Genomic DNA, 72,089 nt, shown 5'->3' with positions numbered 1-72,089 from the left:
GTTCATTGAATAAATTCCAGCAGAGATTCATTACTGTTATTCCGGGTAAGGTATTTCTGTTATGTGGAGACGATGACAAAAGCTGCCATTGTCCTTTATGGGGAAGTAAAGGTTAAGGACAGATTTGCTAGGGTGTGTTCAAAATTGTGAAAGCTTTTCCCCAAGCTATTTTCAAAATTTCAAAGATCAGATTAAATTTATCATCAAAGTATGTATATGTCACCATATACTACCATCAGATTCATTTTCTTGCAGGCATTCACAGGAATATTTAGAAATATGAGAGAATTTATGAAAATTATAAATAATAGACTGACGAACAACCACAGCGCAAAAGAAGATAAATTGTGCAAATAATAAAAAAGTAAATAAAGAATACTGAGTTGTAGAGTCCGTGAAATTGAGTTGTTAAGATTGTGGAGTCGGTTTAGCAATGTGGTGAGTGAAGTTATTTTGATTGTAGTTAGGGAGATATCGTCAGGAGTATAAATACCTAGGAAGGAAAGTCAAGAAATTAACAAAAGAATAAATGAACTATTATTTTTTATGCAACAAGTTGTGATGTGGAATGTAATGCTGCAACACGTTGTGGAATCAGTCTGTTAAAAAAGGAAATGCTTTACTATTTGGGAAAAAAAATGTTTACCACTCAGGGGGAGCAACCAGTGAAGAGAGGGACTAAATGGTTCGCTCTTTCAAAAAGGTGGCAAAGATACAATTTAAATAATGCTTCCTAAGGTACAGAAGTAGGCAATGGTTTTATGCCAGGAATTGTAGTGCAACAGTGGATTTGTGCCATTGCAGGAACAGCTAGCTTTGATGTATCAAGTTCAGGGTTATGGTCTGAATTAGAAAGATAAAGTGAACACTGGCATGTATAAACATTTGATTGCACAAATTCTATCAAATTAGCAGAAGTTTCATAATTTTGAGCATAATGTTACATTTTGATGGTGATTGACCACAAATGAGTTTTGTAGCATAATAGAACAAATTTGGGATGGTGGCAGCTTTAGTGATGTTGAAAACAATTTATGGTGCTGAAAAAAATCAGTCAAAATGATACAAGATAGTTGGAAAACAAAGATACTAAATGAAGGATAAACAACGGGAATTCTGCAGACGCTGGAAATTCGAGCAACACACATCAAAGTTGCTGGTGAACGCAGCAGGCCAGGCAGCATCTCTAGGAAGAGGTACAGTCGACGTTTCAGGCCGAGACCCTTCGTCAGGACATCCACTTCGTCCTGACGAAGGGTCTCGGCCTGAAACGTCGACTGTACCTCTTCCTAGAGATGCTGCCTGGCCTGCTGCATTCACCAGCAACTTTGATGTGTGTTAAATGAAGGATAAATACTAGCTGTGAAATAGATCAAATAAATGAATAAGATTATGGACTCAAAATAACTTGAGGAAAGATAGCTCATGGGTAAACTAAACCCACAACAAAGGCTCATTAAACCATCTCTCTAATTTTGGCTCATTGAAATACCCTTCAGGGAACTCCCTTTTGTAGAGCAGAGTGGGGTAATTTTCCCGTTCAGATAACAGTTGTTTTAGAGACAGCTCACCATCATCTTCTCAAATGCCAATAGTTTTGTGCACACAATTCTGGCCTTACAATTGATGCTCAATATTCCGTGAAGGAATTCATAGGGAGAAATACTGAGTATTTCCTGCATGTACCAATGATCAGTCAGATTTATCCACAATCATGTATGCTTGTGAAGCATTCTACAAACCCAATGATATTGGCATCACCTTTGGATGTAACATATGGTAAATCTCATCTTCCAGTTTTAAAACGTTAATGACTTTCTATAACTTGAGAAAGCATACTGCAATAAATCAGAAGCGATTATCATGACTGAAGTTTTGTAGGTTCAACTGAGTAAGACCAACTCACAGCGACTATGTTTCTAACCCCTTAGATCGATCCTTCCAATTAGTCACATTGTGGCTGATCTGCAGCTTAGCTTCACTGACCTGCTGTTGGTACTTCAGCATAAACCATTGACCCAACTTTAAACATTTCATAGGAAAATAAGAAATGGATGGAGGAGTCAACTATTCAGATCTTCAGAGCTCTTCCACCATGTAAGAATGTGCTGAACTTCTAACTCAGCATCATTTCTCCGGACTAATCCTATATCTTAACGAGACTCTGTTATTCTGAACTTGAGGCCCATCCTGCTTCATCTCTCATATGACAAACTACTTCCCCATGCCAAGAAACAATCTGGTGAACCTTTGCTGCACCCCCTCTAAGACTGGACAGCAGACTTATGCACAACCTTTCAGGTCTCAGCAGTGCCCTATAATTCCAGTAATTTTAACTTAAGTCCAGCATTTACAGCATTTTGAGTGACAGATCTGCCACTAAGACTATAAGACCATAAGACATAGAAACAGAATTAAGCCATTCAAACCATCGAGTCTGGTCCACCATTCAATCATGGCTGATTTATTACCCTCTCAACACCATTCTCCTGACTTTTCCCCGTAAACATTGATGCCCTTACTAATCAGGAACCTATCAACTTCTGCTTTAAATACACCCCCTGACTTGGCCCCCACAGCTATCTGTGGCAGTGACTTTCACAGATTCATCATCCTGTGGTTAAAGAAATTCCTTGTTATCTCTGTTCTGAAGGGGTGCTCTTGCACTCTGAGGCTGTGCCCTCTGGTCCTCAACTACCCCACTATAGGAAACATCCACTCTATCTGTGCCCTCTGGTCCTTGCCTTCCCCACTATAGGAAACATCCACTCTATCTGTGCCCTCTGGTCCTCGACTTCCCCACTATAGGAAACATCCACTCTATCTGTGCCCCCTAGTCCTCAACTTCCCCACTATTGGAAACATCCACTCTATCTGTGCCCCCTAGTCCTCAACTTCCCCACTATTGGAAACATCCACTCTATCTGTGCCCTCTGGTCCTTGCCTTCCCCACTATAGGAAACATCCACTCTATCTGTGCCCTCTGGTCCTCGACTTCCCCACTATAGGAAACATCCACTCTATCTATGCCCTCTGGTCCTCGACTTCCCCACTATAGGAAACATCCACTCTATCTGTGCCCTCTGGTCCTCGACTTCCCCATATTGGAAACATCCACTCTAGAGTTTTTTTGGCTTTCTTTCCAACTTGCCTCCTTCTGATTTTATGAATATACACTCATTGAGCTCTTCTCCACGTATTTTGCGTATCCAACCCATAGTAGCTCCAAATCATTTCCTTGGCTTTCTAACTGCCAGAACAGTTCAAGCAGGTGCCCCATTATATATCTCTTTGCCCCCTGTGATGGTTCTGGTGCACCTAGTACCCCGCTCATCTGTATCCCGAGAGCTGAAGCCCATGTTACCAGCATGGCAAGGGAATTACTTCCTTACGTCTTCTGCACCACCGCTCTCCCCTGTAACTGCTCAAGCCTGCCTACACCCTCCTTCTCCCTCACCTGGCTTCGCCTATCACCCGCCAGCTTGACTCCTTACCCTCCCCTCTCCTTTCTTATTCTGGCTTCTCCCGCTTCCCTACCAGTCCTCTTGGACTGAAATGTTAACTGTTTATCCCCCTCCACAGACGCTGACTGACCTACTGAGGTCCTCCAACATTTTGTGTATTGCTCTGGATTTCCAGCATCTGTGGAATCTCTTGTGGTTATAAGCAACTTCCTCACTATTGAATTCCAATCCTCGGGTGACTAAGGCTAATTTTTTAAAATGCCTTTGGTATTTAGTGTTCTTATTGTATGTTCAACAGTTTGCACGTTTGGATTGTCCTTCATTGCTTTTGCTTCCTCCCAGTTGTCCTCAAACGGGAGTTCCTTCGTCTTTGAATGATTCCTAGCATGATCAAATCCCACTGGCCCCGGGGCTGAGTGCCCCTCCCCCCACACCGGAGTGAAGGTGGAGAGGAGGTGGGGGGTATTGGTAGGAAGAGTTACATTAAACTGCTAACCTTGAGCGGTTGCAGGGAGAGTGCGGTGGTGTAGGGCAGACGTGACCATTGGTCGAGTTGACTGGCGAATCGGGAGAGATCGCCTCACTTGTTGCAATGGGTCGTAATGCAGAGAGCCCGTCCTTATTGTCAGGTCTGGATGCTGGTGTAAGCTGGACGCCCCAAATACTAAAGGTTGTTGCTGGTGTATGCCAGCTGTACCAGGCGCCTGGGTACCGGGGAGGTGGGACAGACCGCTTGAGTTCACAATGATGATGCGATGGGTGTGACCCGCTCCCAAGTGCGGCAGCCGCTGCATTCTGTTCCAGGGCCGAATGGGAGAACGAGTGGCTTCTCTTGGATAGCAGGGGAGTCTCAGTTGAGGGAAAGTTAGCCCGGAGAAAAAGCGTCCCCATGGGAACTTGGAGTTCGGTCAGCGTTTGAGCGGCGTGTGATGGGCCGGACATTGTCCCATTATGACGCCGGGACTTTTGAGTTTAATGTCATCGCATGTAAGTGAACATTAAACGCAGGCTAAAACCAGCTGACAGAAATCAACCAGCAATCGTCAGAGACAACTGGAGAGCGCCCACAGGTTAGCTTCTCGCACTGCAGTTAAAAGCGCAAATCTTCCCCGGAATAAGAGGAGCCGGGGGCGTGGCGGTATCGAACAAGAGCGAAGCTTCATCCAATTCCAGCCGCAGCCGGACGAGGTGTCAGCCACTGACACCTCCTCTCCCCGCTATTGGGGAAACTATTCGACAAAAAAAAATCAACTCCATCAAAATGGAAAACTTAACCCCCACCCCGTCCCTTCACCCAAAGATGCAATCAGTCCTGTGGGTTAGAGTTCTCACGCGAAGCAGATGGGAAGTTGAGGAACTCCTGGCCTTGGCATTTCAGGAAACGGGACAGTGAATTGCACCTGCAGTTTTGGAATTTTGGTAACGTTTCTTCAAAACATGGATATAACACGTGGTGTAGTTAGCAAATGAGGCAGTAGAGAAATGACAGGAATGGATTGTAGAGTGCTGTGGCTTGGCAGATGCGTTCCACCTTAGCTGACTTGTCCCAGCAAGACTTTAGCTTTTTACAGCCCTCTAATAACTAACCTTATTAGTCACCTATATATGCAAGAAAAGTTTCATGTTTGAGCCCTACCCGTTTATCGTGAACCAGCTGAGATTAACCAATGTTTAACAGTTGGGGCTGTTAAATTCAGTTTTGTTATTTTGTTAGCCCTATCTGGAAAGAGTTTATTTAACAAAAAAAATATGGTAAAAAAATAGAGCAACAACCATTGCCATGATTTGCACATAAATGGCGGGCAGTTTGTCAAGATACAAGATACCTGTGTCCAGGGAACTATATTCAGCCACAGACAATGGCTTCTAATTGGCAGAGGGTGAATTAATACAAAATACCTCATTAAGTCTACACATGCTACAGGCTATTTCCAGGCACAGTGGTGCTGCTGGTAGAGCCACTACCTCACAGCACCGGAGACACGTATGCAATTCCAACCCAAGTGCTGTCTGTGCATTTTACTTATTCTCCATGTGACTGAAAACACACAAGAGAAAATCTGCAGATGCTAGAAATCTAAGCAACACACACAAAATGCTGGTGGAACACAGCAGGCCAGGCAGTATCTATGGAAAAGAGTATAGTTGACATTTCTGGCCCAGACCCTTCATCAGGACTGGAGAAAAAAAGATGAGGTCAGAGCTAGAAGGTGGGGCAGGGGAGGGAGAAACACAAGGTGATGGGTGAAACGGGCGGGCGGGGGGGGGGGTTGAAGTAAAGGGCTGGGAAGTTGATTTGCTGAAAGAGATACAGGGCTGGGGAAGGGAGAATCTGACAGGAGAGGACAGAAGGCTATGGAAGAATGAAAAGAGGGAGGAGCACCAGGGGAGGTGATGGGTAGATAAGGAGATAAGGCAAGAGAGCGAAAAGGGAATAGGGAATGGTGAAGGAGAGGGGGAAGGCAATACTGGAAGTTCGAGTAATCGATTTCTCAGCCCAAAATATCGACTGTAGTTTTTTCCCACAGATGCCGCCTGGCCTGCTGAGTTCCTCCAGCATTTTGTGTGTGTTGCTCCAGGTGACTGTGTGGGTTTCCCCTGGGTGCTCCAGTGTCTTCCCACATTCCAAGGATGTGTGTGTCGGTAGTGTAATTGCTCACCTGGTGTGCAGTAGAAAATGGGAGGAGGATGCGGAGAGAATAATTTTTAAAAATTAATGTCGGATTGGTATAAATGGGTGTTGATGTTCAACATGGATGCAGTGGACTGAGGTGCCTGTATCTATCGTACATCTCTATGATTCTATTTCTAATGCTCCTCTTCAAACCTATGGGTCATATGCTTTTATTGTCCTTTATTGGATGAGGCTTCACAGCAACTTATGAACAAACATTGATGGTGTGAATAATTCAGGAAAAGAACCCAGAGCTGCGGTAAGGTATGTGACTATAGGTCACACATCATCCATTGTCAGTGCACAATAACTGGAATACTGCTAGATTTCAGTAACTTCATTACAAGATGCACAATGATTTTTGACAAACAAGTCATTCAGTGATCTTTGTGCTAACATTCGCATTAAATAAGAATCTTCCCATTTCAGCAAGAAAAGTCATTCAGGCTAATGAACACTTCAAAGCTATCTAAAAGGTAGCAAGGAATCTCTCTTACTTTAATATTTGCAATTATATTGGAACCTCATAGCACCTAAAATATACTGTAGGGTGGTTTGTACTATCCATCTGCTTCGTTTGCTTATTTTTAAGAGAAAAGACATTGGCTTCCCTCTTGGAGACACAAGAGTCCACAGATGCTGGAATCTGGTGTGCAAAAACAAACTGCTGGAGAAACTCAATGAGTCAGGCAACGTGTGTGTGTGTGTGTGTGTGTGTGTGTGTTTGTGTGTGTGTTGGATAGAAATTGTTGATGTGTTGAGTGAAAACCCTACATCAGGGCTGGAATGAGTTCACCTCTGCTCCCCCTGCAGATGCTGCTTGAGTTGCTGAGTTGCAGCTTCACTTTTGATCTGACTTGCTGTCACGTCTCATTTGTAACATATTTATGTGCTTGCTGAACCTTTCGATAACTGTACTTAATACCTTCATGAAATTTATATTGCAGTGAGTTTCAGGGTAATTGTACAAGGTGTTACCATTTATTGGCATTATTAATTTAGCTCCCTCTGATTAAGGTATTGGATGATAATGTTCTTTAGTATCTGAAGGGAATGTTTTGTTGGGACATGTTTTCTATCCTATCCTGCACAGTCAAATATTCTTAAGGACCTCAGCAGGAGAGTAAACAACTGAGTCTTGTTACAGGGGTAATGTCAGAATGAGGGAAATAGGGGTGACCCCGAAGCTTGCTTATAGGATCGAAAACTTAATGGGAAATGGGCAAATTTATTGAAACATAGAAAACCTACAGCACAATACAGGCCCTTTGGCCCACAATGCTGTGCCAGACATGTACTTACTTTAGAAATTACCGTGGGTTACCCATAGCCCTCTATCTTTGATGATCCAAACTCTAAGGACTAGTATAATGAAAGGAGAAAGCTCTCAAATTGCACAACAAACAGAATACCTTGGTAGTCTAGACAAAGGAAAACAGGATTTAATTATATAGGATTGCAGAAAAGGAGTCGTCAGTAACATAAGCAAATCACACAGGTATTGTGTCAATTGTGCTGCAATGTTTCAGGACAAGTCCCTTCATCAGAACTAGAAAGAAAAAGTGGAGTTAAAAATATAAAATGGTGGTGGGGAGTAGGGTTGGAGCCAAGTGAGAAAGGGGCTTGATAGGTAGGTGAGGAATGGTGGAGAGTGGGAATGGTGCAAGAAGGTGGTAAGTGATAACTGGCAGAAGAAGGACCCTGATAAGAGAGGACAGTGGCCCATGGAATAAAGAGGAGGAGGTGAGGAGGGGAACTGGTGAAAGCAATGCCCATCTTCCTCAGGTGCTGCCTAACCCACTGAGTTCCTCCAGCTGCTTGGTGTGTTCATCCAGACTTCCAGCACTTGCAGAATCTTGTGTATCCATTTCACCTTGTGTTCAGGTTTCTGGCCTGCTGATTAAGAGTTAATGCAGATACAGAACAATGTATGGAGGTAACATGGGTTTTGGCTTCTGAGAGCACGAGTGTTCACTGAGCAGTTCCACCTGGAAATGGTCTTTTAAGGTGGTAAGTGTTTTCACCTCTCATTTCTGACATCTTCCATCCCTTACTCTGTCTCCATTTCTGAAGACAAACTGTCAACCGATATCTTTTATAAACCCACTGATTCCCATGGTTATCCTGACTATACCTCTTCCCACCGTCTCCTGTAAAAATGCTATTCCCTTTTCTCAGTTCCTTCATCTCCACTGTGTCTGTTTCCAGGATGCAGCTTTTCTTTCCAGGACATCAGAGATGTCCTCTTCCTTCAAAGAATGAGGTTTCCCTTCCTCCACTATTGAGGCCACATCTCTTCCATTTCCCAAACATCCACGCTCACCCCATTTTCCTGCTGCCTTAACAGTGATAGAGCTCCTCTTGTCCCTACCTACCACACCATGAGCTTCCACATCCAATACATCATACTCCATAACTTTCGCCATCCCCAAAGAGATCCTACCACCAAATATAGCTTTATCTCCCTCCGCTTTCTACAGGGACCATTCCCTCTGTGATTCACTTGTCCATTTGTCCCTCCCCATTAATTACTCTCCTGGCACTTATCTCTGCAAACAGACATAGTGCTATGCCTGCCAATTCACCTCATCCCTCACCTGCATTCAGGGCCCCAAATAGTCCTCCAAAGTGAGGCAACACTTCACCCACGAATCTGCTGGGGTCGCCTATTGTGTCCGGTGCTTCCAATGTAGCCTACTCCACTCTATCCGCCAAAAGCACAACTTCCTGGTGGCCAAACATTTTAATTCTCATTCCCATTCTGATATATCAGTCCATGGGCTCCTCTTTTTCCACAATGAGGCCACCCTCAGGCTGGCGGAACAATACCTTATATTCCATCTGGGTAGCCTCCAACCTGATGGCATGAATATCGATTTCACCTTCCTGTAAAAAAAATTCGCTCCCCTCCCCTCTACTTCTATTCCCCACTCTTACCTCTTCTCAACTGCCTATCACCTCTCCCTGGTGCCCCTCCTCCTTCTCTTTCTCCTATGGTCCTCTCCTACTAGATTCCTTCCTCTCCAGCCCTTTATCTTTCCTACTGACCTGGCTTCACCTATCACCTTCTAGCTATCCTCCTTCCCCAGTCCCCACCTTTTTATTCTAGTGTGACCCCCCCTTCCATTCCAATCCTGAAGCAGGGCCTCGGCCTGAAATGTCGACTTCTCATAGATTTTCATAGATGCTGCCTGACCTGCTGAGTTCCTCCAGCATTTTGTGTGTGTTTCAAGTGATAAGTATTATGGCAAAGGATTATTCAAAATAAGATTGTGAGAAATGGACATAGAAACATTGGTTTAAACAGGAATAGATGTGCATCATCCACACCGAGGTTACATTTGGAATGAGCTTTCTGACGAACACCCTGGAATCCCGATACAAACAGGTAGAGATAGTAAGGAGATTATGGCACAAGGAATACTGGAAATGTAGATCCACTGATGGTGGGAAATGACAATAGACCAGAAAGCTATCATTATACATCTTTATCTTTTGATCTGCTCTCCATAGAGACTTCGCTGACCACTTTCTCGCTCCACACACCTTCCACAGCCGTACTAGAGGCTGGCACAAGACAGAGACTGGAATGGCCTTTTCCCATCTCAAAGTGGAATGTTAGGTTCTAATCCTGAGGATAAAGATATGGTTCATTCATCACAAGATGCAAGGCGAAGAAGGAACTGCGGTCATGTCTAGTTCTTAACGTAAGTTCACGTTGAGGCCTGTTTTCTGCTTACCCTCAGCATTTTGTTTAGCACAGTGATGAAGGAGAAATTCTGGCCCATCAAGTTGGTGCAAGTTTTTTTTTGAAATATGTTTTTTGAGATATTTATCCTATTAAATCCGCTTCTCAGCACTTTCTCTGTATTTCTACATTTTTCTTTTTCAAATACATCTAGTTCACTTTTATGGATACCATTAAATCCCTTTTCACCCATTTTTCACACAGTGCAAAGGAGCTCACTGCAGGAAAAGACCTGCTTTACCTCCTCTCGGCTTCCTTATTTCCTTTACCAATGACCTTAAATGCAACCTTCAACCTGTGAATTTGTTGTATTAAAATCCTTCATTGACTCATTTAGAATCTCCCCTTTATCTTTATCCCAGTTTCTTCACTTACTCATTCTTTTTGTAAATATCTGCACTCTCTCTAAGGCCTTGACATCTCTCGTAAGTGGCTGTGAAACCCAGTGGCAGGATGGCGGTAGGGTGGCTGATTCTCAGCTCCAGAGAGCTACACTCAAGCCCAACTTTGGGCTCTGTGCAGATTTCTCTGTGACCACATGGATTTTCTTTGGATGCTCCAGTTTCCAAAGAGGTGTGAGGCAGTAGGTTAATAAACTGCTGTGAGTTGCCCATACTGTGTTGGTGAATGGTAGAACCTTGGTGGGTGGGGGGAGGGAGAGGGAATTTGATGAGCGTGTGGGGAAAATAAAATGGGATCAATGTCGGAGGGGGGGTGATGATGGGTATGCCATTCTTTTTTGTACATGGTGGGGGTGGGTGGGTGAGTTAGATGTTTCTCTCTAAATGACTTTCATTTTTTTTCTTTGTTTCGTGGCTATCTGGAGAAGACAAATTTCAAAGTTGTATATGGATACGTGCTTTGATAATAAATGAACCTTTGATGTAAATGGATGTTTAATACTTGGAGCTCCATGATTTGTAGGTTCTACTTTTATGCTGTATCTTTCTGTGCCCCTGTACAACACAATGTTCCTGTTGAGGTCTAAATAATAATTTATAAAGGTTTCTAATGACTTACCATCTATTTGATACAAAGACATTCACCCTAGCATTTAAAAAAGCTGAAACACTACCTGCTGAGAATTCCCAGCACTTTCTGTTTTAATGTCAGAAACACTCAGTGATCGAGGCAGCATTTATGGAAAAAGAAACAAGGTTAACGTTTCAGGTCAAAGACTCTTCATCTGACCTATTAATTATAGTAGATTCCAGTTAATTGGGCCATCAGTTAATTGGAGCAGCCACTTATTTGAGACCAACCTTAAAGAATTAAAACTAATTGAGAAAATAGTCGGAATTTCGTTTGTTTATTTGGGACACTATGCTGCTTAATTGGGACAGGAGATTGTTGCCGAACTGCGGCCGTTGGACACTACACCGGGCTTGGAGCAAACCATTTTTAAAATAGCGTCAGGTGCATGTGTTCAAAAAACAATCATTTTTGTCACTGGTAGTTGGTGAGAAAGACAAGACAATTCAGAACTATTTTGCTCACTGCAATTACAAGCATTCAGGCTTAGAGATGCGAGAAATTGTCAGGAGTGAAAATGAAATGATTTCACTACTTCAGCAAGTTGGGAACTACAAATAATTTGAAGGGATCGACAATCATCATAAATATTTCAGTGAAAACAAAGATTTGGAGGATGCAACAGCTTTGTTTTTTTTTGTGCTGCATCATATTCAGAGTAACAATTATTTCATTCTCCTTTACACTGGTGTACAGGAAATGTCATTAAACAATCATGAATCTTGAAGAATTCCCTGAAAGCTACATTGAGGTATTCTGATGGAGTCCAGATCAGTGTCACTGAAGGTGCTCCTGATGTGACAAAAAACTCTCAATGACATCAGTAGTAGGAAAATCCATATTTGGGCCCATTTTGCCTGCATCAAAAAAAAACAATATTGCTTTTTCAGGTTTTTCTTCTCCTCTTCCTTATTGGTTAGGGCTTTGAATGCACCACAGGTCTCTTGTTGGTTAGCCAATCAATTGTCTTCCATCTGACATCACAGGTATTTAGTCATTCAATCATTCTTCGACTCCTGGTTTATTGAGTTAAAGCTTAGTCTTGCTTAGACTTCTTTTCTCAACTGTCCTGTCCTTTCTTAAGCAGGCAAGTGCTGTGAATGGTACTACGTTCTGAAGCTTTTATTTTAGAGATGAGGGTGGGGAAGATTAGTTGATGCGGTATTACCCAAACATTCAAAACACCAGGCAGGCATGACTATCCTTTCTTGTTCAATCTAGAAAGGGCCACAGCTACACACATTAAACTGGAACAAAATAAATATCCCAAATGCTTTGTGTTTCTCCTTGTTACACTGGACAACAAATTTTTTCAAAAGAATTGCTTCCTCAGAATTTTTTTTTGTTTATGATAGCCTGCTTGAAGATGAACACAAATATAATTTCAGACTACTTGTATCACGTAGGAATTTCGAGAAACAACAAATTAACTTTTATTGAATATAATGTGTTTAATTGCATAATGGTGCAATAGTTCAACTAAGTTAAAAATATTTTGTTAATGAATTTCATTTGTACTCAGTGTCTGAGGCTTCTCGCTTAAGTGTCCAACAATAACTTGCCAGCATTGATGGATTCCAGTTGCCCTGGTATCTTTTCTCCATGACCGCAATGTCCTGGTGAAACTTTTCACCATGCTCGTCACTAACAGCACCAAGATTTGCAGGGAAGAAGTCTAAATGGGAATGCAGAAAATGAATCCTTAGTAACATGTTGCATTTCATGGTTTTATATGCTTGAAGCATGCTTTCAGCCAGCTGCATGTAGTTTGGTGCTCTGTAGATGCTGAGAAAAATTTCAACAACTTCCTTGAATGCCTTCCATGTGATTTTCTCCAGTCCCACGAGAAATTCTTCAAATTGCCTGTCATTGATGACCTGTTTGATTTGTGGATCAACAAAAATGCTTTCCTTAATCTTGGCATCAGTTATTCTGGGAAGCATCTGTCTCAAATGTCAAAATCCTTCATAGAAATTTTTGTGCCTGGTGATAGCAAATTCCATCCTTACAGTCCTGAACCCAATAATTATTACCAAAACCTGTCCTGTCATGCAGCAGCCGCGCCACCTAAGCATGCCTGGACAAGATAGGAAACTTTCCAGCTTGCATTGTAGGCAACATTTTAATTGACTTGAATTATAAATATAAGTGATTTCAAAAAATGGTGCGTGATAGGGAAATTTCCTGGTGATTTTCATGATCAGTAGCCCAAAATTCATAAGATACACCTAAAGGTATTCAGGAAGCAAAATCTTTGTTGTCCAGTGTTATTACTTAGAATGAATAATCTCTTTATTGTGTCTCAAACATGTCAGCTCCCAGTATACACATCAGCCAAGTACCGTCCTGGGGTATTAAATCACCTAATAATGAAAATTATGTTAAGACTGTGTGCCAAGTAACAAGGGTAGGAGTTCATGTGACCTCTTCAGATATTTAGAAGTGAAATTGATATTATTATCTCCATGCAAGTGATTACTTCTCAAGATTGTAACATAATAATCTAATGTTGTGTTACTCTAAATTGGAATTGCATTCCACAAGCTGACATTCTTTTGGCTTGAAAAGTTCAGAAATATATCAACTACCTACTATACATATCTTTCCAGCCTCCATCTCAATGTGGGTGTGCATACTCCAGTATCTTACTGAAGGTTCTTTGCATAAGTGTGGAGGAGTTCCGTGCAAAGTACAAGCCACATACCCTCAGGGGCCACTTTATTAAGTACACCTGCTTGTTAATGCAAATATCTAATCAGTCAATCATGTGGCAGCAACCCAATGCATAAAAGCATGCAGAGGTGGTCAAGCAGTTTCAGTTTTGGCACCCAGCTTAATGGTGCATTACCACATGAGAGAAAAAGCAGTTTCAGTTGTTGTTCATACCAAACAGCAGAATAGTCATAGTCATAGTCATAATCATACTTTATTGATCCTGGGGGAAATTGGTTTTCGTTACAGTTGCACCATAAATAATTAAATAGTAATAAAATCATAAATAGTTAAATAGTAATATGTAAATTATGCCAGGAAATAAGTCCAGGACCAGCCTATTGGCTCAGGGTGTCTGACCCTCCAATGGAGGAGTTGTAAAGTTTGATGGCCACAGGCAGGAATGACTTCCTATGACGCTCTGTGTTGCATCTCGGTGGAATGAGTCTCTGGCTGAATGTACTCCTGTGCCCAACCAGTACATTATGTAGTGGATGGGAGACATTGTCCAAGATGGCATGCAACTTGGACAGCATCCTCTTTTCAGACACCACCGTGAGAGAGTCCAGTTCCATCCCCACAACATCACTGGCCTTACGAATGAGTTTGTTGATTCTGTTGGAGTCTGCTACCCTCAGCCTGCTGCCCCAGCACACAACAGCAAACATGATCGCACTGGCCACCACAGACTCGTAGAACATCCTCAGCATAGTCCGGCAGATGTTAAAGGACCTCAGTCTCCTCAGGAAATAGAGATGGCTCTGATGCTTCTTGTAGACAGCCTCAGTGTTCTTTGACCAGTCTAGTTTATTGTCAATTCGTATCCCCAGGTATTTGTAATCCTCCACCATGTCCACACTGACCCCCTGGATGGAAACAGGGGTCACCTGTACCTTAGCTCTCCTCAGGTCTACCACCAGCTCCTTAGTCTTTTTCACATTAAGCTGCAGATAATTCTGCTCACACCATATGACAAAGTTTCCTACCGTAGCCCTGTACTCAGCCTCATCTCCTTTGCTGATGCATCCAACTATGGCAGAGTCATCAAAAAACTTCTGAAGATGACAAGACTCTGTGCAGTAGTTGAAGAATGGGGAAGGAAATGTGTTCTAAATGTCTTTGACTGTGGAATGGTGCAAAAACCCACATGTATCCAGTCAGCAGCAGTTTTGTGGGTGAAAATAGCTTGTTAATGGAAGAGGTCAGAGAAGAATGTCCAGACTGGTTCAAGTTGACAGGAAGGTGACAGTAACTCAAATAACCATGTGTTGTAACAGCGGTGTGCAGAAGAGTATCGCTGTATGCCCAACATGTCAAGTCTTGAGGTGGGTGAGCTACAGCAGCAGAGGACCACCAACATACACTCATTGGACATTTCATTAGGCACAGGTTGTACCTAATAAAGTGGCCACCGATCATGCAAAGAAAACACTGCTGTGATTGCCACAATAGGCTGAGTATCTGTGGTTAATCACCAGAGTTGCTTGTGTCTGTTTTGCAAGACAATTGAGCTGTTTCTCCACCAGTTTTAATTTAAGTACTTATTATTTTATGTAACCAATAGCAGAGTTTTACTGACCTGCTTTGAAAATTGATTTAACAACGTGATTGATGGAAGGGGGCTTGCAAGCAATGTCAGCCAGCTTTTAGGCACTTGGAGAGTGACCTTGAACGTCTAGTTGTGGTGTGCAGCTGTGCCAGTTTAAGGCATGCACATCATCTGTGTGTGTTCAACATGAATGGGTCTGTCTGCAGATGTGGCCCAGAGACCAGGAGCTGCTGTCTCAACCCCTTACAGAGACTTCATTTTTTAACTCACTGGCTGACAGTGCTTGATCCATGGGATCCTATCTGTTCTGTATACAAATCCATGTACTCTGTGTGCCTTTGTATATAGAGTTCAACAACATGGAGACGAACCATTCAGCCCACCATATCCATACTGACCAGTGGGCATCTTTCCATTTTCTACAACCATCAGGCGCCTGAACTGGCATGGACAGCTTCACTCACCACAATGCGAGCTAATTCCATAAATTACAGACTGACTTTCAAGGGCTCTGCAGCTCAAATCTTCAGTATTGTTTATTCTTTTATTTGCATAATGAAAAATATTGCCTTTGCACATTGATTGTCTGTCTTTAGGTATAGTGTAGATTTTTGAATAAATTTTATTTTATTTCTGTATTTTCCTGTACATGCTTGCAAAATTAAGAATCTCAAGGTTGAATGTGGTAACATATACATACTTTGATAATAAATGTACTTTGACATTAATGTTAATCCCATCTTCTAGCATTTGGGTTGCAGCTTTCTATGCCTAGGTGATTCAGGTGTGCATCCAGGCACTACTGAAATGTTGCCAGCAACTATGCTTCCACCACTCCCCTGGACAGTGTGCTTCATGTACTCCACTCCCTAGCTGAAGGCCCTCCTCAGTTCTTTCTAAAAGATGTGTGTGTATAACTCGGATAATTTGGAATACTGTGGTGCACCTTCAATATATTGAAAAGGCGGGCACTGTGATCCTTTGCTTTCTGGGTAATTTTGTTAATGTGGCATGTTCTTTACTTTATAAAGTCAGAACTAGAGTGAGGTACAGCAAGGAAACAGGCTCTTTGGCCCACAAACTCTGTGCTAACCATCAAATACGAATCCTATGGGAATGAGTTAAAATTGTGGTAGGGAAACTGCTAAATACTCTTATGATTCTTATCATCTTCTCCAGCCCTCCCCCTAGATTCTGCACACCAGGAGTAACTTACAGTAGCCAATAAACCGACCGACCTGCACGTCTCTGGGACATGGGAAGAAACTTGTCTGGTCACGGAGAATACGCAAGCTCCACAGGGGCAGTGCCTGAGGTCAGGATTGAACCTGGCACTGTGAAGCAGCAGCTTTACTAGCTGCACTTCTGTGCATTTCAGACAAGATCTGCCACAGAGTGTACAAAAACCAGTGGACACCATGTTGGGGGTGGCACTACTGCCTCAGAGACCCAGGCCTGATCCTGACCTGAGACGTTTGTAGGTTGTCACAGTAGCCAAATGGGTTAACCATTGGGTGATCCAGTTTCCTCCCATGTTTAAAAGACACAACCATAGCAAATTGCCCCTAGTTGTGGGTGGTATGATCTTTGCCGGGGTGGGGGAGAACTGGGGAGAATAGGTTATAAGGAAAATAAGTAGGGAATTTGGATTGCTCTGTGTCACGTGATCGGCAACAATGAATATATCGAGTCAGGACTTATAAACAAACAAACATTTATTAAACACTGATAAACAATGAAAAAAAAAACGAAAACCCTCACCGGAAGTAAATGGCTATGCGGCCATTCAGTAAACCGCTACTCAGTACTAGTTCTTAAAGCGATAATGCGAAACCAGTTCTTAAAGCGATCAATTCAAACACAGTTCTTCGAATGGTAAATTTTAAACTCCAAGAGATTTATGTAGTCAATTAGGAGAGACTTTCATGAAGTAACGAATTCCTCGAAGACACGACGTCACTGCCACTCCCAGTCGGATCCTGCCTCATCCACAGAATTCACGACGATGGAAATAAAACAGTTTTAAAGGCACTGACCTTCCTCCGTAGAATAGATACTGCACAGCCTTTCTGCCACTTTTAGCAGAGGCTATCTCATGCAGATCACTTTCTTGAACGAATTCAATAATGGTCGATCCTTTCCAAACCCGTCGAACATCTCCTTCAGGGTCCAGTCTTCACTCTTCAATGTTACTGAAAAGATACATTAACAGACCTGGCAGCGCTTGGTCAAACTGCTGGCTCAGATTTCTGTACCTTACATTAGAACATAAAACTCTGTTTAAAATCAAAACTGCGTCATAATGCAAATAAGCAGCGGAGCGGAGTATCTCATGGACGTTCTAACTGGAAAACTAACTGCGACATGAGGGGTCTTCCGTTTTATACCCATGGTGAACATGTCATCACGTGACCACACATCGGTGGGAAAACTACATCAGGTGACCTCCAAAAGACCATTACGTCATTCTCACAAGAAAGTCACAAGATCTCCTTGAGGTATGTAATGCCTCCCTCCAAAATAAAATTTTGGTCTCTTAAGGAACAAAATTTTAACAATTAACAATTTACACAAGAAAATACAAAGGTATAAAATTTACAACGTACACAATATACACAGTGTTATATTTCAGCACTTTACAAACTAATGTTACAAATGTGTTACAAATGTTAAAATACCAGTGCGTAAAAAATTTTCGTTGTACATTTAACATCTAGATAGACAATCAGCAATCACATTATCTTTACCTTTAATATGAGTGATCAAAATATTGTACTCCTGTAATATTAAACTGTGTTACTAAATTGGAGTTTGATTTCCTTAACCCTTTTCCTTGACAGTCACAGTGGCATGGCCAAATTCACTTTTAGCTAAGTTAATAGTTAAGTTAGCTTTTGAAAGTCTTTCAAATAATTTCTCCACCGCCGTAATATGTGCTTTCCAAGTATTATTTCCTGTAACTAAATCATCAATATAGGCATCTGTATCTTTCAACCCATGAAGCACCTTATTAATCATCCTCTGGAAAGTACCTGGTGCATTCTTCATCCCAAATGGAAGAACATTATATTCATATAACCTAGATGGGGTTACAAATGCAGAAATCTCTCTACCTCTATCCGTCAATGGAACACACCAATAACCTTTTAACAAGTCAATCTTTGTAAGGAACTTGGCTTCTCCAACTTTATCCACACAATCATCTACCCTAGGGATTTGTCACAGCATTCACCTTCCTGTAATCTGTACAAAACCTAATACTATTGTCTGGCTTAGGCACCATAACACATTGTGAACTCCAATTCGAATTTGAAGATCTAATAATATTATTCTCTAACATATACTTAATTTCTTGTTCAGCAAGTTCACATTTTTCCCTATTCATTCAATATGGATGTTGTTTTATAGGCTTTGTATCTCCCACATCTACATCATGTGTAGCTACGGTGCTTCTTCTAGGAACATCTGGAAATAAATCCCTATATTTAATAACTAATTGTTTCATCTGCTCTCTCTGCTCTGACTGTAAATGAGCTAATTTTTCATCAATATTTTCCAGAATTTTTGAGTTTGGTAATCTAGCTGAAATAATGTTTGGTTTAAAATGAGTTTCAGATGAATCATCCATTAAGTTTTCAGTGGGATCAAATTCATTATTATTGACCACAACAGTCATAGTAGCATTTTGTTTCTCATAATACTGTTTTATCATATTTATATGACACAGCTGTGTTGGCTTTCTTCGATCTGGAGTTTCTATCACATAATTCACATCATTTACTTTGAATTTAATTTCATAAGGACCATGAAATTTAGCTTGTATTGGGTTTGGTTGCACTGGGAAAAGAACCAACACTTTATCTCCAGGCTTAAATGACCTCATCCTAGCTTCCTTATCATACCAAGTCTTCATCTTTTCTTGAGCTGATTTTAAGATTTCTTTTCCAAGCTACAAGCTTTATGTAATCGTTCTTTAAATTTTAAAACATAATCCAACAAATTAGTGTGTACCTCTTTATTAATCCACTGTTCCTTCAACAAGGCCAAAGGTCCTCGAACTCTATGCCCAAACACAAGCTCAAAAGGACTAAAACCTAATGATTCCTGCATTGCCTCTCGTACTACAAAAAGTAGTAAATGTATGTCTTCATCCTAATCCTTTTCATTTTCCACACAATACGTCCTAATCATATTTTTAAGGATAGAATGAAATCTCTCCAAGGCTCCTTGTGATTCCGGATGATATGCAGATGAGATCATCTGTTTTGCTCCCAGTTTATAAACTATCTGCTGAAACAATCCAGACATATAATTACTACCTTGATCTGATTGTATTTCCTTAGGCAACCCAAAATAAGTAAAGAATTTTATAAGAGCCTTTGTCACAGTTTTGGCTGTTACATTCCTAAGAGGTACTGCCTCTGGAAACCTAGATGCTGTGCACATAATAGTTAACAAATATTGATGTCCAGTTTTAGTTTTTGGCAAAGGACCTACACAATCTACAATGATTTTTGAGAATGGCTCACCAAATGCTGGAATTGGTTGCAGTGGGGCCACTGGAGTAACCTGATTAGGTTTACCCACAATTTGACATGTACGACACGTTCTACAAAATGTCGCTACATCTTCTCTTAAACTAGGCCGGTAAAAATGTTTAGAAACCTTGTTCATAGTTTTCTTTACCCCTAAATGGCCACTCAAAGGAATACTATGAGCCATAGTTAAAATCTCATTTTGATAAACTTTAGGAACTACTACCTGGTGATTAACTTCCCATTCTTCACTAGCAGGAATTGTAGGTGATCTCCACTTCCTCATTAATACTCCCTTTTCTAAATAATATCCTACTGCCACCTTCTTAATTTCACTATCTGGAAGAGCTTGTTCCTTTAATTTAACTATCTCAGGATCTGTACCCTGCTCTGCTATCATCTCCTTCCGAGATAAAGACAAATCATCATGGTCAGACTTATCATAAGAACCTTGATCAAATAATGAAGGTAAGAAAGTTTCTGACACATCCTCAAAATTTGCATCCCGAGTTGAACTGTCACGGGTAACAACCTCATCCTGTACATCAATCTTTTTAGCCATAGCTCGAATTACAACACAGGAAGTATCCGTGTTAGAATCCCACTGTGGTTCCTCAGAAATAGGCTTTATTGTCAAATGTACATCAGGAAAAACTTGTCCATTAGTTAAGTCATTCCCTAACAACAGAGCAACATCATTCACAGGTGAACTGGGTTGTAGTCCTACTTTAACAGGTCCTGTAACTAACAAATGAACCGGCATAAGGGCACTCCCAACTCCTCTTATATAGTTTACCTCACCAATGTCAGACACATCACTAAACTTTAGAACATTATCGAATATTAGTGATTGAGAAGCTCCAGTATCCCTAAGTATTTTTATTGGTACAGGAGTGGATCCCTCTTTCAAGGATACAAATCCTTCAGTTATGAAATGTTCATATCCCCTCTTAACTCGGTCAGACTCTAACAAAACCTCATTTGTATTTTCTGAACCCTGTGGCTTTACAAGTTTTTCAATATGTTTTTCAACACAGAGCGTCATAGGAAGTCATTCCTGCCTGTGGCCATCAAACTTTACAACTCTTCCCTTGGAGGGTCAGACACCCTGAGCCAATAGGCTGGTCCTGGACTTATTTTCTGGCACAATTTACATAATTCTATTTAACTATTTATGGTTTTTATTACTATTTATTATTTATGGTGCAACTGTAACAAAAACCAATTTCACCCAGGATCAATAAAGTATGACTATGACTATGACTATGTTGCACGCAAGCATCTGGGACAGCTTCCTTCTTTTTCTTCTTCAATTGAAAACAGTTAGCTATTGCGTGACCAGATTTCTTACAATAATTACAAATAATACCAAAATGTCTTTCCTTCATGTCTCCCTTCATCCTTACCTTTCTCACTAATTTCAGATTTAATTCCTGGTTTACTTTGACTCTCTGTGCTTTTTTTCCTTTTAAAGGTTCTACCTGGAGAAAATTTACTCTTATGAATTAAAGTATACTCATCAGCCAAGTTAGCAATCTCCTGCAATGTAGCAGTGTCCCTTTCATTTACATATGTCCTCACTTCAACAGGAATGCTTCTTTTAAATTCCTCCTGCAAAATCAACTATTTTAATTTATTATACTCCCCATTCACATTTTTAGAGGAAACCCATCTCTCAAAATACACACATTTCTCGTAGGCAAATTCCACATAAGTTTTTTCCACTGGTTTCTTCAAATTTCTGAATCTTTCTCTATACTCTTCTGGATCTAGCTCACACACCTTTAATATATGCTGCTTCACAGTATCATAATCAAGTGCTTGTTCAGCATTTAAAGCAGTATAAACTTGTTGTGCCTTTCCCCTAATTACACTTTGTAACATCACTGGCCATTTCTCTTTCAGCCACTCTAAGCTCAGAGCAATAGTTTCAAAATGCTGGAAATATTTATCCACTTCTGTCTCATTAAATGGAGGAGCCAAAACAACCTCACGGCTTGCTACAAACTGTTTCCTAGAACCAGAAGATCGATTTTCCATCTTTAATTTCTCCATCTCTAGCTCAAATTTCCCCAGGTTTTCAGCTTCTCTTTCTTGAAATTCTCTTATTTTAATTGCCTCTCTTTCAGCCATTCCCGCTTTAAATTTCTCAAACTTTATCTGTTCAAGATGCAACTGCATTTCCAGTGTACTCATTGGAAACCTCCCTAACACCTCCTCATTAAACTCCCCCAAAATTACATAATACTCCACGATTTTTCTCTATATTATGGGCTTAGTTGTACCCTTCGTAATACCTTTAAGGTTCAACCTTTTAGCGATCTCCGACACCTCAGGTTTTCTCGCATTCATAAAACCTCCGGGTTTGGCATTTCAATAAAGTCATCAACATCCATTGCTGCCGAATACCACTCACACTCCAATCAAACAAAAGAATCAGGTATATTCCCTTTTCCAAATCAGGTTTGAAAATTAAACAAACACTTACATTCAAAATTGGAACAGATCCCGAAGAGCCCCCAATTAACGTCATATGATCGGCAACAATGAATATATCGAGTCAGAATTTAGAAACAAACAAACATTTATTAAACCCTGATAAACAATGAAAAGAAAAACGAAAACCCTAACCAGAAGTAAACGGCTATGCGGCCATTCAGTAAACCGCTACTCAGTACTAGTTCTTAAAGCGATAATGCGAAACCAGTTCTTAAAGCGATTAATTCAAACACAGTTCTTCGAATGGTAAATTTTAAACTCTTAAGAGATTTATATAGTCAATTAGGAGAGACTTTCATGAAGTAACGAATTCCTCAAAGACACGACGTCACTGTCACTCCCAGTCGGATCCTGCCTCATCCATAGAATTCACGACGATGGAAATAAAACAGTTTTAAAGGCACTGACCTTCTTCCATAGAATAGATACTGCACAGCCTTTCTGCCACTTTTAGCAGAGGCTATCTCATGCAGATCACTTTCTTGAACGAATTCAATAATGGTCGATCCTTTCCAAACCCGTTGAACGTCTCCTTCAGGGTCCCGTCTTCACTCTTCAATGTTACTGAAAAGATACATTAACAGACCTGGCAGCGATTGGTCAGACTGCTGGCTCAGATTTCTGTACCTTACATTAGAACATAAAACTCCGTTTAAAATCAAAACTGCGTCATAATGCAAATAAGCAGCGGAGCGGAGTATCTCATGGATGTACTAACTGGAAAACTAACTGCGACACGAGGGGTCTTCCGTTTTGTACCCGTGGTGAACATGTCATCACGTGACCTCACATCGGCGGGAAAATTACATCAGGTGACCTCCAAAAGACTATTACATCATTCTCACAAGAAAGTAACAAGATCTCTTTGAGGTATGTAACATCTGTGCTGGCATAAACCTAATGGGCTGAAATAGCAACCTGGTGGGTTACAGGATGGTATGTGAGCAGGTAGAATGGTAATGGAACTCCAGATTGCTCCATTCAAGATTCAAGACTGTTTATTGTCATTCTTCCGCACACGAGTGTAACGGCGAACACAATGATTGTTGAAAGCCAGCATGAATCCAATGGCCTCCTTCTTTGTTATTGCACCAGCCGTGGTAGCACTCCAGACTGTAGGGTTCTCAACCCAATTCAAACACATGATCTACAGCGTCATGTCAGTGCAACGCCGGAAGTGCGCCTCAAGGTTGGCGGTGCGGTTCAAATGAGTTGGTAAATCTGAGATCCCTCTTGTGCCTAAAAGGTTGGTCATTTTTCTTATTACTTGACGTGGCTACTGGCTCGAGCTTTGGGGACGAGAGGGTCTCAGGGAAAGGAAGAGGGAGTTACTGAAGGGGAAAATGATAGTGGGGTGTTGTGGTGAGAGGAATTGTCTTTGAGTCAAGTTGTAGATTGAGACTACATTTGGAGTACTCAATACAGTTCTGGTAGCCACACTATAGGAAGAATGTGGTTGCATTGGAGAGAGTGCTGAGGAGATTCATTATCTGGATTGGAGTACTTTAACAATTGGGAGAGATTGCTTAGGCTGACTTCTTTTCTCTGCTATGAAGGAGGCTGAGGAGTGACATGACAGAAATATTTCAGATTATGAGAGGCATAGATAGGATGGTCAGAAATTTTTTCTGACATGGTAGCATTAGCAAACCTTGAGGGTATGGGTTTAAGGTGGGAGGAAGGAGTTTTAAAGGGGATCTGAGGGGTGATTTTTTTTTCCTTAACACAGAACATGGTTGATATCTGGAAAACAATCTTAGATACATTTACAATATGTTGAAGAGGCATCTAGACAGACACTAACATTGCCTTGTAAAAGTATTCAGCCCCTCAACCCTTTGTTCACGTAAATGGGTATTACAACCAGGGGTTTTGATCAACTTAACTGAGAAATTTTGTTAGTGAATCACATGCTCCTTTTTTTAAATCACAGTAGAGGCCTAAAAGGAAGGGAAAATTGTAAAGTATGAAAAACTAAAAAATTCAAAAACTGAGATGTGAGCAGTTCAAAAGTATTCATCCCTCTTTGTGAAGTATTTAGTTGAATCACCTCTCACAGCTATTACAGCCAATAGTCTTTTTGGATAAGTCTCTGTTAGCTTTTCATAATGTGATGAAGCAAATTATGCCCGTTCTTCCTTGCAAAACTGCTCAAGCTGTGTCAGGTTTATTGGTGGACATCAATCTTGAGGTCTTTCCAAAGATGTTCAATTGGTTAAAGTCAGAACTCCAAATGGGCCACTCAAGGACATCAATTTTCTTCATTTGAAGCCACTCCATGGTTGCTCTGGTATTAGTGGTGTTTTCCTGCTGAAATACAAAATCCTCCACAGTTTAAGCTTTCTGGCAGAGGCTAGCAGGTTTTTATCCAGGATCTCTCTGAATTTAGCAGCATCCGACTTCCCAACAATCCTCACCTGATTTCCAGTCCCTGTTGCTGAGAAACGTTTCCATAGTATGATGTTACCTCCACCATACTTTATAGTAGAGATAGTGTTACTTGGCTGATGCGCGGTATTAGATTTATGTCACATGTATCGCTTAGTGTTGAGGCCAAAAAGTACCACTTTGATCTCATCCAACCACAAGACATTCTTCTACATCTTTATAGTATTTCCTAAGTTTTGTTTTGCAGAACTTTTACAAGCAAGGATGTGTTTTTAGCAGTACATGTGGCATAAATCTGATACTGTGCATCAGGTAGGTAACAATATGCTGACTGTAAAGTATGGTGGAGATAGCATCATGTTATGGGGATGCTTTTCAGCAGAAGGAGTGGAAATCTGGTCAGGATTGATGGGATGATGAATGCTGCTAAATACAGCAAGTTCCTGGCTAAAAAATCTTCTAGGCTCCACCAGAAAGCTTAAACTAGGGAGAAAGTTAATCTTTCAGCAGGACAACACCCTAAAGCACACTGCCAGAGCAACAAAAGAGTGGCTTCAAATGAAGAAAGTTAATGTCCTTGAGTGGCCCAGAGTCCTGACCTTAACTCAATCGAACATCTCTGGCAAGACCTCAAGACTGCTGTCCACTGCTGCTCTCCAACTAACCCGGCACAGCTTGAGCAATTTTGCAAGGAGGAAAGGGAAAGTCTTGCTTCATCACATTGTGCAAAGCTAACGGAGACTTATCCAAAAAGACTACTGGCTGTAATTATCCGTTGTTTATTTATATACACACATTCTCTCTCTCTCTCTCTCCTTTTTCTCCTTCTGTCCCTCTGACTATACCCCTTGCCCATCCTCTGGGTTTTTCCCCCCTCCACCTTTTCCTTCTCCCTGGGCCTCCTGTCCCATGATCCTCTCATATCCCTTTTGCCAATCACCTGTCCAGCTCTTGGCTCCATCCCTCCCCTCCTGTCTTCTCCTACCATTTTGGATCTCCCCCTCCCCCTCCCACTTTCAAACCTCTTACTAGCTTTTCCTTCAGTTAGCCCTGACGAAGGGTCTCGGCCCGAAACGTCGACCGTGCCTCTTTCTAGAGATGCTGCCTGGCCTGCTGCGTTCACCAGCAAATTTGATGTGTGTTACTGGCTGTAATAGCTGTGGGAGGTAGTTTAAGTTCTGAGAAAAGGGGATAAATACTTTTGAACAGCTGACATTTCCCATTTTGAATTTTTAGTTTTTCATGCTTTACAATTTTCCCTACTTTTTGGGCTCTACTGTTAAAGGTACATGTGATTAACAAATAAAAAATTTCCCAGATAAATTAATCACAATCACTGGTTGTATTACTTATTTATGTGAACAAAGGGTTGGGAGCTGAATACTTTTACAAGGCAATGTAAACCGATAAGTTATAAAAAGGACACAGTCCCAATGTGGGCAAAAAGGAACTGTGCACATGGGCAGTATGGAGATAGTAGGCCCAAGGGCCTGGTACTGTGCTGTATGACTATGTATGTGCTAACCATGTGGGTTAATTGTTTTGAACTTCCTCAATATCAAACCCTGATATTGTTCTGTCAAGTCTCCATCATAGCTGGTGTGCAGTGACCACCTGTTAAAAGATTCACACACTGGCGTCTTCTCAACATAGTGGTATGGGAGCAAGTTTGTCTCAAACCCAAAGTATTCTCCAAGAAAGTTGTGCAGCTGTATCTGCAAATTTGTGAAGGTCAAGGGCAGGATAATCTGAAACTTTGTAAATAGATGTGTACTTCTATTGCCACTGAGTCTGTTGTTTCTTTTCTGAAGATAGTATCATGGAACTTCCCTTCAGCGCTGTCCACATTGCCAGATAGACAGAATCCCAATGGGCACTCGCATCTCGCATCTATAACAAGCTGGTGGTCCCGAGCGCGCATGCGCTTGATCCCGCCGTCCGCGGCACAGCTCGCACATCGTCTCCGCGTCCTCGCTGGCTGCGGAGTGCGCGCACGTAGGCAGCTCGGAGCCGCACCCAGAGCGCAATGACATCCTATAGTGACGTCAGCAGTGAGGCTGTTGTTGAGATTCCGGGGAGGCCGTGAGTCGGAGTTGTGGCGAAGGGAGAGCGGTAAGAGGGAGAGGGGAAAAGCGGCAGAGGAGAGGACAGCGGATGGGTTCGGTTATTGTTATCGTTGGTGTGAGAGAGGATCGCGGTGGGAAGTGGATGCGGGGAGGAAAGGGTAGAATAATCAAAGAGGGTGTAAAACTACTTGGAGGTTACAAAATATTTAGTCATAGGGCACGAGTTTAGCAGTACGGTAGGAGACATCCTTTTGTCTTTGAGTAAAAATCAATGCTCACGCGAAAGACTGATAATCTTTAGTCCAAATTAAGAAAGCGCAATGTGCTAGCTTGAGCAACTGGGCCTTGCAAAAGAAAGTTACTTTAACGAACTAAAGTTGTGTCATAGTGGGCAAAGGTGGGTAGAAAGGCAAAAAAACACACTCCACTGTTAGTGTTTAGCATGTGATTCTCAAATTCCGGTGGAATGCAGAGTGTTAGGGTTCACTATTGAACTCTTGCGATTCTGTCAAGTAGAAGATGCCGCAGTATTTTTAATGTTCACTTTAGGTGAACTTTTCTTTCTGTGATTAAACCTGAGTTTGATTTCAAGGCTGAGGATGGAAAGAAGTTTTCAGATGGATTGTACACGAAAGTATAAGATAGGATTTTTGTTGTATATCGAATATACGTTGAGATCTACTATTGAGAAAATTTGTTGCAAATCAAATTCTAAACATGAGTTTCCAGTTTATATACTGTAGAAAGACACAACTGTACCTAGTGACAGAAGCAAGTTATTTTGTGTAGTTTTTTTCCCTGGTTATTTTAAGGTGATTTGCACAGCAATGTGTTATAGGTATAGACACCAGTCGAATAGTCAATATCCGTCTATTGTTAGTGGGCATTGCTCTTGCTTTTGGGCCAGAAGATTGTACAGTCAAACCCCACCTCAGCGATTGGACTGGAAAATCTGGGCTGTTGTTCCTAGGTGAAGTTTGTCTTTTGGAGGAAGTGTTAGCCTGTGTTGAATGAATCTGAAAGGTGTCGGGGTACCGTTCTGGAGAAGAGTTCTCCCCTCTGCTAGTCTGTGGTAGATTATTTTCTCATTATGTTGGTAATCTGGTTTTGCATTTTCTAAATTACAATATATTATCTATAACAACTTCCTTGTCAATAAACCAGTTGTGCTGTTTAAATGAAATGGAGTTTTGATTTTCCCGGCTAACTTGTAACAGCAATATCTCCAGGTTTTGGAGAAGAAAGCTCAGATCTCCTGGCCCAGGTAATTCAATGTCAGGATTGATGGTTTATCTCCCTTTCACCCTTGTGAGGGGAGGGATATTTACTTGTGGGTTAGTTTAAAATGCTTTGGTGCTGCTTCCTGCATGCATGCCAAGCTCGTTGACTTCATTAACTTTACCTCCAACATTCACCCTGCCCTCAAATTTACCTGGTCCATTTCCGACACCTCCCTCCCCTTGCTAGACCTTTCTGTCTCTATCTGTGGAGACAGCTTACCTACTGATGTCTACTATAAGCCTACGGACTCTCACAGCTACCTGGACTATTCCTCTTCCCACCCTGTCTCTTGCAAAAATGCCATCACCTTCTCGCAATTCCTCCGTCTCTGCCGCATCTGCTCTCAGGATGAGGCTTTTCATTCCAGGACGAAGGAGATGTCTTACTTTTTTAAAGAAAGGGGCTTCCTTCCTCCACCATCAACTCTGCTCTCAAACACACCTCTCCCATTTCACGTACATCTGCTCTCACTCCATCCTCCTGCCACCCCACTACGGATAGGGTTCCCCTTGTCCTCACCTACCACCCCACCAGCCTCCAGGTCCAACATATAATTCTCCGTAACTTCTGCCACCTCCAACGGGATCCCACCAGCAAGCACATCTTTCCCTCCCCCCCCTCTGCTTTCCGCGGGGATTGCTCCCTATGCAACTCCCTTGTCCATTCGTTCCCTCCCTCCCCACCGATCTCCCTCCCGGCACTTATCCTTGTAAGCAGAACAAGTGCTACACATGCCCTTATACTTCCTCCCTCACCACCATTCAGGGCCCCAGATAGTACTTCCAGGTGAGGCAACACCTGTGAGTCGGCTGGGGTGACTACTGCGTTCGGTGCTCCCGATGCGGCCTTCTATATATTGGCAAGACCCGACACAGGCTGGGAGACCATTTCGCTGAACACCTACGCTCTGTCCGCCAGAGAAAGCAGGATCTCCCAGTGGCCACACATTTTAATTCCACATCCCATTCCCATTCTGATATGTCTATCCACAGCCTCCTCTACTGTAAAGATGAAGCCACACTCAGGTTGGAGGAACAACACCTTATATTCCGTCTGGGTAGCCTCCAACCTGATGGCATGAACATTGACTTCTCTAACTTCTGTTAATGCTCCTCCACCCCTTCTAACCCCATCCCGTATTTATTTATTTATTTATTAATTAATTATTTCCTTTTTTTTCCCTTCTCTTTTTTCTCTCTCTGTCCCTCTCACAATAACTCCTTGCCTTCTATCCATCTTCCTCTGGTGCTCCCCCTTTCTTTCTCCCTTGGCCTCCCGTCCCATGATCCTCCCCCTTCTCCAGCTCTGTATCCCTTTTGCCAATCAACTTTCCAGCTCTTCGTTTCATCCCTTCCCCTTCTGTCTTCTATCATTTCGGATCTCCTCCTCCCCCTCCCACTTTCAAATCTCTTCCTGTCTCTTCCTATCTCTTCTTTCAGTTAGTCCTGACGAAGGGTCTCGGCCCAAAACGTCGACTGTACCTCTGCCTGGCCTGCTGCGTTCCACCAGCATTTTGTGTGTGTAGCTTTTCCTTTAGCTGTTTCTGCTAGAGTCAGCGGTGTATCGTTCGACTCAAAGTATTTTTAGGTAGTGTGAAACCGACAGTAAAGTTATATAGTCGAAAAATAAGAAGTGTCAGATTAGAAGATTGTACAGAATATTTTCAAAAATAAATGGTTGAATCCGATTGAATGGATTGATGTTTAAGAATGGAAGGATACACACTATGTGCAGGCAGATGGGATTAGTTTGGATTGGCATCGTAATTTTGGCTGTGGCATAGTGCTTGTTGCTGTTCTATTCAATGTTCTGTGCTGTTAATTTAGAGCATATCAGTGGCGATCAGTGACATTCAACTGGAATAATCTAGTGCCTGTAGTTTAGTTCCTTTCCGGGCAATTGTAGGTGAAATGCAAGGTGAATCATCTAATCTAATTTGAGCAGTGAAAGCAATATAAGCACATTTGTGTCTTCCTGCTACATATAAACTGGAAACTCATGTTTAGTGAGGATATAATTTCCTTTATTTAAAAAGCAATTAAAAGCGATTTTACTTTTATTAAATAGCCAAGATGTAGCAGAGCTGCTGCCTCACAGCACCAAAGAGCCAGGTTCAATGCTGACTGTGGGTGCTAACTGTTCGGAGCTTGCACCTTCTCCCTGTGACCATGTGCGTTTCTTTGCCATGCTCTGGTTTCCCCTCTCAATCCAAAACAGGGTGAGAAGGTTAATTAGTGGTAGAACGCCACAGCACAGAAACAAGCCCTTTCTTATTATGCCTGTCATGTGGTTTTGCATTTTCTAAATTACAATGCTGTCTATACAACTTCCTTGTCAATAGACCAGTTGTATACTGTATTTTGATTTAGCCGGCCAAGGTGGTGAAACCTCCCCAGGCCAGTTTGTAACTTATAGTTCCCTTACCCCCGCACTGCTTCCTTCTAACTCCTATCAAGATCCACAAACCGGACTGTCTGGGTAGCCTATTGTCTTTGCCTGTTCCTGCCCCACTGAACTCATGTACTGGTATCTCAATTCTATTTTCTCCCTAATTGGTTCAGTCCTTTCCTACCTACATCCTGTGACACTTCTCATGCTCTCGATCTCCTCGGTAACTTTCAATTCCCTGGCCCTGATCACCTCATCGTCACCATGGAAGTTCAGAATCTATACACTTCTTTCCCCATCAAGAAGGTCTCAAAGCTCTCCACTTCTTTATGACAAAAGAACCAACTAATCTGCTTCTGGCAGAACTGGTCCTCACCCTGAACAATTTTTCTTTTGGTTCCTCCCACTTTCTCCAGACTCAGGGTAGCCATGGGCACTCGCATGGGGCCCAGCTATGCCTGCCTCTTCACTGGCTATGTAGAACAGTTCATGTTTGATGCCTTCCCTGGTTATGTTTCCCAGTTCTTCCTCCGCTACAATGACAACTGCATTGACACTGCTTCATACACCCATGCTGAGCTTGTCAATTTTATCAACTTTGCCTCTAACTTCCACTCTGCCCTTAAATTAACTTGGTCTATCTCTGAAACCTCCCTCCCTTCTCTTGATCTCTCTGACTCCCACCTCTGGAGACAAACTGTCAACGGAAATCTTTTGTAATCTTTTGTAACCTACTGATTCATACGGTTATCTTGACTATACCTCTTACCGCCCTATCCTGAAAAAATGCTATTCCCTCCTCTTAGTTTCTTCACCTCCACCTCATCTGTTTCCAGGATGCAGCTTTCCATTCTAAGACATCAGAGATGTCCTCCTTTAAAGAATGGGATTTCCTTCCCTCCTCTATTGATGCTGCCCTCACCAGCATCTCCTCCATTTCCCATACATCCATGCTCACTCCATCTTCCTGCCACCTTAATAGTGATAGCTCCTTTTGTCCTTAGCTACCACCCCATCAGCCTCCACAGCCAGCATATTACCCTCTGCAACTTCCACCATCTCCAAAGGGATTCTACCACTAAATATATATTTACCTGCTCCTCCCCCACCACCTTTCACAGGGATTGCTCCCTTCATGGGTTGCTTGTCCGTTCGGTCCCTCTCCACTGATCTAACCCCCGGCACTTATCCCTGCAAGTTGGCCAAGGTGCTACACCTGCCCATACACCTCCTCCCTCAGTCCATTCAGGGTCCCAAACAGTCCTTCCAAGAGAGGCACCCCTTCACCTGCAAATCTGCTGGGCTCATCTATCGTGTCCGTTGCTTCCAACGTGGCCTCTTGTACATTAGTGAGATCTGTTGTAAATTGTAGGACTCTTTGTTGAGCACCACCGCACCTTCTAACCCACGGGACTTTCTGGTGTCCAAACGTTTTAGTTCCCATTCCTGGTCCAACATTTCAGTCAAAAGGCCACCCTCAGGGTGGAGGAGCAACACTTTATTTATTGTTGAGTAGCCTCCAACTTGATGGCATGAATATCGATTTCTCCTTCCGGTAAAAAAAAATTCTCACTCACCCCCCCCCCACCCCATTCCCTATTCTGACCTTTTACCTCTTCTCCATCTGCCTATTACTTCCCCTGGATTCCCTTTCTCCTGTGGTCCACTCTCCCTTCCTATCAGATTCCTTCTTCTCCAGCTCCTCACCTTTCCTATGCACCTGGCTTCATCTATCACCTTCCAGCTAACCTCCTTCCCCTCCCCCCCCCACCTTTTTATTCTGGCATCTTCTCCCTTTCTTTCCAGTTCTGAAGAAGGGTCTCGGGCCAAAGCGTCAACTACATATTCATTTCCTAGATGCTGTCTGGCCTGCTGAGTTCCTCCAGCATTTTGTGTTTGTTACTTGGGCCCGCAATGTCTGTGCTGACCTGTTTTTCTGCCTAGTCCCATTTAACCACGCCCAGACTATAGCCCTCTATATCCCTCTAGTCATGTACCAACAGTATCCAACCATCTCTTGAATGTTCGACTATAAAATTGTACTTTGTACATTGCTCGGTAGTGGAATCTGGAGGGAGCGGATGAGAATGTGAATCCAGTATTTTTTTTTAAATAGTCAATGTAGGATGTGTGAGTGGGTGGTTGTTGGACTCAGTGGGCCTAAGGCCTTTTCCTTCTCTATAATCATGTTTAACACATTGTTGTAGTACTTAGTGCCTCTATAAGACTTGGGATTCTAAATTATTTAATGATCATTTTCTCAACCGGCCCTGGTACTTTCAAAGATATATTCACCTGTATCTAGATCTTTTTATTCCTTAACCTAATTTTAGATTGTACTTTTTTGTTTATACTGCCCATAATTACCGTATCGATTTTCACTTCTCTGCTTTTAAATTTCCTGTCTGCTGATTCTGCCATCTGTGCATTATCATTTTCCAAGGGGGATCCAGGATCATCACCATTAGTCATGCTCAGTTGCTTCTGAATTAACCCATCCATTCAGTAAACTCCTAGAAATAGAAGCCAGGAAAGATGGTGCAGGGACAGAAGGGCTCAGTTGGGGGAGCATGTAAAGGTTGGAGGGTGGGGACGAGAAAGTGTGGGAGAATATCAGAGGACAGATTGGAAAGTTTATTGTTATGTATGTGGGGCTTCGCGGACCTTGAGCAGACCACTACACTTGTGCAGACGGTAAGGTCAAGACAGGGCCCATTCTTTATTGAAGGGGGTTAAGCAGAGTGACCCGCTTTCCCCCATTTTATTTAATATCAGTATGGACACTTTATGGGTTATGTCCAAAATTCCATCTCAGTGTTGAGGGTCTGTCTTGTATCCTATATTCCTAACATAGAAATTATATTTCTAACATTGGTTAGATAGGATCAAATTCTGAATTGTGATTCTCGATTTGAAGAAGAGTTCTACCAAACTGATTTGCAGCCAGAAATTTTAAATTGCTGCTTGTGGTTGTGATGTTTTAACTAGATCAGTAGTTCATTCCTGGTGATTCTGATGATGTCTTTCAATTTTCAGGACTTGAATTTTGCACCATTGAACTGTTGAAATTCGACGAGGAGCAGGATGACACCACAGATTTGGTTACTGGGAATTATAGGAATTATTTGTGGATTGAGCCTTGGCGTTGGGGGAGCTACTTCAGACCCTGTTCCAAGTAAGAGTTATTAATCTTATCCTCCAAGTCTGGAAACTCTTTCCTGGAAAATGCCTGTGGGAATAATCAGCTAAAGTGACTTCTCAGTGCTCAGTATCTTTGCTTTATCCCAGTTCTACATTATATCAGGTAGTAATCTCGCATCACTCCATATCACACCCGAAAGGTTTGTCAAAGTGAATCTCATTCAACTGCATTTTATTTTGCTAACTGATAAGATCCTAGATTTTTAGTGGTTCCATTTGATATCAGAGAATGTAGGTAGTACACACCCTGAAATTCTTACTCTTCACAGGCATCCGCAAAATAGCAGTAAAACCCCAAAGAATGAACGACAGAAAAATGTTAGAAACCCAAAAGCCCATTCCACACACAAGGAGCATCAAATCTTCCTCAATGCATCTGAGATAATTATCATTGGGTGTTTACTAGGCTTGGTTACAAGTCAACTTGGCGCACCTGGTTAAATAAAGAGAATCAATTCAATAACGTACCCTTCAAGGACTAAGATAGATACAATCTAAGATGTCACTTTGACTTCTGATTGGATGCTGGAGTTGGTAAAGCTTGGCTGCAAAATTAACGCTCATTAACAGTGAGAATCTGGATTGACTGATTAAATGGAGAGAGCTTGCAGATGAGAGAGAGATTTGAATGTCCTCATGATTCACAAATTATTAGTATGTAGGTCATACAAGTAAATAAGAAGGGTAACGCAGTGTTATTGTTAATTGCTAAATAAATTTAATGTAAAAGTGGGAATGTTGTGTTTCAGTTTTATTGGGTTTTGGTGAGACCACATCTGGAGTATAGTGTTTAAATATAGGAAAAGCTATGCTGATGCACTGTTGATATGTTGGTAGGTTGGAGGAGCAACACCTTATATTCTTGTCTGCGTAGCCTTTAGCCTGATGACATGAACATCCATTTCTCGAACTTCCAGTAACGACCCCCCCGCCCCACATTCCTCATTCTCATCTCCCCCTCTCACCATATTTCCTTACCTGCCTATCATCTGCCACAGATGCTCCTCTCCCCTTTCTTTCTTCCATGGTCTTCTGTCCTCTCCTATCAGATTCCTCCTTCTCCGTCCCTGTATCTCTCTCTCCAATCAACTTCCTAGCTCTTTACTTCACTCCTCCCCCTCCCCACCTCTTTCTGGTTTCACCTATCACCTTGTGGGTCTTCCTTCCCTCCCCACCCCCACACACTTTCTTACTCTGAGTCCTCGTCCTTTTCTCCCCAGTCCTGATGAAGGGTCTCAACCCAAAACATCAATTGTATTCTTCTCCATAGATGCTGCCTAGACTGCTGAGTTCCTCCAGCATTTTGTGTAGGTTGCTCGGATTTCCAGCATCAGCAGATTTTCTCTTGTTTGTTGATAAGCTGCAAACACTTCAGAGAAGGTATTCTAAACTAATATCTGGAAAGCAAAGCTTGTTGTTTGAGGAGATGTTAGGCAGTTTGCTTGTATTTGTCAAAATTTGTAAAAGCGGAAGATAGCTTGATTGAAACATAAGATCCAGAACAATCTTGATGGGGGTGAATGTGAAGAGATTGATTCCTCATTTGGAAGAACTGTGAACCAGTAAATACTGTTTAAACATAGAGTGATTACTAGTTACTACTCTTAATTCAAATCGTCATGAGAGCTTCTGTTGTCTTTTGAATTTTACAAGTGTTACAATTATACACATGCTTAAATTGAGCACTATACTCTTACATTTCTCAATCTTTTATATTTCTCAGTTTACATTTTGGATTAAAATCTCTAATGTATTATAAATATAAATATTTGCACTTTATGCAAACAAATGTATTTATGTTTGCGTAATGTTACTGAATGCATTGTGTTTGTGTGACATTTCTATTTTCATAGACTGTTAACCAGTCTGTAATCTCCATCCACTGATACCTACAGGTAACTGACAAAAAAACTGTCAGGAAAGGACTAATCGGTACGTGGTTATATGTGAGATTGGTTTTCTAGAAGTATATGCCATAAGTGATTGTAGCTGTGAGTCTGGTGCAGTAGCATGTGAAACTATTCATGATGCTTTGATTTTTGAGAAGATGGATTCCAGTGCTGAAGGCTCCATATGATTTTCATAGTGTGCTCATTGTTCAGAGGTTAATTGGAGGATTCGCCTGTGATCATTTGTCAAGCAGTTGGAGGAAGCGTGTTCATCAAGTCGAAGTTTAACCCACTCAGGTGAATTTATGTACCATCTCATTTCTGCCTCATTTTCTTTCATTGCTTATGTCGTGTACTGTGGTGATTCTTCCACTTTAAGATGGCGCTGGTGAATCTTAGTGACTTCTGGCTGGTGGCCAATGAAACAGATAAAACAATGAAGTACTCTGTTAATCACTCTCTTTTTGGTCAGTGATCACCACAAACGATAGCATACAGCTTCCCTTTGGGCGTGGATGCAATTTGATGTGGCAGAACTGAGGCGAGGCAGTGGACCCATTCCCGAAAGTGAGGAAAAATACCAGAGGTTCACTCGATTCAAAAGTGCCAGGCTGAATCGAAGTGACTGAACCCGATGTTTGGACGACGGTTTAAGTGCTGGGTTGAATCGGAAAGATTGGGAACAGGCCGAGCCAAGGCGGCGAGGGTCAGACCCCAGAGCATATCAAAGCAACAGAACCCGATGTTGAACACTGGTGGGGTTCAGGCCCCAGAGTGCATCAAAGCAACAGAACTCGATGTTGAACACTGGCGGGGTTCAGGCCCCAGAGTATATCAAAGCAACAGAATCCAATGTTGAACACTGGTTTAAGCGCCGGGCCAGACTGAAAAGATCAGGGTGACGGCCTGAGATGAGAGACAGACTGATTCAGCTCACTGCTCCGCGAGGTAAACTTGGCTCTGCACTGAACTAAGGGTCTGTGGATAGACTTTCTTTGTGGACTTCAGTTCAGAACACTATTGCTTGTGTTTAATGTTTGCGTGATTTGCTTTTTTTCTCTCTGCACATTGGGTGTTTGATGGAATTTTTTGAAGTAGGTTCTTTTGGGTTTCTTTGTTTAGTGGCTGCCTGTAAGGAGACAAATCTCAAGGTTATATTGTATGCCTACTTTCATAATAAGTGTACTTTGAACTTTTGAACAAGTTGATTGTGTGTACTTAGTTTTCTGAACAGTTGATACTTTTCTGAGTTATCATCTGTGGGTAGCAGTTGGGAAATTGTACAGGTGTCCCCCGCTTTTCGAACATTCGCTTTACGAAACCTCACTGTTATGAAAGACCTACGTTAGTTCCCTGTTTTCGCTAACAGAAGGTGTTTTCACTGTTGCGAAAAAATCAGCGCGCGATAAAAGGCAGCGCGCGCCCCAAGCAGCAGCTCTCCTCTGGATTCGGAGCGGCATTCTCGTTGGCATTGCTTAAACATGTGCCTGTGAGCAGCCATTTGCAAGATGAGTTCTAAGGTATTGGAGAAGCCTGAAAGAGCTCGTAAGGGTGTTACACTTAGCTTAAAACTAGACATAATTAAGCGTTTCGATCGTGGTGAACGAAGTAAGGACAAAGTGAGTTTGGCTTGTGGAAGTTGACGAAGATGATGTTGAAGAGGTTTTGGCATCCCATGACTAAGAACTGATAGATGAAGAGCTGATGCATTTGGAAGAGGAAAGGATAACAATCGAAACCGAATGAGTAATGATAAAGTACGACTTTAATTTTGAAAGGGTATGTCAGTTTAGGGCATATTTGCAAGATGGTTTGAGTCCTTACAAAGAACTGTATGATCTAAAAATCTGCGAGGCTCCGCAGTCAAGGAGGCCTTCCACATCAGCCACAGCAGATGACGAACCTCGACCTTCGACATCGAGGCGGGCAGACATAGACGAAGATGACCTCCCTGCCCTAATGGAAACAGATGACGAGATGACACCCCAACCCCCAGGCCGCGGACAGATACCGATTCGCGGAGAATGCAGCGGTAGCCGGGAGGCACACGGCACATCTTTAAGAAAAAAGCCCAAATAAACATGCTAATTAATTAGCATGTTTACTTCGGCTTTTTTCTTAAAGATGTGCTGTGTGCCTCCCGGCTACCGCTGTACCCTTGCATGCTTCGCAGATCGGTATCAGTCACTGCTCGGAGGGTGGGGGCCACTGCACCACCCCAACCTGCAACGACTCAGCCTAACACACCATCATCAGTGTGCTCGGCGCTGTCCTCCCGTTTCCCCTAAGTGATACTACACTGTACATACATTATTTCTACTTTATATAGGCTGTGTATTTTTACGTGTTATTTGGTATGATTTGGCAGCTTCATAGCTTAAAGGTTACTGGAGAGCGCTTGCTCCATGTTTTTGCTGAGAGCGCTTGCGTGAGATTTTCGCTACGGAGAACAGTTCAGGCAATGATTGTAGAAAAGTATTTCTACTTTATATAGGCTGTGTATTTATCATATTCCTGCTTTTACTATATGTTACTGTTATTTTAGGTTTTATGTGTTATTTGGCATGATTTGGTAGGTTATTTTTGGGTCTGCAAACGCTCACAAAATTTTCCCATATACATTAATGGTAATTGCTTCTTCGCTTTATGACATTCCGGCTTACGAACCATTTCATAGGAACGCTCTGCCACATCTGTTGAGCATTCTTCGTTGATTCAAGTTTAGTCCAGAATTTTCACTTCGTCTGTGAAATGGTTTTCCAGCAATTATACATGGACCTTTTGTAACTTTCTTGGTCACTAGACTTGAATGCTTCTGATGTGGCCCTCAGCAAATTTCAGATCTCATGGTCCATCCAGGTTTTGGTTGGAGAAGACGCTGAATGATTTTGTATCGCACTCAAAATGTTTCAGGACATTTGTGATTCTGGATTATTAGAACAGAATTGGTATTTTTTGAAACAACTGTTGTTTCTTGGTTGTGAGTGAAGTAAAATTGTTGAATTTGGGTTTTGTCAACATGCTTTAAAGCCACCACTGTATTTTAGTATCTTCTGCCAATTTGTGCACTGTGATACTGCCCAGGTAATCTATTTTATTGTTAGCTAAGTATTTATTGGCTGGAATACTGACAAGGAATGACCTGCCCATTAAATTGTTTCTGCATATCCAGGGAGTGGGTAAGGTATGCTGATAAAATATCAGCTGAAAGAAACCAGTTTCAGTGCAGTATCACCTTGACCTTGATTTTACACTTGAATATCTTGAATGGGACTTTAAATTTGCAACATAGTAACTTGCACTTCCAGGGCGCCATTAAGAAGACGACTTTGTGAATGGCTTGAATGGAAATCATTAAATGTTTACATTTTAGACAGCTACAGCTGAAAATTACAGTAACATCTATGGACTGTACAGGAAGGAACATTGTTTTAAGGTGACGAAAAACTTGCTACTCAAAGTCGACAAATCTCAAATGGACTCCGGTCATGGACGTGGTTCCCCTTTAAGACAAAAGAAGAGAGGATGCCGTGGTTGTTTGAGAGTTCGTTTAAGGAAGTGTAGCTTTTGTTTCCCAACACTGATTATCCTGCTGGCAAATGTACGGTGTCTGGTGAGTAAAATTGAAGATCTCAGAGCAAAATTGCTGTACCAGAGGGACATTAAAAGCTATTGCGTTTTTTTGTTTTACGGAGATTTGGATGTCACCTGCCATCCTGGATGCAGTGGTGTAGCTTGCTGGCTTCACAATTCACTGCCAAGATAGGACTACTGTGTTTTTCAACGGCAGAGGAGGTGAAGTGTGCTTTATGATCAACTCCTTGTGGTGTACAAACGTGGCGATGCTGTCCCAAAAACGCTCATTCAACCTGAAACATCTTGCGTTGTCAGCAAACTTGAATATGGCTTTGGAGCTGGGCTCAGCCGCACAGTCATAAGCGTAAAACCAGTAGAGCAGGGGACCAGGCACACAGCCTTGCGGTGTACCTGTGCTGCAGCGGGAATGTTCAGCCATTAGCTTGGTAGCAGTGTACACCCTACCTTAGGCCAGTGTCATACAGGTTCTATACAATCTGGGCAATGTATTAAACAACTCCCTGATGTCTGCCCCCATCACTGTGGGGGATTTTAACGAGCTTGAAAAAGTCTCCAACTAATTACCAGCATGTCATCTGTAGAGTCAGAGGAGCCAATACTCCAGAGCACTATTATACTACCATCAAGAGAGCTTGTCATGCCATCCCAGACCCACACTTGGAGTGACTGGTCACCTGGCTGTACTTCAACTCCCTGAGTATAGGCAGAGACTGAAGACTGCAGCACCAGTAGTGTGACCAAGAAGGTATGGACAAAGGAGATGCAGGAGTGCTTTGAATCGGTGGACTGGACTATATTCAGGGATTCACCTTTGAGTCTGAATGAGTACACCACAGTTGTCGCTGACCTCATTAAAACTTTGTGGATGAGTGTGTGCCGAGGAGAAAATACTATACATACTTGAATCAAAAGCTGTGGATGAACCAGGAGTTTTGTAGTCTCCTAAGGGGTAGATCTGTGGCATTCATGTCTGGTGACCCAGGACTATACAAGAAGAGCAGGTACAACTTATGGAGGGCTACCTGAAGAGCAAAGGAACAATTCTGAATGAGGTTGGAGGCAGAATTGGATGCATGTCAGCGTTGGCAGGGTTTGCAGGCCATTACTTCCTACAAAGTGAAACCTAACATAATGAATGGGAGTGATGCTTCACCCCCAGATGAGCTCAACACCTTTTATGCAGGCTTTGAAAGGGAGAATAGAACTACAGCTATGAGGATCCCTGTAGCACCCAGTGATCTATGTCTCGGAGGCTGGCGTCAGATTGTCTTTCAAGAGAGTGAGCTCTCACAAGGCAATAGGCCCCGATGGAGTACCTGATAGGGCTCTGAAACCCTGGGTCAAGCAACCGACAGGTGTGTTGTGATCTAAGACATTTTCAATCTCTCACTGCCACATTGGAAGTTCCCACCTGCTTCAAAAGGGCAACAATCATGCTAGTGCCCAAGAAGAGCAGGGAGAGCTGCTTGATGACAATTGTCCAGTAGCACTCACATCTACTGTGATGAAATGCTTTGAGAATTTGGTTATGGCTAGAATCAACTCCTGACTCAGCAAGGACCTGGACCCACTGCAATTTGTCTATTGCCACAATAGGTCAACAGCGAATGGGATCCCATTGGCTCATCATGCAGCCTTAGATCACCTGGACAATTTTAGGACTCGTGTCAGGGTGCAGTTTATTGACTACAACACAACAGTTAACATTATCCTTCCTGCCATTCTGATTGGAAAAACTCCAAAACCTGGGCCTTTGTACCTCCCTCTGCAACTGGATCCTTGACTTCCTAAGCAGAAGACCACAGTCTGTGTGGATCCACCTGTCTGATAATCAACAGTGTTGCACCACAATGATGTGTGCTTAGCCCACTGCTCTATTCTGTCTAGACCCATGACTGCGTGGCTAGGCACACCTCAAATGCCATCTGAATTCGCTGAGGATACAAACTATTGTTGGCAGTATTTCAGATGATGACGAGAAGGTGCACAGGAACAAGATATATCAGCTAGTTCAGTAGTGTCAGCATCAGTAAAACCAAAGAACTGATTGTGAACTTGAGAAAGGGTAAGACAAGGCAACACACAACAGTCCTCACAGAGGGATCAGAAATGGAAAGAGTAAGCAATTTCAAGTTCCTGGATGTCAATATCATTGAGGATCTATCCTGGTTCCAACCTATCGCAGTTATAAAGAAGGCAGAACAGCAGCTATATTTTATTAGGAGTTTGAGGAGGTTCGTTATGTCCCCATTGGGGGGGGTGGTGTGTGTGTGTGTGTGTGTGTGTGTGTGTGTGTGTGTGTGTGTGGTGAAGTCTACTGCACAGGGTCGAAAGAAGCTGCAGAAAGTTGTGAACTTAGCTCTATCATGGGCACTAGCCTCAGCAGCATCCAAGACATCTTCAAAGAGCATCCATCAATTAAGGATTCCCACCACCCAGAACAAGCTACACACACTCTCTGTTTTATTATTATGTATTACAATGTACAGCTGCTGCAAAAACAACAAATTTCACAACATAGGCCGGTGATTTTAAACCTGATTCTGATTTTGAGTTAGAGCACAACTTACTGAACTGGTACTTACAAAGGGTTAAAGTGTCAGTGACTGATTTCCTGTCAGGTTTGTTGCTGTTTTCCGGCTACTGACATTCGAATTATATCAGAACTTATGTCAAAGAGATTCTTAGTTTTGTCATTGTCACAGAACAATGCTCCTTAATTTTTTGAAAAATGGGACAATCCCTTTTTCCACCTGTATATTTTAAGATTTGGGGAATTTACCTCTAATTTGTCGGCCTCTAATTGAAATTGCCATTTATTTTACTAATATTAAATATACTGTTTATTGGTTAAAGCCTATACTTGAAGGAAATTGGTAGTTTCAGTATGTATGACTGTTAAATGGATTCAATAGGTTGTATGTCTAGGTTCGTATGTACAATTTATGCAATCTCTACATTCTGGTTTGAAGTAGAAAATAATATCAAATTGTTTATTAGTTATGGATGAAGTGCCATCTCGTGTATCACAAGGTACCAATAATGGAATGATTGCTAATGAATGGATCTTTTTGTTTGCCTAGCTTAACATAGAATCCATATGTGAGGGGTAAAGACATTATTGCAAATATAGTCATAGAGCACTACAGTACAGAAACCGATCCTTTGAGACTTTTCTATTTAGGCCCATCAACCTGCATCCATACCTCTCTCATTCATTTAGCCACCTGTCCAAACTTCTCTTGAATGTTACAGTTGAACCCAGTGTTATGTTACAGCTGTTGTTACATCCCAAATCCCGTTCTCAATGCCCCTTTTAATAAAGGCAAGCAAACAGTATGCTTCCTTCACTAGTTTGTCTACCTGTGACACCACTCAGTTATGAGGGAGAGTGGATAGATGGGGTTTGTCCTCTCTGGAGTGAAGATGGCCAAGGTGATGAACTGACTAAAGTATACAAAATCATAAGAGGCAGAGATAGGGTCATAAACCAGCTACTTTTCCATTGATAAAGGCATCAAAAATAAGAGGGCAAAGATTCAAGATGAGAGGATAGAGATAAAAAGGGGATCTGAGAGGAACTCTTTCTTAATATTCCGAGAAAAGTTAATATCTGCACATCATTGAACTATAGATGGTGCATTGGTAGGAGAGAAGGGGGTGGGGCTGTGGCAAAATAGTAAGTATGTTTTCCCTATTTACCACATTCTGAAGTTATTTATAAAATATGTATTCTTCTTTCAGATTGCAATGCCAGTTCTAACGTAAATTGTGCAGAATGTCTGAGGAATGTTTCGGTGAGTAACACTGTGTTCGGGTTCTCCTAGCACACTATCTGGTGAATCGTATTGTGAAAAAATAGCATGTTTAAATTGGATGAGTGAAGGTTAGTGGAATGATGTTTGCAATATTGACTATTAGGATAAAGTATCCATTATAGTGTGAACTCCAAGATGGGGCTATTTTGCTCATTTTATTCTCGTAGAACCTTGTACTCATATTTCACTGATCTTTGCAACGGTTTTTGGGTTAATCAATCTATAAGAATTCTTCACGTTCTAATAGTCCCTGCCAAAGTATTAACTCAACTCATTTATTCAGTTGCATTAAAATAATCTTACTATGCTTAAATGTTTGACAAGATTCTTTTTGTAATTAAGTCTATGAAAAACGATTCAATTCTTAAGTTACCCTGAAGATAGTTTCACCATCCTGGCATTACAACACACAAAGAATAAGATCTTGGAAATGCAGTGTTTGGAGTTCAAATCATCAATTTTGGCATATCCATTAAGAATAATATAAACTCTAGTATTTCATTTTATTTTCTATTAAAATTTTTCAATTGATGGGAGCAAACCTTTATAAATTTATAAAGACTGAGTTGTACCTGCTGAAGTTGATTGATATTTTCTTTGAAATGGTGGCTGCATTTGAGAAATGAAGGCATTTGATAAAGTTCACCACAAAATTCAGATAATAAGGCAGTTTGTTAATGGGATTAGGAAAATAGCTGAACACTGGTGGGTGGAGAAGGTATAAAAGTAACTACCATACTCGTATTGTTAGAATGTGACTACCAAGGTCCTACAAGTTTTAGCTAAACAAATGCCATGGTTAGGCCACACCTGGATACTAATTCTGGGCACCTGATTTTAGGAATGATACAATAATTACATTAGATTATGAGGACACTCAGTCCTCATTTTATTGTCATTTAGAAATGCATGCATTAAAAAATGATACAATGTTCCTCCAGTATGATATCACAGAAACACAAGACAGACCAAGACTAAAATTGACAAAAACCACGTAATTATAACATATAGTTACAACAGTGCAAAGCAATACCGTAATTTGATAACGAGCAGACCATGGGCACTGTAAAAAAAAGTCTCAAAGGCCCGATAGCCCATCATCTCACGCAGACGGTCGAAGGGAGAAAACTCTCCCTGCCATGAACTTCCAGCGCCGCAAACTTGCCGATGCAGCATCCTGGAAGCACCTGACCACAGTACGACTCTTAAGTCGTCTGAAAACTTCGAGCCTCCGACACTGAGCGCTATCTCTGCCGAGGGCTTCGACCTCGGTCCCAGCCACCAAGCAACAGGCAAAGCCGAGGATTCGGGGCTTTCCCCTCCGGAGATTTCGGATCATACAGTATCGGCGGCAGCGAAACAGGCATTTCAGAAGTTTCACCAGATGTTCCTCCGTGCTCTCACGTCTGCCTCCATCAATTCAGAATTGTGCACGGCACCCTACTTGACAGATAACAGATATCATATTCACTGGAGAGGCCGCGCGCACTGCGTCGCGCCGCCATCTTCTCCTCCCGCCAGGCTTGATTGGCTTGAAGGATACAATGTAGATAGAACATGAATAATCTAGGATGTATATTCCAAATAATATGCCAGTTAAAACTGCACATCAGCTTGCAGTTGATCTGTATCCCTCCATTCTCAACCTGTTTTTGTCTCTCCATAAATATTTCTTAAACACTGATATCATATGTGATGTGCCGTGTCGTAAGATATGGGCAATCATGGTCTTGATCGTGATTGTTCTTGGCAACTTTCCTACAGAACTGATTTGCCATTAACTTATGAGCAGTGCCTTTACAAAATGGGTGACTCCAGCCATTAGCAATACTCCTCAGAGATTGTCTGCTTGGTGTCAGTTGTCGCATAACCAGGGCTTGTGACATGCACCAGCTGCTCATATGACCATCCACCACCATGGCTTCACCTGACCCTGACCCGGAGGGGATGGGGTGGGGGCTAATCAGGTGCCACACCTTATCCAAGGGTGACCTGCAGACTGGCAGAGGGAAGGAACTCCTTGCATCTCCTTTGATAGAGATGTATCTCCACCCCACCACCCATGGAGTGATATATAGGTTCCATGAAATTGAGATTACTCAAGCTAAGTTAATGATCGCTGGAACCAGACCATATGGCTATTAGACACAGGAGCAAAAATGGACTATCCTGTCTGATCTGCCATTCCACATGGCTGATTTATTACCCCTTTTAACCCTATTCTCCTGCCTTTTTCTGTAACCTTGATACCCTAACTAATCAGGAACCTATCAACTTCCACTTTAAATATACCCACAGCCATCTGTGGCAGTGTATAGCCCTCTGGCTAAAGAAATTAGAAGGTGAAGGATTGATTTTAAGTTTTTCCAAATTGCCCTAGTTCCACAGGTGGTGAAATTCATGACAAAGAAGCAGCTCTTTTCAGAAGTGAAGTTAGGAAACAATTCTGCATAAAAGGCTTGTGTTATAACAAGCTTTCCAATAAATACCAAGCAACAAGGTCAATAGTTAATTTTAAATCTGAGATGAAATAGTTTTAAATATTTAATAATGCTGTAGGGCTAAGCTTCGAGGGGAGGTAGAATGTTTACAGGAGATTTTAGATAAGGTGCCTGATTTGTACTGCCATGGGAATGGTTGAACCAGTTACTGTAGCTGTGTTTAAGAGGCACTGAGACAATGAACAGGAAGAGGTACTGTATGTAGACCAGGTACAGGGAACTGTGTAGTTCAAAATTGCATCAAGGTGGGCACAGACATTGTGGGCCATTGTTGTTCCTTGTGTTGTACTGTTCTATAGTCTCTGTTTAATAACCATAGCTTGTAATGGATGTGGGGGGAAAGTTGAGTTTATAAAGTTGGTTTGTAGCTGAACCACTGTCTTATTGAATGGCAGAAAAGGCTGCGGTTGCTAAAGTGGACAATAACACCCCTCTGGGGGCATTAGCAGTTTTTAAGGCGGCGATAAAGAGGGTAATGGGGGGCTCTCGGTAGCAAGGGGACAGCTGAAAGATTACAGGCTTACTTTAAGAAATGAATTGCTTATTATATTGGTATTTGTACCAAGATTGTCAGTGCCTCATACCTGATTACAATGATCAGGTAATAACCTCATCTCTTGCTGACTCTCTGTTCTCTTTACTCAAAGTGCATTATAGTTGTTGAAAAGCAATGTGACACTCTGGATTTGGCATATCGTGAGAAATCTGGACAGAAGAAATCGTATTACTTCCAGGCCTATTGCACACATTATTGCTGTTCACTACTGTAGTGCACTGTTAACTAGTATAATTCCCATACTCTAATCACGTAGTGACACAATTCCTGTGAATTAGGGCATGGCGTTCATTGGGGTAAAATTCAGAAGATGCCCTTTCGAAAGGTCTTGACCACATTTCTCTAGCTCATAGCCCAATAGAGATATTGCTGCTGCACTTTATGTACCTTCATGCAGAGAGTCAGGTTTTGCCTGAACTATGATGACATCTAAACTTTCCCCTTTATTGATCGCAGTGCTTGGGGTTGGACTTAAGCAATAGGTGATTGCCTGTTGTCATTAATCCATAAATAATCCGTCCAGGCTGTACTATTCTATGTTCTGAAAATGTCAGAAGCAGACCAAATGAAAAAGGAGCATAGACCGTATAGTGTGGAGTATCTGAAATATTGGATTTATATCAGCACCAAGTAGCCAACAGCAGCCAATGTGTCCGTTGTGTGGAGGAAAAAGACTTTTCAAATGAGGCAATGAAACCGTCCGGGCTCCTTGAATATTTGAAGAGCATGCACTCTGATAAAGCAAGCAAGAACCTGGCTTATTTTCAGTCACCTGGTAAAAACTTTCAGAAACAGAAAACACTTCAAAATTTGTATTCCAGCACTTCACAATCAAACACGGATGGTCTGCCTGATTCATACAATATTTCATTGCTAGATCTGGAAAAAACCCATAAAATTGGAGAAGAATTGATTCTGCCAGCAGTAAAGGAGTTTCTGTGTACAGTCTTGTATAAGTCACCAAACCAAATAATTAAAGCAATTCAGCTCAGCAATAACTCTGTTCAAGGACAAATAAAAGAAATGTCAGAGAACATGGAAGGCATATTGTGCAACATACTTAGGACAACAGAATTTGCTCTGCAGTTGGATGAATCAACTTTGCCAGGTAGCGAGTCTTTGCGCTTGGTTAATGATAAGCAGTTTGAACTCTTGCTGTTGCACACAGCAGTCAGATGGCCCTCAAAAGGAAACACCTGAGATGCTTTCATGCACTTCTTGAAACTGTGATTAAAATTTGTTGAAGATTCGAATGCTTCATTCAGTAATCAACTCAAGAATATTAGCCACGACATTGCTTATTTTTCAAAATTATTCGCAAAGGTCAATGAAGTCACTCTTCAATTGCAAGGAAATGATGTGTACCTTGTTAAAGTTAGATCAGTTGTCTTTCTGTCCAGGTTAACCTTTTCCAATTTTTGAGCCTCTCTTGAGTTGGAAGAGAAAGAAAGAATACCAGATGATGATCCTCAAGTATACTCTGCCCACCTGGGTGAGCTATATAAAGACACGATAGGAAGATATGAGGATCTTCTTTTGATCCAAATTGAGAAATGAATCCATTTCTGAACACTTGTAATGAGGAATTTACAGGAAGAATGGAGGAAGAATTGATAATATCTCCTCCTCACTGACTATCAACACTGATGCTCCTGAGGTGAGTGTGTGCTTAGCTCACTGATCTACTCTGTCTATACCCATGACTGTGTGGCTAGGCATACCTCAAGTGCCATCTATAAATTTGCTGATGACACAACTGTTGTTGGTAGAATCTCAGATGGAGACGAGAGGACGTATAGGAGCGAGATATACTAACTAGTGGAATGGTGTCACAGCAACAACCTTGCACTCAATGTCAGTAAGATGAAAGAACTGATTGTGGATTTCAGGAAGGGTAAGACGAAGGAACACATACCAATCCTCGTAGTCGGATCAGAAGTGGAGAGAGTGAGCAGTTTCAAGTTCCTGGGTGTCAAGATCTTTGAGGACCTAAACTAGTCCCAACATATGGATGTAGTTATAAAGAAGGCAAGACAGCGACTGTACTTCAGGAGTTTGAAGAGATTTGGTATGTCAACAGAAACACTCAAAAACCTCCATGAGTGTACCATGGAGAGCATTCTGACAGGCTGCATCATTGTCTGGTGTGGTGGGGGGAATGGAGAAAGGGGCTACTGCACAGGACCTAAAGAAGCTGCAGAGGGTCGTAAATTTAGTCGGCTGCATCTTGGGTACTAGCCTACAAAGTACCCAGGACATCTTCAAGGAGCAGTGTCTCAGAAAGGTAGCGTCCATTATTAAGGACCCAAGCACCCAGGCCATGCCTTTTTCTCACTGTTACCATCAGGTAGGAGGTACAGAAGCCTGAAGGCACACACTCAGCGATTCAGGAACAGCTTCTTCCCCTCTGCCATCCGATTCATAAATGGACATTGAACCCATGAACACTACCTCATTTTTTTTTAACATATATTTGTTTTTGCACGATTTTTAATCTATTCAATATACATATACTGTAATTGATTTACTTATTTTTTTTCTTCAATATTATGTATTGCATTGAACTGCTGCTGCTAAGTTAACAAATTTCACGACCCATGCCGGTGATAATAAATCTGATTCTGAAATTTTATTTGTAGCTTTAAATAGATTTGAATAATTTTTGTTATTGTTTGTCACTGATTTGAATTTGCAGTTCCTAATTTCTTTCATTGTGCATTGTAAATCAAATTTTTAAAATAGTTTTTATGTAATGGTCAGAAAGGGAGAAGGGAGATTGTCTGGAAGCCAAGGGGTAGTAACCCAAAAAAGTTTGGGAACCACTGCTCCAGAGGTTTGATGTTTGATGTCCACATCTTTTCCTCCTTGGTATCTGCAACGAAGCTTATTGTCCCAGCACTCTCTACTTTAGCAAATTTTACATTCTTGTCATTCTCTGGATAGGGAAATTTTCTCTTGGGTTTATTAGTGAACACTGCGTTCCACTGCTGCCTGTAAGGAGTTTGTACGTTCTCCCCAGGTTTCCTCCCGGTACTCCGGTTTCCTCCCACAGTCCAAAGATGTACCAGTTGGTAGGTGAATTGGTCATTTTAAATTGCCCAATGATTAGGTTAGGATTAAATTGGGGGATTGCTGGGTGGTGTGGCTCAAAGGGCTGGAAAGGCCTACATCGCACTGTATCTCAGTAATAACAATAAAAAGTCCCTAGTTTAATCCAGTCTCCGATTTCAGACAATCCCGCAAGTGGAAGCTCCTTCACTGTTTGATAATGCTACATATTATTACAAGGGGCTTTATTTCATCACTGTGTAGCATTTACTGGAGAAAAAAAGTCCTGTCTTATTCCATCTGTAAAGCTCTTGGGCCTTCGATCGACCTTCAGTCTTTTCATTATTTTTGTCTAGTGGAGGCCAGAGCTATTTGCAGTACTCTAAGCATAGCCTTGCAAAATAATCAGCAAAAATGTTGAATAACGCAGATCTGATTTCTATTTAATAAAATTACCTATCACATTTTTGGTTCCATTTGTTTGGTCAGCTTAAAAACATAGTACAGGCCCTTTTCACCCACGATGTTGTTCCAAACTTTTAATCTACTCTAAGATCAATCTGACAATCTTATCACTCTAACTTTTCTAGAAAAATACAAAACTGAACTCCAGCAATTCCACTATAAGCTTGAAATAGTCTCTGTATTTTATATTGAATACAGAACAGCCAAAGTGAATGAGGTGGACATTAACACACTGCTCATTTTTTTTTCAGTCTGTTGGCAGCCCTTTCAGTTCTGAATTTGTGGATTTGCAAAAGAAATTTACTGAAGTGTTTCCTGCAAGTAACGATTAGATCAATATGCGTATGTGTAGATGTGGTCCATTTCACTAGTTTGCTTCTGTTCCGCAGTGTTTATGGTGCAATTCCAACAAGAAATGTATTGACTACCCAGTGAAGAAGATCCTGCCACCGAAAGATGTATGTCCATTGTCTGATGCACGATGGGGAGTCTGCTGGGGTAAGTGGCCTTAAATTGCTTTATTTTACTTGATAATCTTGTGCTTAGAGGAGCATTATTACCCATGAGCTGGAGCAATTACAGACAGGGTTCCTTCCCTAAATAACAGCTTTCATTTTTACAATGTCCCACAACAGGGAGGCCATATTGGAAGGCAAGAAGTTGATCAAATCTTGGTCAGGGGGTTGGGCTTTATGAAAAAGGGGGCACAGTGAGAGTTCTTGGACTTTAGGGACTTAGTCGAAGATGCAGCTGCCAGTTATGGAGCAATTAAATTCCGGATGCTAAAGGCAGAAGAAGGCAATGATAAAGAGAAAAATGATTTGAAAGGGACTTTGCTTTGAAAGCTGCGGGGTTTTATAGCGTACTGTAGATCAGCAAGTACACTAACAGCTGACTGGTGTGTTTCAGCAACTGAGCAACAAAATTCATAAAGCATATGAAGAGGCACATAGGAGTTGACTGGAATTGTTAAAACCATTGCCATAAGAGCATGGTTTAAACAGCAGAAGAGATGCTGCAAGGATAGAATTGAATAATGCCTGGGAGGTGGCAGTTCTCTGTCTTAGCGATGACATGTCTACAAGTTAATTGATTCAGGTTAAATATAAACCAGCAGGATTATGAGCTGATGTGCAGATTTTCCAAGACAGAAGAGTGGAGTTAATGATTTGGCAAGGGAGAATGTGGACAAATGATGATGAATTAAGGAGCATTTACGGCAGCCTTGCTGTTTTGTGGCACCTGTTATTTGTATCATCTGCTTATTTCAAATTGAACTTTAGCCTCTGGAGCAGTACTCCAATATTGGATTGTAGCCTCGAGGTAATCTATAATGTCATGCTCATTAGTGCAGCTTTGTACACATTAATGCAGAAAACAAATCAAGGTTTTTAAATTGCCTGGTAACTCAATTTGTAGTGCATGTTAATTAATATTTGATTGAGACAAGATGGTTCTTTCATGTCACAAAGAGCTTACCTGGCTCTGTGTCATAGGGTACAAAAACAGGCCTGTCTTAACTACGTAAACACAAAGAATTCTGCAGATGCTGGAAATTCAAGCAACACACATCAAAGTTGCTGGTGAACGCAGCAGGCCAGGCAGCATCTCTAGGAAGAGGTACAGTCGACGTCTCGGCCCGAAACGTTGACTGTACCTCTTCCTAGAGATGCTGCCTGGCCTGCTACATTCACCAGCAACTTTGATGTGTGTTGCCTGTCTTAACTATGCTGACCACCAATTTTCTTTGTAAACTAATCCTGTTTGGCAGCAATTGTCAGTAGTATATGTTTAAAATGTCTCTGAATTGACCTTTGTCTATATTTTCATGATCAACTGAGATTCTATTGGAATGTGGTCTCCCTCTCTATGTTAAGGCAGTGTTGGAGATTGACTATTCACAATTAATTCAAACTCATTTTTTGCTCTAGCTAATGTGTTTCATTTGTGATGGATACTACAAAAGGTAAATGTGTAATGTTTTGCGATTTAATACTGGAGGCTAGCTGGTCACCTGATGAAAGTGACCGCAAACAGTTTGCAACCTGATACACGTAGGACCTGAACCAGCAGGAAATGAAAGAGAACAGGAAATGAAAGAGAACAATACATTGAAATAGTTTTTAAATGCATTGGTAGGCATGCACCTAGAAAGTGTAGCTAAAATAAGGATTCTGATAAACATCAAAAAGGAAGCTTTTTTTTTGCATAGTAGGGGTTTTAAGGGTTATGGGGAAAAGGCAGGTAGGTGGAGATGAGTCCAAGGCAGATCGGCCATGATCTTACTGAATGGCGGAGCAGGCTCGACAGGCCAGATGGCTTACTCCTTCCCTATTCCTTATGTTCTTGTGTTCTTTAGAGAACTACATAGAATATTTGTCTATTAGGAATAAGGTTTTGATTGTGGGATATCTGAATTATGTGTCAGCATTAAACCGGTTTTTTAGGAGGGAACATTAGTTAAGGGGAGTTTCTAGCTGAAGGCAAGAATGTGGCTTGTGAAAATTCGAAAACACAGACCAGTGATATCAACAAGGTTGGTAGAAGTTGAGGAGAGGCCTTATCTTGCCCATCCCAGTTGGACTTGACTTGGAATCCAGCAATAATGCAAATCCATTTTCTCTAACCTGCTGAAAATCAAGGGCATGAAGCTAATCTTATATGACACGGAATGACGGGTCCTATGACTACTCGTCCAACCCTGCCATTTGCTGCTCCATTCCTGAGAATTGTTGATCAGAGTATTGCCAAATATATTGAAGTGGAACTCTGGTGCCAGCAAGTTGTTTGATTGACATGTAGATAGCTGCTCTGAGTCATTGTCTCTATCAGAAGCACCACTCCTTTCATTGCTAACGTGTACATGAGCTTTTGATACACAGTGTGGATTGGGATCTACATTGTGGGGCAAGCATAGTGAGTTTGTTTGCTGCTGTTGTCTTTTCAGGGTTTAAAGGTTGAATATCATTTACTTCAAACTTGTTCCCTGAATTTAGAAACTGATTAGTTTGATAGAACAGTTTATTTATATCCATCTTGTTTCTGCTGTATTGGAAACCTTTCAAGAATAAGGGAGGGAATGTCGACTCAGACCATGACAGGCTTGCGTCGGGCATTTCATTTTCAAGGCGCAGATTGGAAGTCTGTGTGGGACACCACTCCTCGCACAGACTAGAGCAATGTGTGATTAAGTGCCTTGCTCAGGGGCACAAACACGCTGCCACAGCTGAGGCTCGAACTAGCGACCTTGAGATAACTAGACGAACGCCTTAACTACTTGGCCACATGCCCAACACAAGAATAAAGTTAGAATAAAAGTCTACACAATTCTCTGCAAATGGTATTTGTAAATTTTGACCAAAAGTATTAAGTTACAAATCAGCCGTGATACTGTTTGTTGAGTGACAGAACAGTCTTAAGAAATAGATGGTGTATCCTTGATCCTATATACACAAAGTGCCCTTTATTATGTACCTCCTGTACCTAATAAGGTGGCTACAGAATATATGTTCATGGTCTTCTGCTACAATAGCCCATACACTTCAAGGTTCAAAGTGTTCTGCGTTCAGAGATGCTTTTCCTAATGCCTTCCTATCAGCTTGAACCAGTCTGTCTTTTCTTCTCTGAACTCTCTCATTAACAAGCTATTTTTTTTTCCCCTACAGAACTACTGCTCACTGGATGTTTTGTTTTGTTTACCGCACCATTCTCTGTAAACTCCAGAGACTGTGTCAAAATCCCAGGAGGTCAGCAGTTTCTGAGATACTCAAACCCCTCCATCTGGCACCAACAGTCCTTCCACAGTCAAAATCACATGGACCATAAGATAGTGGAACAGAATTAGGCCATTTGGCCCATCAAGTCAGCTCTGCCATTTCATCATGGCTGATCCGTTTTTCCCCTCAGCCCTAATCTTCTGCCTCCTCCCCCCACCAGTGTCCCTTCATGCCCTGGCCGGTCAAGAATTTATCGACCTCTGCCTTAAATATACATAAAGACTTGGACTCTACAGCTGCCTGTGGCAATGAATTCGGAGATTCATCACTCTCTGGCTAAAGAAATTACTCCTCATCTCAGTTCTAAAAGGACGTCCCTCTATTTTGAGGCTGTGTCCTCTGGTCTTAGACTCTCTGACCACAGGAAACATACTCTCCACATCCACTCTATCAAGGTCTTTCACCATTCAATAAGTTTCAATGAGGTCACCCCTCATTCTTCTGAATTCCAGTGGAGGGGCAAGTAGTTTTCAGGAAATAGGGAGACTACATGAAGACCATCAAACACTCTCCATATGACAAGCTGTTTAATCTTGGAATCGTTTCTGTGAGCCTCCTTTGAGCTTTCTCCAGTTTCAGCACATCCTTTATAAGATTAGGGGCCTAAACCGGCTCACAGTGTTCCAAGTGAGGCCTCACCAGTGCTTTATAATATCTCAACATTACATCCTTGCTTTTATATTCTAGTCCTCTTGAAATGAAAGCTAACATTGTTTTTGCCTTTCTCACCACAGACTCAAACTGCAAATTAACCTGCACAAGGACTCCCAAGTCCCCTTGCGCCTCAGGTTTTTGTATTTTCTCTCCATTTAGAAAATTGTCAACTCTTTCATTTCTTTTTCTACCAAAGTGCATGACCATACACTTCCCAACAGTGTATTACATCTGCCACTTCATTGTCCATTCTCCTAATCTATCTACATCCTTATGTAGCCGCCCTATTTGCTCGAAACTACCTGCCCCTCTACCCATTCTTCATATAGTCTGCAAACTTTGCAACAAAGCCAACAATTCCAATATCCAAATCATTGACATATAACATAAAAAGTATAAGTCCCAACACAGAACCCTGTGAAACACCAGTAGTCACCATCAGCCAACCAGAAAAGGCTCTCTTTGCCTTCTGCCAAACAGCCACTGCTTTATCCATGCTAGATTCTTTCTTGTAATACCATAGGCTCAAAGCTTGTTAAGTAGCCTCGTGTGGCAACTTGTCAAAGGCCTTCTAAAAATCTAAGTACATAACATCAACCGATTCTCCTTTGTCTATCTTGCTTGTTATTTCTTCCAAGAATTTCGATATATTTATCAGGCAAGATTTTATCAGGCATGCTTCTCCATTTCCTCCATTGCATTTCTTCTTCATTCTGATGTTTGGTCTGGACCCTTGACCATGTCTGTATGCTTTAATGCATTACTGCTACATGATTAGCTGATTCAATATTTGCTTCCATGAGCTGGTGTACCTAGTAAAGTGGCCACTAAGTGTACGTGGCTAATTCTATTGAACAAATAAAACTGAATTTTTCTCTTTTACAGTGAACTTCGAAGCATTGATCATTGCCATGTCGGTAGTCGGGGGAATTATAATCTTGTCCATATGTATCTGTTGTTGCTGTTGCTGCTGCAGGAAGCGGAAGAGCAGCAGGTAAGTCTTTGGACTTCTACATAAAACTGTTGGACAGTTCTGACAGTCTTTTCCTTTGTCCCCCAGTCAGCTTCTCAATGAGTTATAATTCATGTTCCATAATGTTTCCATTCAAGAAGGAAGGAAGGTTGGGGAGATTGCATTTTGTTCTCTCTGGTCTAATACAAAAGAAAATAGTCAAATAATTTAAATTTAAAATGTTAAGCTTAGGTCAAGGCTGAATAAACTGGGGCTCTTATGAAAGAGGATGAGGTTTATCTAATTAGGGTGTTTAAATAAACTGAAACAATTAAGAGTAGGAGGCATAAATTGAACCATAAACTAGCCTCTAAAGTTTGGAATGACTGCTTTTTCCAGCATAGTCTGAATGTGGAATTTGTTATCACAAAAATTTGATTAAGATTACAAATCACTGAAGCATTTGGCACCTAATTAAGAGTGAGTGTGTGTGTGTGTGTGTATGTATTAGAGGATGTGAAGGATTTGTATAGAGCAGAATGGATATTGAACTGAATGGTCTATTTCTGTACCAAAGTTTGTGATTCTTCTTTAGATTGCTCCAATTATAGGAAGTTAAAAGACCCTATCATAACCACCTCCACCACTGTCGCCAGCAGCCCATTCCACGCACTCACCACTCTCTGTGTAATAAAAAAAAAACTTACCCCGATATCTCCTCTGTACCTACTTCCAAACACCTTAAAACTGTGCCCTTTTGTGCTAGCCAATTCGGCCCTGGGAAAACGTCTCTGACTATCCCACGATCAATGCCTCTTATCATCTTATACACCTCTATCAGGTCACCACTCATCCTCCGTCGCTCCACGGAAAAAAGGTGGAGTTCACTCAACCTTTTTTCATAAGGAATGCGCCCCAATCTAGGCAAAATCCTTGTAAATCTCCTCTGCACCCTTTCTATGGTTTCCATATCCTTCCTATAGTGAGGCGACCAGAACTGAGCACAGTACTCCAAGTGGGATCTGACCAGGGTCCTATATAGCTGCAAAGATTGATGAAGGCCGATGTACCATATGCTTTCTTAACCACGGAGTCAACCTGCACAGCAGCCTTGAGTGTCCTATGGACTCGGACCCCAAGATCCCTCTGATGCTCCACACTGCCAAGTCTTACCATTAATACTATATTCTGTCATCACATTTGACCTACCAAAATGAACCACCTCACACTTATCTGGGTTGTACTCCATCTGCCACTTCTCAGCCCATTTTTGCATCCTATCAATATCCTGCTGTAACCTCTGACGGCCCTCCACACTATCCACAATACCTCCTACCTTTGTGTCATCAGCAAACTTACTAACCCATCCCTGCACTTCTTCATCCAGGTTATTTATAAAAATCACAAAGAGTAGGGGTCCCGAAACAGATCCCTGAGGCACACCACCGGTGACCAACCTCCATGTTTTGGGCTTGCTGGGTTAGGATAAGAGGAAGGATTGGCTGGAGTTGAGGGGGAAGGGGTTGAGGTGGTGAGGAGAGGAAAACCAGTTGTGTAAGGAACTAAAAATCTTCTGGCTTTAAGTTTTCCAAAGAAATTGATAAGGAGTTGATGGCTTAGTATGGAAGATGAGGCATTGGAAGGAATTCTTTAACAACACTACACAAAACTAGTGAGCATCTCTATGAATAGAAGAGTGCATTGCTTACATTGACTCATTCTTGAGTGACCTTGGGTCTCATTATAACAAAAGGAGAATTAATTGGATCCATGATATCTCACTTGCCTCTGGGAGATTTATTCTATACATTGGAGCACATCAGAAGATATTAAGAATGTAATAGGTACAATATATTGAAAAATACTTGCACTTTTAACTTGTTCTCTCAATCAAGTAGTTTGCTTTCAGTTTTAAGGCATATATCTGTTTGATCCAACAGGAATGATGCTGCAGACCAGAAACTGGAAAGAGAAAGAGAACAGAGGAGAATGCGGCAAGAAGAAAGGTGAGGAAAACTAACTGACAACTTTTCAGTTGCTACACCAGACACTGTGGGCATCTTTCCTGTTTTTGCCAGCCACTCCCTGCCTTCCAGGTGGTCTTCATGAATAACGTTCATTTTGGTTTAGACATCTGTTCTTGAAGATGTTGGGAAGCCACACTGTTTCGCTGCTGTCTATGATCAGGGACTGTGTTTTGTTGTGCGTCTTGCCTAACCAAAACGGGAGTGTAATAATTCTATTGAAATTAAGTTTCACTACCAGCCCCACAACTCTCCTGCCCTATACCCACTCTCATTTATGGTCTGCATGAGATTAGTTACTACCTTGGTCAGAAAGGCTTTTCTTGCTTACTCTTTTTAAAACAAATGACTTTGCAAGTCTTCAGTGTCTTTGGCTCAAATGGAAAACTGGTTTTTGACATAGATGGAAGAGACAGTGGATGCTGGGATATGGTGGGTCAGGCAGCATTTATGGAAGCAAAGGAAAGGTTTGAGTTACAGAATCATAGTCTACCTAAAGATAAGCTTTATTCGTCACGCGTACATTGAAATATCGAACCCGACAGTGAAGTGCGTCCCTTCCATCAAATCAAATTAGCGAGGATTGTGCTGGGCAGCCTGCAAGTGTCGTGTCTCCGCTGTCAACATGGCCTGCCCGTAAGCACACTAATCCTAATCGTACATTTTTGGAATGTGGTTAATGTAAGGTTGAGACGTTGCATCAGGACAAGGAGGGGAAAAAGAATGATTCCCAGATAATAGTAATGTGAAAGGGGTGGGATAGAGTCTGGTAGGTGATGGGGGAACCAGATGGAGGGGGATGATGAATAGATGGAATCAGATGAATAGATGGAATCAGATGAGAGAGAGGCTGTAGGTGATAGGTTGAGTAAGGTGGGGAGGGATTGATAAGACCAATGGTGTTATGGTTTGTAACTCCAAAACCTAATTGAAAGTAAAACATGGGAGCCAGGGATAATGTGCCTATTTTGTTTTGCTTTACTGAGGCGTGCACATATGACATGGTGGCGTAATGAGGTATGTCATTCACATACTTCTTGCATAAATCTTAATGAATCTTTGTGAAGAGACTTCTCAACACATCAACAGTGGAGGCTGTTGGGAACACTTCTGGCCACTTTATAGCTGCATCCACTACTACCAAGAAGTTTGTGTCCATGAATGGTCCGGAAAATCTACATGAACCTTCTACCAGGGCAATGCAGGTCATTCCCAGGGATGGAGAGATGCTGTTCTTGGCATCTTCTGGACTTGCTGGCATCCCAGACAATGCATGGCAAGCTGCTCGATCTGCTGATCTGTTCCAAGCCACCAGACAAAGCTTCAGGCCGACATTTTCATTTTCACCACACCTAGCATGTAGCTGTTCGAACACTTCATTTCTGAACTCAGATGGTACAACGACTCTCAGTCCTCACATTCCAGCCATTTTGGGTGGCCATGTAGAACTAAGACAGTGTGTAGACTTTTCTGGTTTCCATTTTGATCATCTCTGCCATATTTGAGACCTTCAATTTGCATTAGTGAGAATACGGCAAGAGGAGTGTCCTCTTTTGTAAATTTTTTTGGGTATTCCCTTTTCCTAGGGTAAACAGGACAATCCAACATTTCTGTGATTAGTTGTCGTCTTGAATTTGATCTTGTATCGCTCTCCACAACCAGCAATTCACCAGCTGTGCTGTTCCCTGGGTTGACCCTTGCATTCACACTTGGATCTCCTGAAGCTAACTCTCAGTGCATCATTAAGCCTGTTACTGAACTGACAATGCTCAGACTTTCTCTTCAATTCAACCATGTAAGCTGAATTTGGCTCTCCTTTGTTTTGATTCCACCTATGAAATCTAAAGTACTCTGCTTTCAACAATAGTTTCAGTTCTAAATGTTCCTGCATTACATTCACAATATCAACAAACCTCATTTCAGCTGGTTTGGTTGGAGCAGTTAGACTTCAAAGCAAACTATGCATTTCCACCTGTGACACTGTTCAATAGAATGTGAATTACATAGGACCATAAGGTTAATGAGTCATATCACCAAGATACTTCTAAGAATTTTGATGACAAGAGCTAAAAGTAAGATACAAGCTGAAATGGGTAAAGAACAATGTGGTTTTGTGAAAGACAAAGGTACAAGAAATATGATATTGATGATAAGGATACTATCAGAACGAGCTATTCAAGTGCAAAAAAATTTGTTTTATTGACTACGCAAAAGCATTTGATAAAGTGAAGCACAATAAGTTATCTGAAATATTACAGAAAACTCTAGATCTAGATTCGAAAGACCTCCGCCTAATCAGAAATCTGTGCTGGGAACAAACTGCCGCTGTAAGAATAGATGGAAAAGTGAGTCAGTTTACGAAAATCAAGAGAGACATTAGACAAGGGTGTGTTTTCTCCCCGATTTATTTAATGTGTACAGTGAAACAATATTACAAAAGTAAGAGACATCTTGGGAATCAAAGTTGGCGGTGAAAATATCAATAATTTCAGATATGCAGATGACACTGTGTTAATTGTAAGTACGGAGGAAGAACTACAAAACTTAATTGATATAGTTGTTGAAGAAAGTGCAAAAATGGGTCTGTCTATCAATTGCAAAAAGGCGGAATGTATGATGATATCCAAAAAGAAGGAGAATCCTATCTGCAGGCTGAGAATAAATGGGGAAGAATTAAAACAAGTACAGAACTTTTCCTACTTAGGAAGCTGGGTGACATCAGATGGCAGGTACAACATGGACATCAAAAGAAGAATAGGCATGCATGGCAAAAGACACCTTTATGAGAATGAAGAGTATACTGACCATAGTATACTAAACTAGGCATGACAACCCGCCTCAGAGCACTGAAATGTTTCGTTTATCCAGTTATGCTATATGGCTCAGAATGTTGGACAATACCTAATTACATGAGGAAACGAATTGAAGCAGCAGAGATGTGGTTTTTGAGGAGGGTGCAAAGAACATGATGGACAAAACTAATATCTAATGAGGATGTCATGAACAGAACAAACACAAAGAGAAATAATGTATGAGATCATGAAAAGGCAACGTAACTTCATTGGACGTGATTAGGAAAGAGGAGTTAGAATGCACAGTAATTATGGGAAAGATTGAAGGGAAGAAAGCAAGAGGAAGACAAATGATGATGGAGACAGCAGCCAGAGAACTGGAAATGAATACCAATGAATTGATCCACTTGACCCAAAACAGGAGTGTGTGAGCCATGGCAGTCAGAGCTCAAACTGGGCACGGCACCAGATGATGATGATGACACGGTGCAAAGCTGGCATCACTTTTCATTGCCTATTTCATTTGCTTCAAAATACTGCACAATTCACTCAGTATACATCACCCAGTTAGCTGCTGTGTAATCGAACACGTCTATCTTGACGACGTAGCCAGCCATTTCAACCTTTTTAAAAATTTATTATTATAATCACCTGGTATTCACTGTTTGTGAACCCATGAATATCATCTGTTTTCTTCCCTTCCTTTTTAAACTGGACCATCTTTCTGCCTTTGTGAAGTGAAAAAAATACTGCACATCAATAAAGAGGTAGTTGTCTTGGGTTCATTTTAAAACTTGCTCGTCACCACTGTTATATTTTGTAGCTCCAGAAACTAATTGAAAGAAAAACATGAGAGTTGGGGATAACATGCCTACTTTGTTTTACTTCAGTGAGGTGCATACATATGACGTAGTGGCGTAATGACATATGGTATGCACATACTACTTGCATTTAACCCATAATGAATTATGTAAACAAAGAATGCTTAATCAAACAACACATTTACAATATTACTCAAATATTACTTGTGCTACAGATGGAACCAAGCTGGAGGAGGGGATGGGAGGGAAGAACAAAGGGAGGTGAATCAGGTGGACAGTTACAGTATGTGGTGGAGAGCACCCAGTGTGTACCCGCCCTCTGTCAGCAGTGGCCATCTCCTCCTGCTTGTTGCTTGTAATTTTATCTCTTCTTTCCACTGCCAACCAACCCATCTGTCCTTGGCCTTCTCTGTTGCTACATTGAGGCTAAACACAAGAAAAAGCTCTTATCTGCTGCTTGGAAACATTTCAACACAATGATATGAATATTGAATTTTACCATTTTGGGTAGTCCACACTAGCAGTGGTCTTTGTGTGGTCAGTGAGACTGGTACTGTGATAATCAATGATAAAACCTATCCTGTATGGTTGTGGGATGTCACTGCTGTACATTATTTGAGAAGTTCCACTTGACCTTATTTCAAACTTTATTTTTAACTTGCAGGAAAAGCGAAATGAAAATTCGGCATGATGAGATCAGGAAGAAATATGGTGAGGAACTGCTTTTTGAAAATTTAATTTGCCTTTTGAGAGTTTTCAACTGTGCCTGAATTAGGTTATTCCCCATTAATTTTTGTCACTTACAGTGTCATGCTTGTTGCATATTTTAAGGCAGATCAGTTAAATTGCAGCTATTTTTACCATCTGGAAGAGTTAATGTAGGCCTCCACCCATCTTCATTTATCAAAATCGAGCCTTCTCCATTGTGTTATCTAACGATATCATTTCCATTTCTGATAGTGCAATGGATTTTCTACGTATAGTTTATTTTAAAGCTTGACCATTCTTTTCAGAGTTCATCTCAGTTTTCTGTTGATTCTCAAAGCTTCTAAATGTTTTGATTTGGAAGGTCCCTTGTTGCATGTGTTTTGCTCTATATACCTGCGTGCTGGTGTGAATAATTCACACAATTATCTATTGGACAAAATAATAGTACTTCAAAGAGAAAAAAGCACATAGGCCTGGATAATGCAAATTACTTCAAGGGGCTAAGGGCAGGAGGTTCAGATACAAGTAGGAGCCCGTGTGCTGTTGGGGGAAAAAAAAAGTACACAGCCTGGTGTCTAAGGCAGCAGTCCCCAACCACTGGGCCGCAGAGCATGTGCTACCGGGCCACGAGGAAACGATATGAGTCAGCTGCACCTTTCCTCATTCCCTGTCACGCACTGTTGAACTTGAACATAGGGTTTCCCATATTAGCCGGGACATCCCGTATATTGGGATAAATTGGTTTGTCCCATACGGGACAGCCCTTGTCCTGTATTTGCCCCGCTAAGGTAGAGCGTTCCTATGAAACCTTTTGTGCCGAAGTGGCGTAAAGCGAAGAAGCAATTACCATTAATTTATTTGGGAAAAATTTTTGAGCGTTCCCAGACCCAGAAAAACCTACCATATCATACCAAATAACACATAAAACCAAAAATAACACTAACATATAGTAAAAGCAGGAATGATATGATAAATACACAGCCTATATAAAGTAGAAATAATGTATGTACAGTGTAGTTGGGAAGATAAAGGCAAAACCGATTTGTAGGGAAAAAATTGGCACGTACGCGCATACGCACATCACGCATGTGCACACAGGTGCCTGCGCAAGGCTTCATGGTCATGGTAGTCTTTCCAGGGGTAAAGTGTCCCGGGATTTGTCTGCTACTTTTGTCCCTTCTTTGGAAGTGAGTAAGTTGGCAACCCTAACTGTAAAAGACATGTTCAGGTCAGTTTAACCCTACTTGAACACCCCCCACCCCCGGTTGGCCGGTCTGCAAGAATATTGTCAATATTAAACTAGTCCGCGTTGCAAAAGAGGTTGGGGCTCCCTGGTCTAAGGCACATCGTGCTTTCATTTAGAAGACTAGATAGATTGGTAGTCATACAGAAAAGAAAATGCCTGTCTTTGCACTGCTAATTCCCTCATGAGGCTTTACTGTTTTAAACATGGACTTGCAATTAAATATCCATTTCAATTAATGGAGAGAAAATATATTTTTTCGAGCAATTTTTGTAAGTGCCTTCTTACTCAAGCTGATTTATCAAATGCTTTTGCTTGTAAGAAAAATTAAGCTTGGTGCGTGAAATATGCAAGTGTAAAATTGTGAATTTTAACGTCTGTGTTTTGTTTCCTTCAGGTCTCTTCAATGAACCAAATTCTTACACCAGATTTGAAAACAACTAATGCAGTAAAGTGCAGACAGATCTATTCCAAAAGATTCCAAACAAAGTGTTTCAATACCGCAGTGTCTTTTATATTCTGTACTTACTAACCTCTCCTGAAAGTTTAGAGGAAGTGTAATCAATCTAAGTTTACAGTTTTTATTCACCAAGGGAAGATTTTTTAAAATTGTCAAATTCTGGGCCAGATCTTGTTTCATCCTGTCAGCAGAAATCTTAATTCTGTTACTGGTATTTTGCACTGGTAATTACTGGTACCAACAGTGAATTGAGTTTTGAAGATGGACCAATCTACTGGTGGCTGGTTTTCTGACTTCACTAATACAATTTAGCCTATTTAGAATGATTTCAAAATATAAATAGAAACAAATTCTTTTGATTTCCAGCAGAATACCTACTTAATTTTGGAGCCAAACTTGTGCCTTCTCCCTCTATTCCATTTTGTTACAGAGACTGGATTAAAGACACTTTCTTTTTTATTTTGTCTCCACTTGATTTATATAATGGGTTGAATGAAGCCCTTTTTATACCAACACTTGCAAACCAAAGAGTGAAGAAGTTGGAAATGCTACGTTCCCAAATGGTTTTGTGAAAAGGGATGCAGCACAGAGTGGGGAGTGAAGCCTTTTAGTTTAATAGAAAATCACTTGTGCTCTTTGTGGTCATGTTTGTAACTTTTACTATTGCCTTGCACGCTGTAGACTGATCAATTGCATATTAATAGCACAAAGTCCACTCGCGTTGCTTATTGAGTGTGAAAAAAACTGCAAAGAAAATTTTAACTGCTGGACTGTATTCCAAAATATTAAAATAAAGAACAAAACCATTGAGTGTTGAATTTTTGAATTGAATTAAACTATTGTGGCACGCAGGGAAAATCTGTATGACCCAATGTTAGAAACTTGTAGAGTTGTGCAGCAGGGAGAAAGGCAGCTTAGCCCACTCGGGCCTTGCTGATCATCAACCACCCATTTACATTAATCCTGCATTATCCTACATTTCTTTATTTCTCCATGTAGTTTTCAACATGTTTAAGAAGGGTGAAGTAGATGATTGAGAATATAATGAGCCAATGAAACTCATCATTATAAGGAAGCAATTAAAGAGGATTCTTAGAGATATGAGTATTTGGAAAGCCATGGCCTCAATATGGACTTAGCGTGTCTTTATCCAGGCAGGTCATGTTTTACTAACATGATTGAGTTTTAAGAGAAGGTGATGAATGTACATAGTTGTGTCCATGTGGATTTTACTAAGGAGTTTGACAGTGCTGCTCATGGTAGGCTGATCCAAGAGTTAAGATCCAGGGTGACTAGGCTGTTTGGATTCAGAGTTGGCTTGCTCATGAGAGACAGTGGGCCATGGTGGAAATGTTATTCAGGTTGGAGGTCACTGGTATTTCACTGTGATCAGTGTTGTGGGAGCTCTATTGTTTATGACATATAGATGACAGGAGGTGTATGGGGTGTCAGGGAGGGGTAGCACCTCTGGTGGGGGAACATGTCGCGTCCTTTTCAGGGCGGTTAGTCCACCTTTGGTCCCCACCTGGCACTCAGCTCTCACCTGTGGCTCCCCGTAGCTGTTTGCATGTGACAGTGGCCACACCCTGGGCAACGGCTTCGACAAGCCGGCTAAACCAGGTGAGGGTAGCCGACGGGTCTCAAACCCTCGGTGTATTAGGGAGTTGTCTATCCCAGCATGTGAAGACTGACTCCGGCGGATTGAGCGGACGAGACCTATGGAAGGTCCAACGGTCAAGAAGGCGGTCTCTGCAAGCGTCGTGGAACGTGTAGAGCAGGACAAGACACAGAAGACGTCCTGGTCATCCACTGCACCTAGTCCCATCTCCAGCCGTCTAGACTCTGTCTTGCCACTGGATCCAGATGGGAATTGGGAAGAGAGAGTGAGGCTGACGCTGCGCAACTCTCCCTCACTTAAATCCAAATCACGCGCTAGTCTCGACACCATCATAATGGTGTCGAGGTCCTCATCGACAATGACGATGAACGAACAGCAACAAACAAACATAGATGATAGATGAAAATGTAAATGTGGGGTTAGTAAGTTTGCAGATGACAAAAGTTGGTGAAGTTGAAGACAGTGTAGAGGGCTGTCAAAGGATACAGGAGAATATACAAACATTTGTACATCATATACAGAGATAGTACAATCCAAACAAGTATGGGCTGTTACACTTTAGAAGGTCTAATGTATATGGTGAATGACAGAACCCCTAATCAGAATCAGGTCTGTTATCACTGGCATGTGATGTGAAATTTGTTAATTTAACAGCAGCGGTTCAATGCAATACATAATATAGAAAAAAATAAAGATAAGTAAATCAATTTACAGTATATGTATATTGAATAGTTTAAAAAATGTGCAGAAAAACAAATACTGTATAGTTAAAAAAAGAAGTGAGGTAGTGTTCAAGAGTTCAAAGTCCATTTAGGAATCGGATGGCAGAGAGGAAGGAGCTGTTCCTGAATCACTGAGTGTGTGCCTTCAGGCTTCTGTATCTCCTACCTGGTGGTAACAGTGAGAAAAGAGCATGCCCTGGGTCCTGGAGGTCCTTAATAATGGAAGCTGCCTTTCTGAGACATCGCTCCCTGAAGATGACCTGGGTACTTTGTAGGCTAGTACCCAAGATGGAGCTGACTAGATTTACCACCCTCTGTAGCTTCTGAGAGTCCTGTGCAGTAGCCCCCTCCCTATACCAGATAGTGATGCAGCCAGTCAGAATGCTCTCCATGGTACACTTATAGAAGTTTTTGAGTGTATTTGTTGACGTGCCAAATCTCTTCAAACTCCTAATGAAGTATACTGCTGTCTTGCCTTCGTTATAACTACATCGATATGTTGGGACCAGGTTAGATCATTAGAGATCTTGACACCCAGGAACTTGAAACTGCTCATTCTCTCCACTTCTGGTCCCTTTATGATTTTTGGTATGTGTTCCCTCGTCTTACCCTTCCTGAAGTCCACAATCAGCTCTTTCATCTTACTGACATTGAGTGCCAGGTTGTTGCTGTGGCACCACTCCACTAGTTGGCATATCTCACTCCTGTATGCCCTCTTGCCACCTGAGATTCTACCAACAATAGTTGTATTGTTGGTAGAATGGTGTATCCACAGTCGTGTATATAGAGAGTAGAGCACACACCCCTGAGGTGCACCAGTGTTGATCGTCAATGAGGAGGATATGTTATCACTGATCCACACGGATTGTGGTCTTCCGGTTAGAAAGTCAAGGATCCAATTGCAGAGGGAGGTATGGAGGCCCAGGTTCTGCAGCTTCTCAATCAGGATTGTGGGAATGATGGTGTTAAATGCTGAGCTATAGTTGATGAATAGCATCCTGACGTAGGTGTTTGTGTTGTCCAGGTGGTCTCAAGCCATGTGGAGAGCCATCGAGATTGCATCTGCCGTTGACCTATTGTGGAGACAGGCAAATTGCAATGGGTCCAGGTCCTTGCTGAGGCAGGAGTTCAGTCTAATCATTACCAGCCTCTCAAAGCATTTCATCATTGTAGATGTGAGTGCTACTGGGCGATAGTCATTAAGGCAGCTCACATTTTTCTTCTTAGGCACTGGTATATTTGTTGCCTTTTTGAAGCAAGTGGGAACTTGGGCCCGTAGCAGTGAGAGGTTGAAGTACAAGGGGATCTTGGAGCCTGAGTCCATAGTTCACTGAAAGTGGCTGCTCAAGTCTATATGGTGTATATGGCATGTTTTCTTCATTAATCAGGACATCGAAGACTGTTACAGGCATATAAAATTTTGTTAGGCTGTGCTTGGAGTATGCATACAATTTTGGTTGCCCAATTAGAGGAAAGACATGGAGGTTCTGAAATGGGTGCAGAGAGGTTGCCAGGGTGTTGCTTCAATTAGTATGAGCTATGAGAGTTTGGAGACTTGATAGAAGTTTATAAAGTTATGAAAGACATATATCGGGTCAGAATCTTTTTCCCAAAGTAGCAACGTCAAGTACTTGAGGGTATGCATTTAAAGTGAGAGGGAAAAGATTTTACTTTTTTTTTTCACACAGTGGTAGGTGCCTGAAGTGAGCTGTTAGGGGAGTGTTGGAAACAGATATGATGGTGGTTTGTTAGACGCATGAATAGGGAAGGATAGGGATCATCAGCTGGCTGAACAGAATTGGTTTAATTCAGTGTATTGTTTGGTGCAAGGGCCTGTTCCTGCGCTATACTCCCTATGTACCTCCTTCCAGATTCTAAACACAAACACACACTAGGGACATTTTTATTGTGGCCAGTTAACCTACCAAACTACTTGTGTTGGTGAGTGAAAGCATAATTTGCAGCAGCCAAAGTATATAAATTACCTACGCTGGTATGAGAGCAGTGGGGAGAGTACTAGCCTTGTCTGGGGCCTCCCAGTCATCATGTTGCTGCATTTGGACATTGTGTATCCAGGCTCTCTCAACAAGGCTCATTGAAGTTAAAAATCAAATGTTAATTCAGAGTATGAGCATGATTTGGGCAGTTTCGTGAACAACTGTTTCCGAGCGCAGGTGTAATCTTCTGAAAAGATCTTGTTCAGGTGATAGTGAAGTTGATTTTGTTCTGTTAGTTTTTGTGCAAGGGAGGGGGTTTGGGGTTTGATACTCCAATTTTCAGTGTGGGTGATCTGATAGGTTTTTTTTGTGTGAGGAATTTGGGGATTGCAAGTTTTGTTTCTTTTTTTTGCATGTGGGGTGGGTGTTGATATCTTTTTTCAACAACTCCCTTGTTTTTTCTGTATTTCATGGCTACTGGAGAATACAAAAATCAGTGTACCTGCATACCTTAACAATAAGATAAATCTTTGAATACAGGGCCCCATCATTTAGGAGTAATTTGGTCAGCACAATGGTGCAATTATTATGTTAAACACAAAAAATGCTGGAGGAACTTGGGTTCATAAGATCCCGATGAAGGGTCTTACCCTGAAACATCAGCCAATTATTCCTCTACATAGATACTGCCTGTCCTTGCTGAGTTCCTCCAGCATATTGTATGAGGTGCACCGGATTTGCAATATCTGCAGAATCTCTTGTGTTTACGTATAACTAGTAATGCTGATGCCTCACACTTCCAGTCATGAGGTTCAGTCCTGATCTTGAATGCAATCTAGTGTTCGCCTATTCTTTCTATGACTGCTTGGGTTCCCTCCCACCTCCCAAGGAAATGCATGTTGGTCGATTAATTGACTACTGTAAATTGCCCTTAATGTGTCGGTGAATGGTAGAATTTGGGGGAGGGGGGCTTGAGTTGATGGTAAAGTGGGAAGGATAAAGTGATTATAATTAGTGTAAAACTGCCTGTTTCTTTATTGTATCTTTCTCAAAGGGAATGTGATGTGCAGACTAAAGACTACAAATGGTAGAAATCTGATTTTGTTTAAAAAAAAACAGCTGGAAATACTCTGCAGGCCAAGCAAAATGAGCAAAGGAGAAAAATAGTTAATGTTTCAGATCAATGCTTTGCTCTGGCAAAATTAGATAGTAGGAGGTTTCCTTGAAAGTGGCTACACAGGTCAATAAGGCTGAGGAGAGATCTATAAGATTATGAGAGGCATAGATGAGAGTAGACAGAGTGTTTCCCAGGATTGAAATGTCTAATACCAGAGGGCATGCATTGAAAGTGAGGGGGGTAGGTACAAGGGGGATGTGAGGGGTAAGTTTTTACTTAGTGGTCGATGCCTGGTATGGTGGTAGAGGAAAATACTTCAGAGACTTTTAAGGGATGACTGGATAGGCACATGTATGTAAGGGAGATGGAGGGATATGGACATTATGTAGGTAGGAGGGATTAGAGTTTGTGTGTTTTTAATTTGTGCTTTAGCTGGTGCGGCACAACATTGTGGTCCAAATTGCCTGTTCCTGTGCTGTACTGTTCTGTGTGCTATGAATGTTTTAAGTTGCAGAGAGGTTGGAAAGCAGGCAAGACAGATGCAAGTGATGATGCTGGGTTGGACGGTGGGCAAGGCTTATAATTGCACAACAGGAAATTTGAGGGTTTTGGTCCACTGACTGTTGTCGTCGTCGTGGCTATCCCTCAAGGTCGAGGATGATGGCCTTCGTTCTGAAGAAGTGGCCCACAGAGTGAAGAAGCCTGTGCGTGTATTTGTTTAACGTGTACTTGATGTTGCACTGCAAGAAGCACACGATACTTCACAAATCAACCAACTGATTCCAATGGCATGGAAACCACAACGATTGGAGCCGATGGATTTGTTGCAGCCTTCGTCCGCCTTCACAGCCGTTGAGTTCGAAGTAACCTCATCTGCCTGTTCCACTGTTGAGGTCTTGGCTGGATTGTTCTTTGTCAGGGACCTCACTCTCGACCTTACCGCCATGGGTGACCCTACCAGGAGCCTACCTCCAGACGGCATTGCTCTCGGGGTCACAGGACCACACAAGCTTCTCCACCACGACGAGGTGACAATCCACCGAGAAGACTGACTCTTGTATTCATACTGTTTCAACATTGCTTTACCCTAAATAACAAGTTGTAGATATGTAGGTTACTACTAAAGATTTTGCGGCAATGCGGAAATTCAGAGCACAAAACAGTGTAGGCAGTTGAGAGGGTGGGTCTTGCCCGAATAAGTTATTGCGGTTTTTGGTTCAGACACTGAGATTTATGACGTGTGTTGAACACCTTCAGTGTTACAAAGAACACCTACACTGAGTATTGCAGTGAAAGAAAACTTGCCAACAGTTAAGACCATAAGTCACATGTTGTCACAAATGACATGGGTAGAAAAAGGGATGAGGTCCTGTGGAGTGAACATAGGGAGTCATGAAATGGGTTAAAAGGCAGAAGCTCGAGGATAACCTCTGGATTGCTCTCTGTGCCACAAGCCAGTGAGGCTAAGAATATGGCAGGTGAATGTGTGCCTGAAGATTTGAGGCAAGGGGCAGGGATTCAGATTTGTAGGCCATTGGGGTCTCTTCTGGGACAGGGGTAACCTGTACAAGAGGGTGGGTTGCACCTGAATTGAATAGGAACCAATATCCTGGCAAGCAGATTTGCTGGTGCTACAAGAGAGGGTTGAAGCGAAATTAACAGGGAGCTGGAGGTTGAGATAGAATTCAATGACAATCAGGTCAGTAGACAGGACATGCAGCAGCATGGCGGAGTGCGAGGAAAGACCCTGACTGAATTACATTTACCTTAATGGAAGAGGCCTGTCAGGTAAGGTGGATGAACTTAAGACTTAGATAACTGTATTGGGACTGGAACATTATAGTTATTACACAAAAATGGCAAATGGTCAGGATTGGTCAGTTAATATTCCGGGGTACAGGTGCTATAGGTGGGAGAACATTATGGCAGTAGTCTGAGAGGAAATTACTGTGGGATCATTCAGTGAGGCATTTTGGGTGGAGCTGAGACATAAAGGAGATGAACATATTGTTGGGATTGTACTATAAATCCCCAGGTAGTCACCAGGAATTAGAGGAACCAATATGCTGGGAGATTGCAGATAGTTGCAAGAATAATAGGTTTGTCATAGTAGGGAATATTAACTTTGTTAATATATACTAGCGGCAAAAAGTTGATCCAAAATTAAAACAAAACAATTGCCGTCAGCCTGCAACCCTACGGAGTTGTTACACTTGCATGACACATCCACAGTTCCAATGAAAGCTCTAGAGTCTAATTCCCTATTTCAATCCTTTATCAGCAATTAGCACACATACAATTAAGCATTATTGAGTTTTATCTCAGCAGTCAGCAAAGATATGACCACCACAGCCCCAAGCCACAAAAATAAGCATGAACTTAGCCCCTTCGTTTTTACCATGCCCCCACTAATGAGACTAGTTACCATACTATACAGAATAAATGCGCAGCACATTATACACGGCTCCTACATAGACTGAGACTGCTATAGTGCTAAGGGGTTAAATTGGAGGGTATTCAGAAAAGTTCCTCATGCACTATATTGAAGGCCTTACCAGAGAGAGGGCAAAACCTGACATACTCTTGGGAAATGGGGCAAGACAAGTGACTTTTTGCAATGTGGGAACACTTTGCATCAATGATCATAGTTTTATTAGCGTAAATTACTAATGGAAAGGGAAATAAGTGATCCACAGTTTCAGCTTCTAAGCTGAGGCGAGGTATATTTTGGCAGTATTAACACACGTAATGCTGGAGGAACTCAGCGGGTCAGACAGCATCTATAGAGGAAAATCAACAGTCAATGTCTTAGTCCAGGACCCTTCATCAGCAGCGTTCAATCAGAGAGATCGAAAGACTGAGACGGTGTAGTTCACTCAGGTTCATCAATTAAATAGAAAAGGCAGCGACTCACAGCAGTTTGAGCTTTGAGATTGTTAGAAGGCAGAGAGACTTCCAGTGTCCCTTAGGGCTACACCTGCAAGAAGTGCATCCAGCTCTAGCTTCTAACACCCCACGTTAAGGAGTTGGAGCTGGAATCGGATCTTTTGGGAGGCTGGGGTGGGGTGGTGATAGGACATGTAGAGAGGTAATTACACACAGGTGCAGGACACAGGAAACTGGATGACAGTCAGGAAGTGGAAGGGGTTAAACAGTAAGTGCAGGGCATCCTATGGCCATCCCCTTCAAAAACAGGTATAGCACTTTGGATGTTGTTGGGGGGATGACCAAACAGAAAGAAGTCACAGCGGTCAGGTCTCTGGCACTGAATCTGGCTCAGTAACTCAGAAGGGAAGGAGGGAGAAGGGGAAAGCTGTGGCAAGAGGGGATTCATTAGTTAGGGGAACAGAAAGGCGGTGCTGTGGATGAGAACAAGATTCCCAGATGATGCGTTGCCTCCGGGGTGCCAGGGTCCAGGACATCTCGTATCAAGTCCTCAACTTTCTTAAATAGGAGGGTGAACAGCCAGAGGTTGTGGTCCATATAGGTACCAATGAAATAGGTAGGAAGAGGGACGAGGTTCTGCAAAGTAAGTTCAGGGAGTTGGGTGCTAGGTTAAAGGGCAGGACCTCCAGGGGTGTGATCCAGAAATAAGTGCTAGTGAGGCCAGAAATAAGAAGATTATACAGTTCAACACGTGGCTAAGGAGTCAGTGTAGGAGAGGGCATAAGATTTTTGGATCATTGGGCTCTCTTCCAGAGAAGGTGGACCCTGTACAGAAGAGATGGTTTGCACCTGAACTGGAAGGGAACTAATATCCTAGTGGTAAGGTTTGCTAGTGCTGCATGGTGGGGAGATTAAACTAGAATTTCATGAGAATGAGAACCAGAGTGCCAGAGCAGGCAGCGGAGAGG

General features: G+C 41.8%; 1 protein-coding gene across 1 annotated transcript; it reads left to right on the top strand.

Moving 5' to 3' along the window:
- The first annotated feature begins 26,600 nt into the window (after positions 1-26,600).
- pttg1ipb (PTTG1 interacting protein b) lies at positions 26,601-63,651 on the top strand. The gene is made up of 8 exons (XM_063051692.1): positions 26,601-26,713; positions 33,373-33,511; positions 42,768-42,820; positions 49,801-49,909; positions 54,727-54,835; positions 56,734-56,799; positions 61,095-61,141; positions 62,779-63,651. The coding sequence occupies exons 2-8, from the start codon at positions 33,421-33,423 to the stop codon at positions 62,823-62,825; spliced, it is 522 nt and encodes a 173-aa protein (XP_062907762.1). The 5' UTR covers positions 26,601-26,713; positions 33,373-33,420; the 3' UTR covers positions 62,826-63,651.
- The last annotated feature ends 8,438 nt before the right edge of the window (positions 63,652-72,089 follow it).

This window comes from Mobula hypostoma, chromosome 6, assembly GCF_963921235.1.
Source record: "Mobula hypostoma chromosome 6, sMobHyp1.1, whole genome shotgun sequence".
NCBI lineage: Eukaryota > Metazoa > Chordata > Chondrichthyes > Myliobatiformes > Myliobatidae > Mobula > Mobula hypostoma.
The sequence above is the reverse complement of the archived record's forward strand: the minus strand, read 5'-3'. Positions and strand labels throughout refer to the sequence as shown.

What these genes read in the sequence shown, in the direction of transcription:
- pttg1ipb (XM_063051692.1), top strand. Translation starts at nt 33,421, where the DNA reads ATGACACCACAGATTTGGTTACTGGGAATTATAGGAATTATTTGTGGA. An exon ending in AATGTCTGAGGAATGTTTCG is followed by an intron (nt 42,821 to 49,800) that starts GTGAGTAACACT and finishes TCTGTTCCGCAG; the next exon opens with TGTTTATGGTGCAATTCCAA. An exon ending in AGAATGCGGCAAGAAGAAAG is followed by an intron (nt 56,800 to 61,094) that starts GTGAGGAAAACT and finishes TTTAACTTGCAG; the next exon opens with GAAAAGCGAAATGAAAATTC.